Here is a 72,089-nt window from a genome sequence, read left to right as displayed (position 1 = left end):
ATTTGGCATTGAAAGCAATGATGGCAAATAAATTAATGTAATTAATAACTTCTGCCTCCAGGAAAGGAAAGGAGCAGGTCTTTTGGAAGCCCACTAAGAATGTGGCAGGCTGAAATTAGAAAGAAGCAGAAGGATGGGGACAAATTCTATAGCCTTTTTTGCTTTCCTCTGTAATATGGAAGGTGTCTAACACATGCCGTATCAGTGGTTCAGCTCAAAAGTAATTCAAGCTAATAAATTTGTGATTTTTAATTTTTCTTCAAAGTCCTGCCCCCTTGAAGCCATCAAGGGAAGAGGAAAGAGTCTCCTTCTGATTCAGAAACTAGAGATTTGAGTAATATTAAGCAAGTTACTTTCTTTTGTTTAGGGGCTTCCTGGTGTAGCTCAGTCAGTAAAACATCTGCCTGCGATGCAGGAGAGACCTGGGTTCAATTCCTGGGTTAGGGAGTTCCCCTGGAGAAGGAAAGGGCAAACCACTTCAGTATTCTTGCCTGGAGAATCCCACGGACAGAGGTACATGGCAGGCTATAGTCCATTGGCTCACAAGAGTAGGATATGACTTAGACCTTTTTTCCCCCTTTGTTTAGTCTGTTTTTTTTTTTTTTATATGAATAGTTGATTATTTGAGAAACAGCATACTGTCCATTTTAAGTATTATAATCATTTGGCTCTAAACCTACCATCTTCCTATTGCCTAGATGGAGACCAATCTTAAAAAATGGCTAACACACATCACCAGCTCACTACCTAGCCCTCAGAAAAAGAAAAAAAAAAAGTTAGATCTAAGAAAAGTGAACCTTGAGAATTCTACAAAAGGAGGAAATGTCTTAGCAGAATTTCCATATTTATATACTCTCAGTGTTTTTACTTAAATCACTAGCAGATCATGAAATGGGGCCCCAGGGACGTTAAGGCTTTATGATCAGAATGACTATGTATGTTTCATTTCATCTCAGACCCTGGATAAATAAATATTCTTACAGAGCCTGGCACCAAGGGATAATGAAACTATTTTCTTATGGCCTCCTGGTGGGTCAGCATCCTTCTGAAAATACTCTTCCTACAGGGTGAGAAATAAAGCTCCATATATATAAAATACTTTTGAGCTCTTTAAAATAAAAATCCAGGGTATATTTTAGCTATTATTGTTATCATTATTATCTCTCATTCAATCAATATAATCTGACACATTGTATTCCCTTTAGGCCCAAGGAATCTCTTTTCTGAATGTTAGTTCATAAAATATTCACATACAGTAAAAAATTCTTCATGCCTAGAAATTCAGCGAACCCCATCATTTATGGAAAAACTGTCCCTTCTGATAATTAAAAAAACAACAACAAGCAACACAGTATTTTCTTGGATGTTTGCCTTTCCATCAGTAGAGTGTTCTTTCAAAAACAATCCAAGACATGGAAGCAACAAAAAAAAGGTTAGTGGAACAGAAGCAATATCATACTACACAATCTGTTTCTATAAACCAATCTTGAATTTCAAGACATTTCCAGAGGCATTACTTTCTCCATATTCTCTTCACAGAGCTGAAACTGATTTTTTTTTTTTTAAGGTATTGATCTTTTCAAGGAGTACTATTTAATGCTGAGAACATCAAATTAAAACATGAGGAATTCTTGCAAGGACTCCATGATGTCTCAGTTTCAATTCATCACAAGGGCTAAAATAAAATGTTTACGATTCTTCCAAAATGGTACTTATTAGCATGTATGCATGCTAAGTTGCTTCAGTCATGTCCAGCTCTGTGTGACCCCATGGACTGTAGCCTGTCAGGCTCCTCTATTGTAAGGAAAATAGCAAAAGTCTTTTCAGTTATGCAAAAAGAAAATGAGAATTAGATGAAGCTTATCACAATGGAATGTTTAACTCCAGTCTTGCACTAAGTTGGACAATGGTTGATATTTGTGCCTCAATTTTAAGTAAGGGGAGATGGTACCTGAGTATCATTTATCCTAAAATTGAGATTTCTTCACTGTCTCTTTAATATGTATGGAAAGTCAGCCTCACTGTTCACGTCTCCTGGAGCTTGGAAACTGGTTCATCTGACAAGATTTCCAGATAATTAATGACTACATAATTGCATCTAAAGTATTTTTCTAGAATTAGAGATATATGGAGGAATAAAACTTCTTTTCCCCTGTGGTCTGAAACCACAAACTTGAGAAAGAAAAACAGGCATATTAAATATGGAATCCAGATGTCAGTTTCCCCACATGCTGTGTCCAATTTATTGCTTCAAATTCCTTGTACACATTACTAAAACTTCCCTTGATATACTATAGGAAGATGGTCTCACAACAAATATATAGTGAAATCTATAGCTTTTATGCTTAAAACTAGGTGGCAGAAATGGAGGAGCACTTTAGACCGTACACCTTTCCCCCAAAGACATAAAGATTTCCATCAGATATCATGTTATCCTAACCTCTTTCCTGGTGGGTGCTGGAGGTGCATTGGAGGTGAGGGCCAGTCAGGATTTACCTGCCATTCTTCCAGACTTGAGATCCTCTAGTTCTGTTTTCCTTTAACCTGTGAACTCTCACTGACTTCCAGTTCTCTTCACAATTTGTGCTAACCCATTCATTCCTCTCATGGCTTCTCCCATCAGGCTTATGTGCACATACTCATGATCATATTCCAGATAGTGAAGAAACATCTGTCATACCTTTAAAGCCATATGGTTAATTTTTAAAAGACACAGAAATAATTCTGACAAAAATAAAAATACAGCTATTTTATAACATAGATATGGATAGAACACTATGAAGACCAGCAAGAGAACAAGATTTACCTCACAGGCACACGTGAGCAGAACTTAGAAACCTGTATCACTATAATTTGCTGCTCCCATTGGCATTACCATCTTTGAGATTCTGTCATTCTTAGTAAGGGAGAAGTAAAAAGTAAGAAGGAAGGAAGAAGGTAAGAGGGAAGTCATGATTCTTTTTGGATGATATTAACAACAACCTAGAATAGTAAATGTAACTTCTTATGCTCCTCCTTCTTCAAATATATATGTTTGCACAGATATAGCTGGGAGGCAGAGGGACCAGCCCAGTTCTAGTATTTGTAGGTCCTGGCTAAGAGAACAGTGAGCCCACATATCATTTGTCTAAATGTTTAAAAGTTAAAAATCAACCGAAACTAGAAGGGTGGGGACTCAGACAGGAGGGTTTGGGGGGAGACTCAAGAGTGAGGTGACATATATAAATATATAACCGATTTACTTTATCATCCTGCAGAAACTAACACAATATTGTGAAGCAATTTTTCTCCAATTTAAAAAAACTCAAGCTACTGAAACTGTTAAATAAAAGTCTATGACAACCATATCTCTCTAACAGGAAAATTGGGAAAAAAAGGTGTGAAGCTGTGGTTTTGTGGTTAAAAGTGGACAAAACATCAAAGATGACTAAATTTTAGTACATTGATGATGAATTTCTTGATGCTTGGTTTAAGGGTCATCAATGTGTGGAAGAGTAATAGAGATCATAGATCATTGTATATTTATTACATAATGACTTTTAACATAAATAATAAACATAAAAAAGTAAGTTAAAATGATAATATTTTATTTATTTTATATTTTATTTTAAAATAGTAATAATGATTAACATAATGACATAATTAAAGTTATTATACATTTATTCTATAATTTTTCATAGCTTTATTGACCATATTTCCTAATTATATTGTTATGGCCAAGATTTTCTTAAATATGCTGTATTCTACTGTCAGTAATTCAAAGCTAGGTTAACTTTCTTTTATCATGTAAATCATTGTAACTTACATAATAAACATTTTCACTGTCTCTTATAATACTATCTAGATCAAAGGTTCAAAGCATTCTCTGTAAAAGGCCAAATTGTAAATACTCTAGGCTCTGAGAGCATAGATGACTCAGATGATATAGAGTCTGCCTGCAATGTAGTGGATCTGGGTTTGATCCCTGGCTCAGAAAGATCCCCTGGAAAAGGGAATGGCTACCTACTCCAGTATTTTTGTCTGGAGAATCCCATGGAGAGAGGAGCCTGGAAGGTAACAGTCCATGGGATCACAAAGAGTTGGACACAGCTAAGTGAATAACACTATCATTTTCTTTTAACTAGCATTGAGAGACATTTGGTTTCTGATCAAACTACTCAATTCTGCCATTGCAGGTCAAAGATAGCCATAGACAATATCTAAAGATATGTACTGCAATAAAACTTTAATTATAAAAACAGGCAACAAGCTGGCTTTGGCCACAGTTTATTGATCCTTGATTTAAATGCATACAGAATTTCTCATAGTCTCTTCAAATTTCTTCAGTGCTGGAATTTTATTAAAAAAATGGGTAATTACAGTCACTGTTCAATTTTCTCAAAACTTACTTTAATGGAGGCTATACATTGATATATAAAGGTAAGAAAATTGTTTTTATGAAATTAATATTATTGTATAAGAATCTTCCCCTTCAGAGTTATTTAATTTCTTGTCATAGTTTTCTTATGCTTTTAGAATATCATTTATGTTGTGTAATTCAGTTTCTTTTGATTTATAAATGTAAAAAGAAAAGAATAAAAGGGTCTCAAGAAGTGATACTAACAAACTTAGGCTTACTTAGGGTTTTTTGCAAATATTTGGCTAGAATTATTCACAGTCATCAAAAAGTGTGGAAAGTGCTAATTCCAAAATAATTTTATATGCCAATGAAGATCCTTATATACTCATTATTTATGGATATTCTGGTGTTTCACAACTCTTTTAGTGCGCTTCATATATTATCCTAAATTGATTCTTATTGTTTTAATAGCATTTAGTTCATTTCATCAATTGTTCAGAAGTTTTAGTAAGGTTAAACTTAATAAAAGTCTCATCAAGATATCCTATCTTATAAAAGATCCAGAAAATGCCATACTTAATATTTGTGTAACCTTAAAAGATTCTTCACTGTTATGGCCATGTTTTCTAGTAACCAATTCAAACTATGTGCCATGCCTAGCATAAAGAATGGTTCAGATTTTCAGTCAAAACTCTGGCTTATATGCCTCTTTCTTTATCATTCATGTTATTTCCCTTATCAAAGGCTAGCATTAGGCAATATTTTAAATCAATGCCAAAATTAAAAGGTGTTTTTTCAGGTCTTCATATAACTAGACTTATAACTAAGTCAAAACATGTACTTCTTTATAGAAACAAGTATAAATCTCATGAAATAATTTCTAATCTTCTATTTTCTTTTTGTGGAGGTACATAAACTCTATTCACAAAGAATACTAGACATTCAACAGGACTTTTCTCCATGACAAAACATCCATGAGTAATATTTACTTTTGATTTAAGTTTTTGATATGGTTTATTCTCTCAATTTATTATCCATAAAATAAATATACACTTTTAAAATTTATCAAATTTATCATTTATCAGTGAGAATTTGTTTTGCTTTTATCATTTTACATGGTTGGCCATTCTAGTATCACATTTTAAAATAATTCTGGTAAGACAACACGTTTTCCATCATTTCATTGTTGTCTATTTTATATGAAGTTTCCTTATGTTTGTCTAAGTATTGGACACAATATTCTTTTAACCAACCACACAAGTGTTTTGTAACAAGATATTCCATCTTATAAAAATCCATAAAATGTCACATTTAACATTTGCACCACCTTAAAAGATTTGTATCAGACAAGGTGTCTTTGTCTTTTTTAAATACTATTTCTTGTTGGCACTTTATTGTCTTTTTTAGTTCTAGTAAATTATGTGATATATGTGTGTATGTGTGTGCAAATGATGTTTTGCATTCTTTGAAATTAGAAATGTTTTAATTAGTCAAAGCTAATCTTGAAGGTTGGTACATGCAACTGCAATACCTGCATATTTTGCTTTTGAAATTAGAATGCAAAGTTAATTTCTAAAGTTGCTTTTTATATTTTGATAATTTCTGACTTCTAGTTAAAGTATCATGTCATCTTCAACCAGTGGAAATTGCAATTGTTGATTAAATCAAAATACTTTTTTATTAGAAAATATTTCTGCAGCATCAGAGAAATGTGGTGTCTGTGTTCTAGGACCATCATTTAATAAGCATAATATAACTACAGTTTATCTTCTTCTCCAACTTTATGATTTTGTGAATATAATTTTCTTTAGCTTCTAATGTACAGAACAGAGATGTGATTGTTGCCTCTGAATTATGAATTTGATGAGTAATCCCTCTTTTAATTCTCATGATTATAAATATTTAAATATTTGCTTAGTAAAATATACAAAAATGAAGATGATTATATGATCTATGCAACTTGTGCAATTGATGAAAATAATATTCTTGTTCCTCTTCCTTGTTTTGAGCAGTAATTAAATATCCATTAAATGAAGAATGCATAATATGTTTTTCATGAATTCTTAGACCATATTTGACAAAAGCCTACTGCCTTTCATTTTTCAAGATTATAAAAATTCAACCAGACCACCTCTTTGAGGACTTGCATTTTCTTTTAGATTTTCTGTCCTTTTATTTTTTTTCTGAGTTTTAGTTTGACATTTTAAATTTCTACCACAATTTTGACCTGTACACAATCCAACTGCATAAAAAATAGTTAAATTCAATGTTTGCAAAACTCAAATTTAATTTTATGAAAAACAAGTGAAAGGAAATGTATACCAAAATAAAAGCATTTTTTTATGATTTAAAATTTTTTTTATTTTAAATTAACTGAATTATCTATTAAAATTAAAGAGCAAAATATAAATCAGAATAAATGCGATAATTTTACAATAAATTATTCAATTAAAACTAAAACTTATTCCTGAAATTTAACGTAATGTTTTAATATAGTTTTATAGGGAATTTCTTGGTTGTCCAGTGGTTGAGACTTTGCACTGCCCATGTAGAAGGCATGGGTATGACCCTGATTGGGGAACTAAGATCCCCAACATGCTCCCAAGCCATGAGGTGTATCCCACCCCAAATGCATAGTTTTGTAAAAATAAAATTTAATTATTTTAGTATCCATTGTCTCTCAAATGGGTAATGTAAAAAAAAATCTGTGTCACACTTTATTACACTTCAAATAGATTTGTATAATATACATAAATTTAAGAGTATATATTGTTTAATAATTTAAAAATTCTTCAGTTTCCATGTGCCACTGTGGGGAACACCATGCTAATTCATGAATACCTCAGGACCACAAATTGAAACAGGAAGAGAACAAGAAATGGATATTCAGTGCTGGGAAATACTATTTCATCATTCAGGAATCTATTACATGTATGATGAGGGAAAGGACTTGACAAGCTAATTAATTTGTCTTTTCTTTTATGTAAGTGCTTCCCTGCTCACAATCTCCTGATACTCCGAAGCAGTGTCTGCCTTCAGGGTTGGCTGTGACATGACCCACAGCCCTCAGAGCACTGGAACTTATATGCCTTTTATTTTAAGACATCAGGCAGGAGGCCTGAAGAAGACTTTCCTGGGGCCTGAACTGGGATCTTAAGGGTGATGAGCAGCTCTGTGCCAGCTATAAATGCCAGAACACGAGAACAAAAATATCTTTTCTCTTCAATAAATATATTTCCTTGTGTTTTTGAGACAGGCAAAGCTATCTTAAACACACGGAGCAAGACAGGTATCTCTTGCCAATACTGCTGGGGACCAGGCAGCCAAGAGAATCCCGTTTCTATACACACTCTATCTTATGGACCTTTAACCGTGTAAATATATAACCAGGCCAAAACATACACATGACTCATGTTGGATTTTCCTAGAAGCAGGTCCTAAAACAAGACTTATTTTTATGTAGTTTACTGAGCAATGGCCTCAGGGACACTGATACAGAAGTAAGGGGAGAGACAGGAGAGGGAGAAAGCCAATCAAGTGTACAGTGGCAGCCTCTCTGGACAGCTGGAGCATAATCCCCATGGGGACTCTGGCAAGCTGCACAGAGCACATGCCTCAGAGATCTTTCTCTTGAGGGACAAGAGAGGTGAGGTATTTATCAATCAATTCCCTTCAGTCATTAACTGAGCATTGCTTCCCAAGGGCATCGTTAGCATCCTGGCACTTCCAGCCTGCCTTATGCAGAGGCAAAATTGGGCTCCAGAGTACAGACTATTCAGGCTAATAGTCTCCAGTACTATCAGTGGTGAGGTTCAGTCAACATGCTCCCAAGTGGTCTGTTGGAGACGGGGGTGGGAGGATATGAACAAGTAACTGAGACTGTCTGCTTCAATTTAAAAAATAAGATGGTAAAGAATCCACCTGCAGTGCAGGAGACCAGGGTTCGATCCCTGGGTCAGGAAGATCCCCTGGAAAAGGAAATGGCAACCCTTTCCAGTATGCTTGCCTGGAGAATCCCATGGACAGAAGAGCCTGATGGGTTGCAGTCCATGGGGTTGCAAAGAGTCGAGCATGACTGAGTGACTAAGCACACACATATAATTAAGAGGGAACACTCCTACACTACTGGTGGGAATGCAAATTGGTATAAGTGTTATGGAGAATGGGAAGAGAAGGGGGTGACAGAGGGTGAGTCAGTTGGATAACATCACCAACTCAATGGATACGTGTTTGAACAAACTTTGGAAGATAGTGAAGAACAGGGAAGCCTGGAACACTGCAGTCCATGGCGTTGCAAAGAGTCAGACATGATTTAGCAACTGAATGACAAATTATGGAGAAAATATAGAGGTTTTTTTAAAACTAAGAATTGAGCTACCATGTGACCTAGTAATTCCACTCCTGGGCATATATACAGAGAAAATCACAATTCAAAAAGATACAAGCACTCTAATGTTATTGCAGCACTATTTTACAATAGCCAAGACATGGAAGCTATGTAAATTTCCAATGATGGGAAAGAACAAAGAAGATGTGATATGTATACAGGGAGGAATATTACTCAGCCATAAAAAAGAAATAACGCTATTTGCAGTGACATGGATGGAACTAGATATTTTCATACTGAGTAAAGTAAATTAGACAAAGACAAATATCCTAAAATATCACTTATGTGTGAAATCTAAATGGTACAAATGGACTTATTTACAAAACAGAGATAGAGGCACAGATTAAAAAGAAAACTTATGGTTACCATGGGAGAGAGGAAGGGAGGGATGTATCAGAGATCGGGATTGACATTTATACACTATTATATATATAAAATAGATAACTAATAAGGACCTACTGTATAGCACAGGGAACTCTACTCAGTACTCAATGACCTATATGGGAAAAGAATCTAAAAAAGAGTGGATGGAGAGATCTTATCTTCTTCAGGATTTTTGCACAATCAATCACAGATACCCCACAAATTAAATGTATAGGTATATGGTCCATTTTGGGGGGCACAAACATGGAAGAGGTAGGAATCTAGTTTTTAGGACAGATCTTGTTTGAAATAGGAAATAGAGGAAGGGGAACACAAAAGAAAGTGTAGTTCAAGAACTGCAGGAGACATAGCCCCTTGGGCTTTGGCGACCCCATCTGGGCAGTGTTTATTTGATGGCTGATTTTGCGGTGCCAGGTGCTTCCTTTCCCATTTGCTATCATTCTGTAACACACATGCTGACCCTTTTCCCTTGCCTTTCTTTTCCTTGGGAATATACAATAAATAAAAGCTTACTGGTACTGGAAAAAAAAGAGTGGACATATGGACATGTATACTGATTCACTTTGCTATAGAGCAGAAACTGACACCACACTGCTGCTGCTGCTGAGTCGCTTCAGTCGTGTCTGACTCTGTGCGACCCCGCAGACGGCAGCCCACCAGGCTCCTCTGTCCCTGGGATTCTCCAGGCAAGAACACTGGAGTGGGTTGCCATTTCCTTCTCCAATGCATGAAACTGAAAACTGAAAGTGCAGTTGCTCAGTCGTGTCCGACTCTTAGCGACCCTGTGGACTGCAGCCCACCAGGCTCCTCCATCCATGGGATTCTCCAGGCAAGAATACTGGAGTGGGGTGCCATTGCCTTCTCCGATCACACCACATTGTAATCGTCTATATTCCAATATTTTTTATAAAACAAAAAAAAAAGAGGAAAGAAATATTTGCATATTCAGGTAATGCAAAATTCAAAATGGAGTTTGGTTTTGCCTTATTCCAAAGGTCACTTGAATCAGATGTAGCTTTATTTTGATGAAGGAACATGCCTTAATGTTTGCTATATTAGCAACCTTTAGATCTATGCAGTGTCATTGGGGCTAAGCTTATATCTTTTTTATAATATGAAAAATAGAACTTATAATTTACAATAAATAGGAACATTGCTATGCTGGCTTGCTATTAATGACTGTGTTTATAAATTTAGCAGCATCTATTCAGTATGTTTTCCCAACATACTCCACAAGCCTTTATAAACACTTTGTATACATTTGCTTACAAAATCCTTTAAGACCAAATCAATGCTTTATCTTTCCCATGCCTCAGGCCAGGAAAAACCTGCAAATCTCTGATATTATACAGAAGTATACCTATTCTCAGTGGACCTAAAGAGCTTCTTTTTTCCTCTCTCTTTTCATGATATCTTTAAAAAATATATTATATAAATTTATTGCTCCTCCTTTAATGTCACCCAAAGTAGGTCATACTTAAAAACACTTATTGTTTTAAAAAAGACTGGTCTTTAAGAAAAGGATATCATAATTTTAATAGTTGGACTTAGTGGTTCTAAAAGAAATCAAAATGTATTCAGTAGATTAATTCTTATCAGTGAGGAAACTGACCTAAATCTCATTTAGAATAAGACACTTAAAAACAAAAACAATGATAGTACATTTGCTTGGTCCATTTTTTTTCTATTTCAGATATAGTTCGAATATTTTTCTTTTAATTTTTACAGCTGGATTATCAAACACAAGAAAGATCTGCTCCTAAAAACTTAAGTTTCAAAGCTTACACATTATGAATTTTATTTTCTTTTAAAAAAGCAAAAAGCATAGAAAACATGTAAGCACACATAATCATTACTGATTCAGGTGATAATTGTTGCATATGTAGGTACAGACGTAAGTTGCAAGAGTGTTCTTGGGTGATGAAAATTGCTCATATAAAATTACATATGTATGAGTCATATATATAGCTGATTTTCTTTTAAAATACTTTAAAAATTTCTTTTTGTTGCTGTTGCTTCAAGAAAGAACAGATATAGCCTGCAAATTCCAAGCATTTAACAGTAGAAAAATATGATGTGGCTATCTCCTTAAAACACAAAACATTTTCATTAGAAATTTAATTCATGAAATGTGTTGATTTCTCTACCAGTAAAGAAGTTTATATTGTACCTCTATGAGTAATTTCTTCCTTGCAGTAAGATATTATTTAAAAACCAGGAAAAGAGGAAAATGAAGTATGGGATAGGCAACATGCTCCTTTTTTGCCCCTAAGTATCCACAGATTTCATGTAGTTAAGGAAAAAATAAAACCTCCTTAAATATAGAACTGTCATAGACAAAGAATACACAAATGGAAAGGTATTAGTTAATCTGTAGGAACAGTCTTCCCCCTTCCTGTCAAAGCACATAGTTTAGAATTAGATTCTTGTGCATTTTGGACATTTCTGGATTTTTCTTTCATATTACTGAACGTGTCTTCATCTGGTGATTATTCTTTTACTTATGATAAAAATCCTGTTGTGGTAGACCACATGGTTATGGTAGAAAGATGTGAGACCATCAGAAGCATGAATTCAGGTATACACAAGTAGGAGCTAATGAGGCTAGAATCTATTAACCTGACAAATCTCCTTTCTAAAGCCATAGCCACAAATATTACAAAGAAAAATAGATACTGAAGTATAATTGTTTCTAAGTGTTTCTGTAGGTTTCTTTGGCGTTTCTAACCATTAAAAAGATGCCCTTAGCTCTTGATACATATAAAAATATAAGAACCCACAAGCTTGGTTGCAAATGATCCTAAGATACCTAAGAAACAAATCACCGAGACTAGAAAGGAGGCTAAGAAATAGATAGTTCACTCTGTTGAGTGGTGATTGTTTAAGCAGAAAATGAACTACAACAAAACAGCTGAGTTCTCGACCTGATTTGCAAGGAATTTCTCAAGGGGCACACAAACTTTAAGTTTCAAAAATTTTCTGTAAGGTACAGACAAACACAAAGCAGAAAGTTGGAATATTTCTGAACTTCTCCAGAGGAGTATGGGCTTGCTGATAAAAAAGCAGCATTCAGTTTTTTCTCTGATAGAGTAGTATATAAACCCTTTTTTCTTTTCTTCATTCTAAGCGTTACCACTATTGAAAATGGCTTTGAGTTACACTGGTTTGCTTGATGTCCAGTTTCAGGATGATTGAGACACGTTTAGAGACATTTAGATTATAAATCTCCCAAGGCAAAGTGAGATAAAGAGCTTAAAAGTCATCTAGCCAGTCTGAATATTTTAGGGCAAAGGAAAACAGTGTTCTCTTCCACACTGGATGGCAAGGCTCTCCAAGTCCAGGGCTCCATGTCTCACTCCCATCAACTCAATTATCTACATAACTATTCTAATTACATAACTTTGTTCACACAACCTTAATATCCACTTAGACACCTCGGAACACTCAATTTTTGGGTAACAGTAAGTCCAATTCACATGCCTTCAGTGCTTGGTTTTGGGAAAATAATACATTTATTTTATCAGATCCCATTTAATGAAAAAAAAAAAAAGATTTAAAAAATTTTCTGCTTAAATAGCTTAAATACATAGGCTTCCCAATCACACCCCTAAAATTCAATGAATATGTTAAATATTTATATTAGATTCTTTTAAAAACAGAAGTCAAGCATGATTGAAACCATCAGAGAACTGAGAAAGTCCTCAAATGCTTATCAAGATGGTATTGTTCAAAAAGTTTCAATTAGATTAAAAAAGAACACAAACAAATATGGGTACTTAATTTATTAATAGCTTGATTGTAACTAGGATTTTGAAAATGTGGGCTCTGTGGCAGAGAGACATGCACACACAGTTCTAATTAACACCAATCACAAACGCTAATGGTAGAACCTACTGCTTAAGTAAATGAACATCCTTACCCCTGCTGCTTTGAAGAGTCTGATAGGCATGCACTTTATTGACAAAGTAAGCTAATTTACAGAGTGATTGTCCAAGAGGGAACTGCTGTTTATTTGCAGAGTTTTTCCCATTGAACTCACAGGGCAAACATTGCACTTAAATTGTTAATTAAAATATCAACAGATAAAAATGTAAACATTGGGGTTTCTGCAGAGTAGAGTGACATATACTCATTCAGAACCAAATCCTGAGCTCCTCCTGATCATTGATTTCTGCAGAATGAGAATAAGTTCTCTGAAAAGGTTAGGAGGCTGAGCTTTATTTGCACCCAAAGAAGAGAATTTATGAAGATAAAACAAGAAACTCTCTCAGTTCATCCACACAGAGGAACCAAGAACCTAAGGGGGTCTCCACTTCCTCTATGCCTTGAGTGATAGCCATCTGTGTTTACCAGATGTGACCACCCTAAACCTGGAAGAGTTTAAGGATGGAATGAAAACAGACTACTGCTGCTTCACTTTGCTAAAGAAGAAACTGTAGCAAAGACCAGAAAAGAGGGTGGCCCAGGGTCCACTTATTTCCAAAAGGAAAATGTGTCTCAAATGTGAAATAAAAAAGCCTTTGACCTTTCCTGAAAATGTAAAAGCTTATTCTGGAAACCAAGACTCTAGTATTGTGTAATTTTGAAGTAATTGGATAAAGGCATTGCTAGCTTGACTTGTTTTGATTGGTTTCTTTCTAAGGTATTTATTTACCCTATCTCCTTGGGCTGCATAGCTAAGAGAGATCTTTTCTTGATTCTTTCCTCAGAATGAGGAAAGTTTGGGTTTTGAATTCTGAATCAAGCTTTGGGTTATTTCTAGAAATGCACCCGATGATACAGAAAGCAAAACTTTTAATGCTGCAAAACCAGGACTTCCCTGGTGGCACAGTGGATAGGAATCTGCCTGCCAATGCAAGGAACACAAGCTCCATCCCTGGTCTGAGAAGATCCCACATGCTTGGGAGCAACTAAGCCCTTGAACCACAACTACTGAGCCTGTGCTCTAGAGCCCTCAAGTCACCACTACTGAACCCACATGGTACAAATACTAAAGCCCATGCACCCTAGAGCCTGTGCTCTGCAAAGAGAGAAGCCACTGCAATAAGAGCTCATACATGGTAATGAGACTGCAACAAGAGGAACCCCTGCTCGCCACACCTAGAGACAGCCCACGTGCAGCAGTGAAGGCCCAGTGCAAACAGACAGAAGACCAAAAAAAGAAAAAAAATCTGCAAAACCAAGGATTGCTTCTGGAATTTCCTTCTCTGGACCTTACTGTCTTTTTCAGACTGAGGAAACCCAGAGTTCCCTCAAGAGTTGAAAGAGAAGATGGAGGGAATAGCATTCCAGGAACTCTCCTTTCCTTGCCTCCAGAACAGCAGACTTTTATCTGCAACTGCTATTGGTATTCTAGCCTATAGCTAGTCTGCAGAAAGGATTCCAGAGGAAGGAAAAGTGGTGGGGGTGGGGCAGTGACACAGGATAAGATTTCCTGGACAAGATGACTATAAATTTCCCTTGAGCAATACAGTTTTCTATAGGTGTATATTTTTATATGACTATCTAATTGACAGAGAAGTCTTTAGACATGTGTGTGTGTGTGTGTGCGCGCGCGAGCGTGTGAAAGAGAGAGAGAAAGATTGAGAATTTGAATAATTTGCCTTGTTTACATGTTCCTTACCATCTAGGAACTATGAGGGTGAAAATAACATACCAAGAGAAGGGTGCATTTTGCCCATTTTCCCATAGTGCTTGGACACTAAAAGAAATACTTAACTGAAGAAATGAAACAAACAAAGGTTACCCAATGATTTTCAGTAAACCTGGAAAGCGAACTGATGGGTCATGCGCTATATTTTTCTCATCTGTAAAATGCCATCTTTACCACATAGAATTGTTAAAAATATTTAACAAAACACTTATAAAATTTCAGCATCTAGAGATACCTTGGTGCTTATCTACTTAAAGCTTTTAATTCAGTGCTATTCAATATGAAGCCACAAATTCAAGCCACACATGTAATTAAAAAATTTCAAGTAGCCCCACTTAAAAAATAGAAAAAAAAATACTAAGTTTTAACAAACTGAATTTTTAAATTAAGTTGTTGAAATTTGGAGTTACAGCATTTTACACTAGTCACATTTCACCTGCTCAGTAGGCACATGTGACTAATGGATCTATAATGAACAGTGCATTTCTAAGCCTTGCGTGTACACTCTGCACAAGTGGAAAGGACATTAAAACTGGATATTAAAACTCCCTGAAGCTCAGTTCACATGATATGCATAGATAAATGTGGGAAATATTATCTCAATTCAAGATTAACACCTGTGGTTCCCAAACTTACGTGTTCAATCAGTTGGGGATCTTTAAATTTCCAAACTCAAGTGACTCTCAAGACCAATACACAGAGATCCATATTTTTTAAGTTCCCCAGGTAATCTCAATATGCAGCCAAGTTTGGAAAGCACCGAGTTGTAGTATTAAATCACCTTTTCCTGTGGCTGTCTATTGTGACTAGGTTGGGACTCTTTCCACACTAGGTGGTCAGTGCAGAAAGAAGGTCGCAGGGTGGGCAAACATCAACTTTTTTAGTTTTCCGATCTTAAGTTAGTTTCTCTAAACCTTAATTTCTTCACCAACTTAAAAAAAAATACTGTCTTAAAGCAGCATTTCTTGACATGTCCTTGTGATCTGCCTGAATCAGCTTCGCCAGGAGATGTGCTTTGAGATACAGTCCTCCTTGTTCCCTGCAGTGTCCTCATCGAGCCCCCTTCTCCCCTCCTCGTTTGCTGACATTGAGTCTCTGGGGGAGGAACTTTGAAATTTGCATATTTATCAAGTGTCCCAAGCGGTTTTTGTACATAGTGAAGTGTTTGTTATCTTCTGTCTTAAGGAACTGAAGGATATGAAGTATATTAAAGAGTGTTACAAACTGACAGATATCATATCCATGAGGTTGCAAAGAGTTGGACTGAACGACATGATTAGAGAACCCAAATGAAGATGCTATATGGATTAAATCTCTTCATGCATCCACCAGTTCTCCCAGGCCTTCTCCAGTGTTCATGTTCTATTTTGGATAGAAATGCACAGTTGCTTACTTAGGCAAAGAAAGACTAGAGGGAATATTGCTTAATTCCCTGGCTAGCAGTGTGTGTATTTTTGGTAGGTGAACACAAATAAACCTCGTGCTGAGAAGCCGTTTCAGAAATGAGATTCCTGTTCCCAACCCCTTACTATTTCACGAGCAAAGGGAGGGCGGATCTATTGTAGAGATGACACTCTCATCTAACAAGGGCCTCAGAAATCTGAATTAGAAGTTTCCTCTACTGCAATAGAACCAAGCTCTGAATGCGAAGCTCTTGCTTTGATTTTGCCCACTTAGGTGCTGATCCCAAAGTATAGGTTTTGCCCTAAACTTTATTAATCATTTTGTCACCCATGAAACTAGAGCAGCGATTAATCATACACATAATCTACAACAGCTCTTCTGTTGGGCTTGCAGTCCTGGTATAAATGATCATGTCAAGGATTAATCCATTTCATTTGCCTTAATCCTCCATTTTCATTCTTTCTCTTCCTCCTAACTGCACCCTGTTTACTCGGCTTTTGTGCAGAAGGGTTCCAATTGTGTGTTTGACAATTGGAATCTGAATGATTAATAACAGTGACAGAAACTTGACCAAGGGTTCAACAAACCATGAATAAAAACATTGAGCCCAAGGTCAGCACAGGTTATTCATGCACTCTGTCCTCAAACAGAAAAGGGCATGGAGCGGAGGTGAGGGAAGAAAGCAGTTTCCTCAAGCTTTAATGCCTCTCACGGAGGATAATCTGAATACAGCATGTCTAGCCATTTCCTCCAAACAGACGCCTTCTGTTATTAGACTTGCTGTGTAGGCCACCCAGCCTGGTGGAACGGCCCACTTCAGCAATTTCAAATCACAGTTAAATGCTGATGCCTCCAGGGCTTTGACTACTGCAAACAAAGTGAGCTGGCAAGTTGCAGAAGCTTCCCTAAAGTGTGATACAGGATCGTAAATTTCACATGATGGCTGTTAAGCGGCATAAGTTGTAGTCAGAACATCTTACAATCAGCGCTCCTCCGGGCCTTCCCGTCAGGGCTGAGAGGGCACCCAGCCCACTTGGACAGGCAGCTGCGTTCGCTATTGATTAATTAGGGGCCTGTCAATGCTGCTTTTGAAACTTCTATGCATCTGTTTAATGTGAATGATAGACTCTTACATTTCAGAAGGAACATTTTAAACAGAGGGGCCAGAGCAAAGCCACAAGCTAGCAGAAGCTCAATAAATATCAATTAATGATGAGGCCCTCAGAGAGCGGCTCCAGTAAATGGGGAAATGAAACTTGGCTACCCTGCTGGCAAATCAGATACTGATGAGCGTAAAATAGACATACAACATGGCTTAAAAAATTAAAGTTATTATGTGAATAGTGTGATTTTACTACTTTAGTAAGTCAGATTTGGCCTATTCAACTGGGTAAAATACTAGGCTCATTCAACGAACACATTTAAGGTACAACTTTGTTGGCAAACACCAGAGGTGCCAGGGTGATGAAAATATATGTGGCGTCTACCCTAGAGGCACACATATTTCATAAGGACAACCAAACAGCAGTAATAATCAACTCCTCTAGCTTGTTAAGAAAGTGATCATAAAGGTCAGATTTGCTTTCAGGATCACTTGGCGTGCAGAAAAAGTCTTTCGGCTTCCAGCCTTTTGTATGTCAGTCAGCACAAAAGAAGCATGTTGCACAGACAGCCAGGAGACAAAACTATTTACTGATCATGTGACAGATACCCAGTGGTATTTGGAACTTTCCAATTAAGAAGATGACAAAAATGAAATAAAACCCGGTATATTTTGTGATCATAATAGGCTAAGTTTAAACAAGATAAAAATCAAAGATAAAATCAATAAAGTATTTTAGGCAAAAACTACCTTTACTTTGAATTCACTGAATTGCAAGCACATTTACCTGACATTAATAATGACAAGATGGTATTTTTATTTTCTTAATTAAATAGTTTTAAACATCTACATTCAAGTTCATGGAAATACTTTCAGTGATAATTGCTAAACATGCCAAGTGCATTTATAAAAGCCGGCATATACGTTGATAGTAGCAAATGTCTATATTTGGGATGTTTTATATAAACATAGACATTTGATAATTATCACAGTTGCTGTTCATTTCAGTGGGGGGAGACAGCACAAATGTAAGACCAATGATTTCATTTATAAGGCAGAAAATATGCTTTTTGGATGATAATTCAAGCTCACCACATAAAGTACCAGTTGCCTCTATTTTGTTAGACAAAAAAATGTATGAAAACATACACAAATATACAAAGACCCATACATAAATCTACTTTAAAATGATTTATTTAAGGTTATATTATAAATGTGATTTAAGAGAATATTTTATTGAGTGAAATCTCACAAATATATTTATTAGTGAAATAAAATACTTGAAACTCAGGGCTGCTGAGATGGGGAGAGTTCAAGGTTTAGAAACTCTGCATTGAGAAAATTACAACTTTCATTATAATCGCTGCCAAAAAGACACAGTTTGGAAAGTAAATCAATTAATCACTCTGGATTTGTGTCTTGTGGTCAGTAATTAAATAATAATGATGATGATAATAATAATGTTACCAATTCCGTAACAAATATAATAAGGACACTGACAATAGCAACAGGGTAATACCAGTTTTCAAGAACAGAACTCTTATTGGATGCTTAAACATGATGTTCAAGCCTTACAGTTAACTCTGTGAGATTCCAGGGCCAGAAGAGAAGCACATGATCTAAAATGAGATACTTCTCTTAGTATGGCTTCTGCCAACTGTTTCTACATTCCTTATTTTGTTTCCTGAGACCCTATCTCCATTTCAATTTCCATTTCCTTTGAATACCCTTGCAAAGTTGTGAAGGGCCCACTGAATGACTGTCTCTCAATGGCCCTTTCCAGAACCCTTCTAAGAGGTTATGTGTGTATATATTTGTTCTGATCATAGGTTATGGGAGAAAGAGAGTAAGATGTTAAATGATTAGCAAGCTTCTCAAGATACTCTGAGATTCATGGATGAATTATATGATATCAACTATTACTATTATAGGATTTTGGAAGAGAAAAAGTATATTGAGATAACTTTTGACCAAAGTGAAGAAAATATGGAGATATTTTTGGCACATTCACTGATGACCTGAAAGCCAAACTGAGTCTAAATCTGAGTATAAGAGGTAGCAGACAATGAAGGTTGACAGGCAAGACACAAGATTGAACCTCCTGCACTGGGACTTGAAAGTAAGGCTTGTTTTTCTGGGTTTGTTAATTTTAAAATTTGTCTGTGCTTATACAGAAAATATAAGTAGATTTATCTGCTACAATCATCCCGACCTCAAGTGCTATATGTATTCACATTCAGTTAGCTAACTTGAAAGGAGAATTACTATACATTCTATTATGGAACCTTTGCCATTATCCATTCCACACATCACACATTCACACCGGATGTTCATAAATTCTCTGTATGTGTATTTGTTTGGTTAATTACTGTCAAAATGCTTGGTATCATAAGGATTATTATTTTTTTTTTTTTTAGCAAATCTGTGAAAGGAATACAGAAGTTACTCAGGATCTTAATTTGAATTTCTAAAAGCCACAGAGTCTAATTTAATGTTTTAAGATGGAATCATGTATTATATTTACTAAACAAGAACAGTAAAATATGTATGGACTTTTTGCTATTGAATGTCTCTTAGTAACTCTTTATTACATGGCTTTATTTGGTATTCTATGTGCTTTTATTTTTATAACAGGAAAAATATAGTTTCTGTTACTTAAATTCCGGATCATGTAGGTAGAGTCGTCTCCAAAGAGCATATACCTCTCACTTAAAACCTCCAACCTTGGAAACAAAGAAGGGTTGGACTAGAACAAATGATAGAAAGCTGGGGAGGGATTGTATGGGGAACCAGGTCCAGAGTATGGGTTGGGAAGAGTTGTGGTACTTGTTAGTTGACCATAGGGCAAGAGCCAGCACATGCATGGTATCAACACATGAATATCCTATGTATGAATCTGATGGTCTACTGAGCAGTCTGATACAGGTTTATATTCTGCTAACATGAATGATTTTCTATCATCATTTTAACAGCTACCAGGAGAATGTATTAAAGAGGCACCATTTTGAAGAAGTGACCACTTTCTTTTCCCACTCTATTTCCTTTTCATGTTATGCTTCATGAATGGAAATCACATAGTTAGCAGTCATTTTCATACTCCTTCTGTGAGCTTACAGCATGATGAAAGGGTTTGTGGTGATATGGTAGGGTAGATTCCAGGAGGCAGGATTTTAAGCATTCAACCTCTTCATTCATTAAAGTCATTTTCTTATGTTTTGCCTTAACCATTCAGATTGGAGAGAAAAAAATTTAAACTAAAACAAAGGGAGAGTGCTACTGTTGCTCAAAAAACAACTCAATAAAACAACCACACAGAGTAAAAAGAAACAAAGATAAGAAACACAATTCTCACAGGATTTTTAGGGCAATGAAATGACTTTGTAGGATACTAAAATGGTAGATACATGTCATTATACATTAGTCCAACTCCATAGAATGTACAACACCCAGAGTGAACCCCTGTGTAAGCTATGGGCTTTGGGTGATAATGATGTGTCAATGCAGATTCATCATTGTAACAACGTACATACTCTGGTTGGGGATACTGATAATAGGAGAGGCCATGCACGTGAGGGAGCAGTCAGTACATGAGACATCTCTGTACCTTACACTCAACTTTGCTATAAACCTAAATTTCTCTAAAAATAAAGCCTATTAAAACAAAGAAAGAAATACTTCTGCAAAACCACTGATCTAGTCTAAAGGGAGAAACAAGCCTGGAGAGGATGAATGCCTGGCGTCAGGTCACCTAACTTGTAGGTGTTATAACCGATGAGTTCCCTGAGATTATGAGTTCAATATTGTTTCAAAACACAATTACATTTTACAAGATGGTAAAAGCAATGACCTTTAAGCTGTGTGAAAGGTTTTGAGATCTCACACCGAACATGCACACAAGGAATGTGTCTCTTTCCTCTTCCTCTAGTGTTTCTTCCATTGCACCTCAATGTCTTTCAAACAACCAAGCCTTAAGAATGAAACTGAACATCCAGGAGATTCTTACTAAATTGCAAATATGTTAAATGATTAGAATAAAACATCAATCATATGGTAAACATAAATACATGCATGCATGCCTGCTAAGTTGCTACAGTCAGGTCTGACTCTTTGTGACTCTATGGACTGTAGCCCACCAGGCTCTTCTGTCCATGGATTCTCCAGGCAAGAACTAGAGTGGGTTGCCATGCCCTCCTCCAGGGGATCTTCCTGACCTAGTAGGGATCGAATCTGAGTCTCCTGTGGCTCCTGCATTGCACATGGCTTATTTATTGTTGAGCCACCAGCAAAGCCCAAATATAAGCATATATACATCTAAAAAAATGTAATTTCCACCTGGTTCTACAAGAATTAAATCACTAACCACTGCAGTCACTGATCTTCAACATACCCTGAAGGGAGTTCAGGGTGGAGATCAGGAATGAGGCACTCTGTACTCAGAAAAACTAGCAGAGCTGGCCTTCAGATAGTTAAGGTATTTTCAGGTGAGAACATTTTATGCACCCAAACTTTTGCATTTTCCCATACTTAGACAAGCTTTAAAACTAGTAACTAGGATATCTGACTAGCAGCAACCTTCTACCAAGACTTAACGCTTGCCTGCACATACTCCTTTCACCAATAACACACATATACTGACCTCCCCTACCACACCTTCCTGGAGCAGCTCCCTTTATGGAGCAGTTCCCCAGAGCTATCTGAGAGGCCATCTCCCAGGCCATAGTCCTCAGTAAGTTCTCAAGTAAAACTGAACTTACAGCTCTCACATTTTGTGTGTGTGTGTTTTTGTTTGTTTTTCTCAGTTGACAACATGTAGGATTGGAAAGGGGAGAAGAGAATAAAGAATGAGTGGGACTGTGAAAATAGTATTATGAAAAGCTAAGTCTGGAGAAGGTGAAACAGGTTCAGGAGGAGTTTAAAAACTGCCTGCTAGAAGACCCTGCAAGGATAAAGGATGCGTGCACACATGCATACATGCACACACACACATATAACCTAGAGCAGAGTCCTGAAGATATTCTCAAAATCAATAAATGATTAAATAATAATCTATAGGGACCTACCAGAATATAAGAAATAGTTCAATAGAATGTTTGCAGTTATATTTAGAATATAAGAAATAATTAAATAATTTTTGTTGTTTAGTCGCTTAGTTGTATTCGACTCTTCGTGACCCCAGGACTATAGCCCATCAGGCTCCTCTATCTATAGGATTTCCCAGGCAAAAATGCTGGAGTGGGTTGCCATTTTCTTCTCCAGGGGTCTTCCTGACCCAGAGATCAAACCTGCATTTCTTGCATTGGCAGGCATATTCTTTACCACTGAGTCACCAGGGAAGCCCCATTCGATAATTAGAGACCTATAATTTAACAAACATATCTTTGCTAAATGACAGTTGCATTTTTTTATAGTAAATAGATGTCCCTCATTATTGAGAGAGGCACAGCACTAATATAGAATATATGAAAAGAAATCCTGTCTACAGTTTAGAAAAAATAGATGTGAAAAATAGGATGATAACACTTTTTTAAACTTAGCATTTTAGTTCTTTCTCCTTGCCCACCTGTTACCTAAAGCAAATCATCCACTGAGGACAAGGAACAGATAATTAATACTTCCAGATATTTTAAAACTCTTAGATAGATTTGCATTAAATTATTATGCTTTGACTTTATGGACTGATTTCTCATGACTTGCTGCAGCTTAAAGACAATACAATTTATTACTGGGAAATTATGAGATTCCTCAGGTTGTAAACACAATCTCTATTTTACATGGTGGCACTAGAAGTGACATTTTTCATGTGTGGACTGTTTCTGCAACTCATAGAAAACATGTACATATAAAGGCAGACTATGCTCATTTGCTGTGCCTCTGATTAAAGTTACTATCATTCAACTTAATCAACATTTTTGAGGGGACATGTCGCAGTGTTTTGAAGTTTTAGCTTTAGGTATTTTGGGAAGAAAGCGCACACACCAATTTTAGGAACAAAAATGCATTCACATATCATGAACACTATAGAAGAGATGGTTGGGGCTGACAGAAGGAGAGTCCTACGCATCCCCTATCTAATGTAATGAGCAGCCTCAGGAGGAAAGGCCTCAGACTGAGTTTTTAATAATGAGAACCATAGATTCTGGCAGATAGGAAGAGAGAGTCAATCCAGGGCATGAAAATTCCCATGGGCAAATTCAAATGACTTTGTGATGAGTAAAGGCAGGTAATTTAGCCTGACTATAATTGAAAGCCTGGGTCTGGTGGGGGTGAACAGTATGAAGAAAGGGAATGTGGTCAAAATGTTGTGCATTCTTGGAGTGAGGAAACATACGTGTTCAAAGAGTTAATTCTATTGATTTTTATTGTTGTTGTTGAACATAATTATTTTTGCAACCAACAGATTTTTTTCCACACTGCAGAAATTTGTGGTTGTGGGACTGGATGTTGCATAATTAGAAGATGATCTCTTGTACTAGACTACATTTTTCTATTTTTTTGACCTAGATTACTCAATTACTTGATAATCTGAGAAGTTACTTAGAAACCAACTCTCTGGGACTATGTTTATAGGAACTGTGACTCAGATCTAGTTCTGAGCAAATAGGATCATGCCACTCCTGCATTCTTTTTTTCTTCTGAAAAATTCAAGTTTTTTAGCTGGATTTTAAGCTCCTCCATCATCCAACCCCTGGTGACCTCTCCTGCTCCTTTTTTACTTCTTCATCTGGATAACTTTTACTTCTCTATGTAGATGGAGTTTAGGGGTTGACTCCTTTGAGAAGACATTCGTGATAGCTCCTAACAGGATCTTTGTTCCTTCTTAATGTTCCATAAATACCTAGATGTTTCCATCACTGCATTTCTGCATGACTGTATGGTATCTGTTATTGCACCACTCACTCCCCTAGATGATTCTTGCACATCATTGTCTTCTCAGTTCTTAGTACAAGGGATTCCATAGATTCAATATTTAGTATATCCTTGAGCAGAGGAGAATATTATACATGAATAGTTTCGAGTTTTTCTTTAGGTAAATTGCTCTTGTTTGGTGATAATGTCTTATGCAGTTGGTTATTTATTAAACTGTCACTCATATTTGGGGTTTAAGTTAGATCAAGTTATTTTTATCAGATTTACTATATTATATGATTTGATTCCTAGTCTACATTTAGAAAAGTAACTTGTGGAATGTTTAAGAAATAAGTGAAAGTGAAAGTGAAATTGCTCAGTCGTGTCCGACTCTTTGTGACCCCACGGACTGACTATAGTCCACTAGGCTCCTCTGTCCATGGGATTTTCCAGACAAGAATATTGGAGGGGGTTGCCATTTCCCGTGCAAATGTACATAGTAGGTCCTTACAGAATTGTCTACTGAGCATTTTAGTCTGGAGATTGCTCTTCAAGTTTCGCTCCATTCACATGGTTATTTTAAGAACTAGGTTAGTTAGTCGTAGGTTAGTGGTTGTGGGATCCGCATTATCTAACTAGAGTTGACCAGTTAAATTTAGGCACCTAACCTGAGCTAAAATATGAGTCCCTCCTTAGGAATTCTGGAATTGAAACACAGAATGTCTGTCACTTTATTTTGGAGAATCAAAAAATACTACATGTAATTTTTGGTAACTAAATTTCCCTCCACGAGGACCCAGGAAGCATAGAAAACCTCTTGAGAGGGAGAAAGAGAAGACTGACCTTGATCATTGGAGAGAAGAGACAACACATGGAAAGTATGTTTTAAACATGTTTGAGTTTCTTGTTTCAGTAAGTCTTTAGGTCCCGTCATATTCTTGTTTTGGGTCTCATGAATGACTTGAAGTATCCTTATAATAATCTATACTTTCACTTAAGTCAGTTTGAGTCAGACCTCTCTCACTTACAACAAAGACCTAAATTATTACAATATATTAGACAGGGTCCAAGTTTCTCTTCAATTATGCATTTCAATTATGTTTCTGATACATGACACAATTTCTTAAAATATTTCAATTGGGTAATTGCAAACTTAATTCTGGCAACTAATTAGTGAAAAATCAAGGTCTGTGAAAAACAACCATTCTTACCCTGCATGTGTAAAGAAGGAAATTACAGGCAATTTAGAATTGTACAAGCATAGAATGAATGAAGTCCAAACCCCTAATTTTAATGTTCTTTCCTTTTGTTCTAAAAACTCATTTAAATTATTAGACCCTCAGTGGTAACTAATATAAAAAGAAGGGAAAACATTCTTCCTCCAATTAAAAGTAAAATGTATTTGAAAATTTTGGACAAATTTTATGTTTTTCTAATTTACCAGAATTTTTTCTGTCATCTCTTCGTCTTCTTCGGGTGGTGATTAGAGATTTTTTGAAAAGACGAATTCCTGTAACAATCATGTCTATCCGCCCCTGGAGAGCACTTCCTTCCCCAGCGCACCTCGCAGACATTTCTCAATTAGACTTTCCAACAGTTCTTGGAAGGAAATTGGGTGATATTGTCTGTGACTGCATGGTTTTGAAGGAAACTATCAATTGGGATAAACCAATTATAAGGACAGCTAGTATATCTATCAGCAAAGGATAGAAATCACAACATCCTGAAAGTCTTACTCCTCAAACAGGAAGTCATTACCAAATGAACATTTATCTAATTCCCTAGTGAAGGTCTGGCTATCATTATAAGATTATTGCAACAAAGTCTTACAAGTGAATCCAACAGACTTTTTAAAAAAAATTCTTTGTAGTTAAGTATTCTAACATTTTTAATTTCATGAAGATACTGATTTATACAAACTTGCTTTAGGCAGAATGCAGCTGTCAACCAAGCCTATATAAGCAAACTGTGTGTGTGTGTTTGACAGAGAGAGAGAGGGGGAGAGAGGAGGATAGAGAGGAAGAGGGGAAATTACGGCTATGCTAAACAGACGAGTGAGATCCTTTTACAATGTGTGTGTTTATCAAATCACAATGCACACTTTAAATATCTTACAATATTACTTGCCAATTGTACTTCAATAAACCTGAAACTATACATACATATTTTAGCTTACCTGACCCATTTGTATGGGAGTAGTTACGGAGTATTATTCTCTTTGTTCAGTCCCCCAAACCCCGTTTATTTCGTTTGTTTGTTTTAGAGCCGTGTTTTAAACCCATCCCTGTGATTTTTCATGGGAAGAAATGAATTAACAAAATGTAAGTTTTTCCACTTCTATGAGACTATTTTTATTTGTCCTAGGATATGCGACTGATCCATCCTGGACCAACACATCCCTCCCCAAATTTTATCTTGAAAATTAAGGAAAGTTAGGCAGGAGCTCACTATACTCTTGTTGGTTTGAACTGAATGGTATGCTGAAATGTAATGTTTAGGAAAGGTGGTGACAGGGTTTAAGTACATTTTTACTAATCAGGTTGCTATTTTGCAATGATGAAGTTGTGAATTTTAGCATTTATAATCCAATCACATCATTTGAGGAAGGGTAATAAAGCAGGGCTTTTATGATGTATCCAATCAGAGATAAAGACAGGGAACATGATTGTCTTCTCTAATTTTGTTATGAATCACAAAATACATAATTTCCATGATAATATGCAAGGAAATCTTAAGAGAGATGTGTGTGCTCTGTTGGGGTTCACTTTTTTCTATGAGACAGCTTAAAGGGGGGCATTGGAGCATTTTTACACTGGTTGCTGCTCAAAGACAGGGAGCCTTGACAATGGGAGGAAATAGCCATTAACACCAGAACCTGGATTTCACAGAGAACCACTTAAATCCCGAATCCAGCAGTAATATGCGCAGTGTTGTTTACACAATCTGAAAATAGACTAAGAATGATGTTCACCTGGGGTTCAGGCTGCTTCTTCTGAGATGGTTGACTTCGAGGAATACACATGAGCTAAAATCAAGTTCTGGAGAAGGAAATGGTAACCCATTCCAGTATTCTTGCCAGGAGAATCCCATGGACAAAGGAGCCTGGCAGACTACAGTTCATGGGATTGCAAGAGTCAGACACGACTTAGCACTATCTTTCTTTTTTACTTAACATCAAGTTTGCCCTACTCAGTTCCTTTTGGAAGAGACATCTTCTTCTATGGAGGGTTATTACCATGGGCTAAATTCAGTAGTAAATAATTTATGAAGATAATGGTGATGCTGGTGGTGATGATAATAAAAGAAAATGAAAAGAAAAGCTAAAAATAAATAAAAGTGAAGAATAAGAGGAGACATGAAAAGAGAAAATGAAAAAAAAAGACAAGGAGAGAAGCTTAATAACTAAGTGCTGCACCTTGTATTTCATAAGCGAGGATTTTCATGACTCTATAAAGCAGATATTATTTCCCCATTTTACAGATGAAAAAATGATGACTATAAGAATGAGATTTATCTAAGCATCTGCTATTTTGATACTCAAAATCAATTTCCCTATTCCATTTTTTCCCTTATAAGAGCATTCCAATTTTTAGTTTTTCCTCACTGATCATCCACTCTCATGTGCTGAAGATGGAGCATGAGGAGATGTGGCTGAAAGTTAAGCAGTCCAGTTAATGTACTTCATTCCTCTGGCCTCAGTCATTGGCATGGGAATGCATTTCTCAGGCTTAAAACTTTTGTTTGAAAACTATTAGGCTGAGAAAGCTCACCTTCCCACTGAGCTTGAACCTGGAAGCATGTAGCACTGGAACTGCTAGCCTCCATCACATCACCAAGTGGAGGCCAAGAATAAAGTCAATAGAGAAAAGAGACTGAGAATGGAGGTAAAGACAGCATCCTGGGGACATTGTCAAAATCTTAAAGCTAACCATGCCTGAAAACTACATTACTCTGGAAATTTTATTTATAAACATTTTTTGTTCCCTGCAAATATGTATGTGTATATAAATCTGTGCTGTTCTTTAACTGATGGCAGGAAAAATAATAGTTTGACTAATACATAAAGCCAATTAAAGAGTTAGTGGTTAAAAGGTTATTCAGAGGAACTTTCTCTGACTTTACTATTAATGCAACATATTGTACCGTCCCTCAATTTAAAGGAAAATCTATAACACAAATAATATCATTTAACAAGAGGATTAGCCTAATTTTGGTTTGGCTTATTATATTTTTTTCTTCTTTTGAAAAGCTAGAATAATAACATTATCTCTTGGAGTTGTTATAAATACTCCGAGATACCTTGTGTAAAATGCATTGAATAAACACAGTCACATGGTAAACAGGCAGATGCTAAAAATTTATGTTAGAAAGTCTTAGAATTATTCATAATTCTTGCAGTTGAGTATGCCAGAGAACAACCATTTTCAAAATTTGTCTTTCTTTTAGGTGATGAGAGTCATTAGGCTATCACTTGCCTGGGTCTTCACTTGTTCTTATCAAATCAAACACAAGAGAAGGATAAGAAATGCTAAATACAAACACTTTATACCTTATACTTTGGTGTAACAGTTTTAACTGGACTATATTTTAAAGGAATCATTTTTCAGAAAATCAGCTCACAACTTTGGTGTTTTGGGATCTCTAGAGTCAAGAAAGCCGTCAGAAGGGACTTTTTTGGGGTGTCAACATAGGGACTTTCCTGGTGGCTCACTTGGTAAAGGAATCTGCCTGCAATGCAGGAAACCCAAGTTTGATCCCGAGGTCAGGAAGATCCCCTGGTGAAGGGAATGGCTACCCACGCCAATATTCTTGCATGGATAGTGCCATGGACAGAGGGGCCTGGTGGGCTATAGTCCATGGGGTTGCAAAGAGCTGGATATGACTGAACAATAACACTTTCACAGTACTTTCATAGTGACATGAAATTTGGATAAGTTTTGCACTTGGAAGACTTATTTGGATCAGTATGCACCACAGATACATCCTCCCACCCTGGGGGTCATGCTAAATTTATAGTACTTGTTTGGAATCAAAGCACATAGAAAAGGAAAGTGGAAATTAAGTTGTTTCAAGAATAAAGAAAATACCCGATAAATGCAAACCCAGACCATTCTGGAAAAAAAAACAACAACAGTCAAGTTACTTACACTTATGCCAAGCACACAGAATTAATCTGATTTCAGTTGTTCACAGGCAGAATCAAGGGGAAGAGTATGAACTACAACCTGCTAGTAACTCCCATTGGACAGGGACCACGACATGTCAAAAGGTCCATGTAAATTTGAAACTTTAAAATCTAGAGGTGTGTTGAGAAATGCTCTCGCAGTATTTTTCAAGTCTCTCCTTGAATAGCAGTGACAATCTGCCAGGGGAAGTGAGTGCAACAAATCTCTACTTAATATCTCCCAAAAGCCACAGGTGCAAGCTGATTTCTCGAGCCAGCCTCTAGAGACAAGCAAACATTATATTACAACGGATGTCATTAGACGTACAGAAGGTAGCATAAAATGCCTAATTTATTCACAAAGTGACATTTTATTTAGTGCAAATAGGTAATTTGGGCATTTACCGGAGGCACTTTCAGTAATAAAAGGGTGTTACTAAAATAGGTTAGAACACCTGACATTGTTGTCTTTATAACACAAGTTGCCGTTGTTCTTCGGCTGTGGCAGAATTTAACCATAACCTATAAGATGTCTAGTGCTCAATATCCTTCCTAATGAACATATGCTCCTCCCTAGTTCGACACTACATGATACCTTCCTGGCCGTAAGCTTTGGAGGTCAAGTTCCTGTTTATTACTATGCATCAGTGTTTCCAGAGTGATTTTTGCATAGGAGTGTCTTTTGGAGCTCTGCATTAATTTACTGCTGCAGTCAAAGGTTAACTACTATAGTGAATGCTGTGCTTAGTTGAACACAGGGTCACTGTGTACTTTTGGTGCTCTGACAATTTATATCTGTTTATGGTATCTGGCAATATGGCTTGAGAGTGGGGTCATCCTTAAACATTAGCTATTTTCTCTGTTCCCATCAGCCCTATAAACATTGAACAACTGCTGCATCATTCTAGAGAGCGGCAGTTTTTTTCTCATCCCCTTATTCTTTGTCTGTTTACGCTTATTGCTGGATGTACACACAGCATATATTAGGAATCAATGACATATGACAAGTGGCTGTCAAGTGCGCAGATTAACCAAACGTAGCGGAGTCTATTTCTTGCTGAAATTGCAAGGGAGGTAAACCCATTTTCTCTGTGTTCTTTTCAAGTTCGGATCTAGTTCCCAACTTAGTCCCAAGATCCAACATAAACTTCATGTCAGCTCCTTAAAGGGAAGTAAATTCATACCTGCCATTGATACCTAGGCCCAGCAGTGTTTCTGATATTGTTGACTAAAAAAGATGCACAATGTGAGAGTTGTGAATTAAGTTTTATTTGGGGCAAAATGAGGACTGCAGGCCTGGAGACACAGTACCTCGGACGGTTCTGAGGAAGTGCTCCAAAGAGGTAGAGGGGAGATCAATACATAGGATTTTACTGAAGGGGGAGTTCAGCGCAATCACATCCTTATTTCACAAAAAGGTTTTCTGCTATTCACCATGAAGGGATTTAGTGTTTTTCTAGATATGAGGAGATGCAAGGATTGGGATAATGAAATCATTTCCTGAAAATTTCTACCCTTATGGCAGAAAGTGAAGAAGAACTAAAGAGCCTCTTGATGAAAGTGAAAGAGGAGAGTGAAAAAGTTGGCTTAAAATTCAGCATCCAGAAAACTAAGATCATGGCATTCGGTCCCATCACTTCATGGGAAACAGGGAAACAATGGAAATAGTGACAGACTTTATTTTTGGAGGCTCCAAAATAACTGCAGATGGTGACTGCAGCAATGAAATAAAAAGATGCTTGCTCCTTGGAAGAAAAGTTATGATCAACCTAGACAGCATATTAAAAAGCAGAGACATTACTTTGCCAACAAACGTCCATCTAGTCAAAGCTATGGTTTTTCCAGTCATGTGTGGATGTGAGTTGGAGTATAAAGAAAGCTGAGTGCTGAAGAATTGATGCTCTGGAACTGTGGTGTTGGAGAAGATTCTTGAGAGTCCCTTGGACTGCAAGGAGATCCAACCAGTCTATCCTAAAGGAAAGCAGTCCTGAATATTCATTGGAAGGTCTGATCCTGAAACTGAAACTCCAATACTTTGGCCACCTGATGCAAAGAACGGACTCACTGGAAAAGACCGTCATGCTGGGAAAGATTGAAGGCGGGAGGTGAAGGGGACGACAGAGGATGAGATGGTTGGATGGCATCACTGACTCAATGGAAATGAGTTTGAGTAAACTCCAGGAATTGGTGATGGCCAGGAAAGCCTGCTGTGCTGCAGTCCATGGGGTTGCAAAGAATCAGCACAACTGAGCGACTGAACTGAACTGAACTGAACTGAAAGACCTGTCCCACCAGTTTCCCTGGAGCACAGGGTGCCTCACTCCATCCTGAACTCCCTTTAGGGAGTTGAAGGTCAACCAGCCCAGCAGTGCAGGGTTCAGTCTCTGCAGAGGCAGATGGGCAAATGCTCTTGGCAAGCGCCAGTTTGTAGCTGACACAGTGCTTAGCATATGTTTTTGGAACTGAGTTAATACATAAACTTATTGTTTATCCATTTATGGTACCTTTTTATTTTAACAAATGAATCTTCAAGGTCTACATATCTTTGAGAAATACAAGACAATCTCAAATTGTGAATTTCAAAGGCTGATGGGGCTTCCCTGGTGGCTCAGGGAAAGAATCTGCCTGCAGTGTCAGAGCCAGGTATGACCCCCTGGGTTGGAAAGATCTCCTGGAAAAGGGAATGACGACTCCAGCAGTTTTGCCTGGAGAATCCCATGGACAGAGGAGTCTGGCAGGCTACAGTCCATGGGGTCTCAAGGACTGAGTGACTAACACTTTCACTTTCAAAGGCTAATAAGGAGGGGTATTTTGAGGGAGGGGACTTTGGTGCGTTTCCTTTATCACATTTTGGACCAAAGCCTGCCAATAAAGCTAGACCTGAATGATATCTAACTTTAAAATAAGATAAAACTAATACCTCACCTCCTGTGACTATGTAAACTGCCCACATGGCAGGCTTTCCTGCTGAGAGAAATAATGATTCTTTAAAAAGAGACTTCAAATGGTTGTAAAATATAAGCTTCGTAATTAGGAAGCTGAGAGAGAAATCCACCAAGCATTTCATTATTATGACTGCGGCTGTGCTGTCTTCCCACTGTGGCAGATGGTTTTAGGGGGCCCTACATGCCATCCACGCCAGCTTTTCAGGGTACCGCACTGCCTCGAAACAGAGCACAGTTAATGCTCTCATGCAGGTTTTCTTCACAACACCTGTGAATGTAGAATACAACCCTTCGAGGAAAGTTTGAAGTGCCCCTCCCTCAGGTTTGTGAGTTGCTTAAAGCTCGCTGCTAAACGGGAAGGCCTCCTTTCCAGTGCAAAGGTGGTCAAAAGGTAGTGTACAAATGACGGCATTCCAGGAGCTGTGTTCAGCACACAGCTGAGCGCCAAAGGTCCGCCCAAGACACCACCTTCTGTGATTTCCTTTCTCCTGAGTCAGCAGGGACCACCATGCAGAGGGACCTTGGACATGCCAATGATCAAAGAGCACAGATTTGTCGATTCTACTTCCTACTGGCTAGTGAGAAAAGAAGTACACAAACAGGGAAAATGTGTTTTGAAGCCCTTTCTCCTAGAGGACTTCAGAACACATCCCAGCCCTGTGAATAGATTCTAAGGCACTAAGGTATCAATAAGACACTCTGTTAGACTTAGGGCCACAAACAAAAGTCCTGAATCTTACCTCCATCTATGCTTAATATAACTGACTGCTAGTTTATTGGTCATGGCCAATAGAGACAACTACCCAGGAGAGAATATAACCTTTAATCACACAGCTCTCAGTAAGACTTCTTGTTTTAAATTTTATGATTGCAGTATGAAATTTTTATTATTTCACTCTATTTTTGATATTGCTTGTATGTGCGTGTTTCATATGCCCTCCTGACTTCCTATAAAACCCTGGTTTAGGTGGCCGATTGATATGCACAAGTAATCACAAGTGGAATTCTGAAAATACTTTCATCATTGCTATAGTGCGACTCCTTGGAGAAGGAAATGGCAACCCACTCCAGCTTTCTTGCCTGGAGAATCCCATGGACAGAGGAGCCTGGTGGGCTACAGTTCGTATGTTTGCAAACAGTCGGACAGGACTGAGCAACTGAGCACGTGGTACAACTCTTACATTTGAGTAAGAAATAGTTTGAGGAAGAACAGCAGTTTAATACTGAACTTAATATTCAAATAAATAAAAGATAGGAAGCGCTTCAGGAACACCTGGTTCCCTGAACCTTACCTCTTCCACTCAGAAAAATCTGCTGAAAATCACATTATGAGTCAGTAGCAATAAAATTCATTCCTTTGTGATATCAGTCAGTGCTGCAGATAGACTATTATGCTGCAAGTTTATTGAACACAAAATCTAATATGATTAGATATACTTTTGGATTTTTTTGTAATGATGATTAAAATTATGATTGTGGTCATTCTGGATGGTATACACTAGAGTTGTGCAGTAAGAAATCTTAGCACAGTTTAAAGCTATCCATGTCATTTGTTCTCAGGCAAGAGTATATGTACCAGTCTGTGCTCCTCCATAATGTATTTCAAAAATTCTGAACTGCACTAAAACCAACATTCCTTAAGGGCTCCCGTTACAATAAATGCTGCTAGAAATAGCAATTATTGGGGTATGTTTGTCTGTGTCTTTGTGTGTATGTGCCTTCCCCCACTGAGTTATAAAACCATAATTCTTTGCATTAATACCGAGATTGTGGAACCTCAGTAATATATCCACTGCTAAGACACCACACAATGGGAGTCTTACATGTGAGTAAAAAATGTTGAATAAAGATTAGCCTTGATTTAAGCAGCATTACAAATATCTGATTCTGCATTTATTTTTCAATTGTTCATAGTTACTCTTTTATTATGTACTCAGCTTGAGACTTCTATTTGACCCTAGATTGTTCATTATTATAGGAAACACAACATAAAAACCTACCTTTCTGGATTCTAATATCCACCAGTAAAACCCTGGAGTTTTATAGAAATAGATACAGGTATTGATTTCTCTCCATAAAGATCATAAGGAATTCACGACTTCTTGGCCACTTTTAATTAGCATAAAACATGCTTTGTTGAATGAAATGCTGGGTTTCTGAATCTTTAAAGAGAAATTATTATAGCCCAACTAGAAATGTAAAAATCCACGGTGTCTAAGAAAAATTTTCTTGTCTTCAACAATATGCTCTCAAACTCTTTATGCTGAAGTTAGATGGCAAAATACTTTTCATTTCTACCCACGTGGTACTGCTGGAGAAGGAAATGGCAACCCATTCCAGTACTCTTGCCTGGAAAATCCCAGGGACGGCGGAGCCTGGTGGGCTGCTGTCTATGGGGTCGCACAGAGTCGGACACGACTGAAGCGACTTGGCAGCAGCAGCAGCATGGTACTGCATTTACTTTTTCTGTACATTTACACTTGCCTACAATTGACTGAATGGTTCAAAGCAATACAATGTTATTATAAAGCTTTTGCAAGGCTGTGGTGATTTTTTTTCTGCCCTTGTACATTACTTGTCACTGTGGAAAATGTACCAGGATAAACACTGAGATCTTAGCAGAATAGAGAGGTTGTTTCCAAATGTGTGCCTGGCACAAAGAAAGATTTCACACTGAATTTGAAACTCTCAGGTCTCATTTTGATAAGAAGGCTCCTTTTTTCATGGTAGCAAAACAAACCTGTGTGAGTCAGTTGTCATTCATGACCACTTGCTACATGGGGAAACCATATATGTATCAAAGAAGCGTCGTCTTCAAGGAATTACCAAAAATTTCCCTCTGAAGCAATTAATTAAAGTAGACATACATCTCTCAGATTTATAACCTTAACTCTGTCAGTAATTTACTGCAGGCCTCAAGTGACAAGCAGTGTGAGCTGGATAGCACGGTGTTTTCCAAAGTTTCAATTGCAAGATTAACTTTAGTTGGTAATAATATTTGAAACATCCAGCATGCAAAAAGTTCCCCTTTCTAGTCTTTCAGTGCTTCTTGTTACATCAAAGAGAAAAATTCTGCAGCTATATGTCTTTAACATCTCTTTAATACTTTCCAATCTCTCTGTGGAACAAAGAATAGGCCTTAGGCTCAGAGTTTTTGGTAGATAACACAGTCTTACTAAACTGAATAACACTGATGGTTTCTTAGGGGGGGAGTGTGGAAATACGTAATGGTATCTTCTATTTATAACAATCAATAATAGGTATTTTAGAATTAAAGTTTGCTTTTATAGTATATTCAAAAATTAATAAACGGATTTAAGAAAGCCATTTCAACAGTAAGGAATAGGAAGTAGGGAATGTGATATAGCACCTTTCTGAAAGGTTGTATGTAGTGGAATCCAGATATTATAAAGTCAAGGAATATGTAAGTCGCTCAGTTGTGCCTGACTTCTTGCGACCCCGTGGACTATAGCCCACCAGGCTCCTCTGTTGATGGAATTCTCTAGGCAAGAATACTGGAGTAGGTAGCCATTCCTTTCTCCAGGGTATCTTCTCAACTCAGATCGAGCCTCTGTCTCCTGCTTGGCAGGAAGATTCCTTACTGTCATAGCCAACAGGAAAGTCAAGAAAGTGACTTTGGACAGCACTTTGGAAAGGACATGGTACAAATCGAGTCACACATTTGGTCGGATGAACCAGTTGTCTTCCCTATAGTGTAATGATGAATTTAGACACAGATTGATTGCCTTTTGTGACTTTGCAGAAAGGCCAGGTGAAGCTGATCCAGAAGACTTTATGGCATGTACAAATGAGAAGAAGGTTTAAATATACCAGAGCTCTGAACATTGGTGTGTCTATGAATCTCCTGGGATCTTGTTAATTTTCATTTCGTAGGTCTGGGGTGAGGCCTGAGATTCAGCATGTCTCAGGAAAAGTCCCTACTGCTAGTCCAAAGTAGCAAGGAACATAGTACATTCAACACTGAATTTCTGATAATTCTTACTAAAATGCAGTGGAGGAAGCATCCTTAGATACAGCGCACTAGAGATAGGCCAGCAACAGTAAGTTGATTTCCTAACTTTTACTGGGATTTTGTTGGCTAGAACTCTGTATTATAATTCAATGGGAAGCCATCACACCATTGTCATGGAAGGGTACACCCACCCCTACAGAAACAGACTGCTTAGACAGGAGGCAAAGCCCGGGTGAATGTCACGAAGATATACATTCATATGGAAATGTCCAGACCTGGGGGCAGGAGCATATGGGTTAGGACAGCAGAACACAGAAGTGCTATCATTATGAGAGAACACTGGGACACATGGGGAAATGTGTGGTGTGTAACTAGACACAGATTGTAAAATCAGCGCAGGAAAAAGACAGAGTAGTGATGGGGATTTCAACTCTCCAGACATCTGCTGGAAGTCTCATTTGGTTAACAGCAGAATGTCTAACAGGTCCTTGACTGGCTTTGCTAACAGCTTCATCTCCCAGAGGAGAAAATTTCCCAGGGAACTGCCATCCTGTACTCATTTTTGGCCAACCAGGAAGAATTAGTTGGCATTTCAACAGTGCGAAGTAATTTAGGAGTGAGACATCGTATCATTCCAGTTTCTGATAGGTTGAGAGGGAAAAGACAGCCAAATACACTAGAATTTATTTAATTGGATTCCAAACAATTTGGAGACACTTGACATGAGATCTTTGGATGGCGAATTTTTATCAGTTCTCAAAGATCTCAAAGATTCAGTTTTGGTTGTGTACTACAAAATGATCTAAAGGCAAATGAAAATAAGAGATACCTGGAAGTCACTGTAAATATTTAGGAGACAGCTTGATGGCCCAAGAGACTTTCATTGTTCAGGGAGCCAATGTTTTCTCTATTACTGGATATAATCTCTTTGTAGAGGGAAAAGAACACAGTGGCAGAGTTGGATGACCTCCACTTTGTCGTCCCTGCTCCAGCTCCCTGAATAGCTTTGTACCTTCAAAGCATTCATTCTCTCTTTCACCTCCAGGGCCTCCTACATGCGGTCATCTTCTATGAGAATATTCCAACTTGTTGAATGCTAATTCCAACTCACAATTTGATGTCAGGTTAATCATAAAGTAGGTGTTCTAGACAGGTTGTATGCTAAATCACTTCAGTCGTGTCCAGCTCTGTGACCCTATGGATTGTAGCCCACCAGCCTCCTCTGTCTATGGGACTTTCCAGGCAACAACACTGGAGTTGGTTGCCATTTCCTCATCCAGGGGATCTTCCTGACCCAGGAATAGAGGCTGCATCTCTTACGTCTCCTGCATTGGCTGGTGGGTTCTTCACTACTAGTGCCACTTGGGAAGCCCATTCTAGATAGGTTCAGTTCAGTTCAGTCACTTAGTCATGTCCGTCTATTTGCGGCCCCATGAATTGCAGCACGCCAGGCCTCCCTGTCCATCACCAACTCCTGGAGTCCACCCAAACCCATGTCCATCGAGTTGATGATGCCACCCAACCATCTCATCCTCCGTCGTCCCCATCTCCTCCTGCCCTCAATCTTTCCCAGCATCAGGGTCTTTTCCAATGAGTCAACTCTTCACATGAGGTGGCCAAAGTATTGGAGTTTCAGCTTCAAAATCAGTCCTTCCAATGAACACCCAGGACTGATCTCCTTTAGGATGGACTGGTTGGATCTCCTTGCAGTCCAAGGCACTCTCAAGAGTCTTCTCCAACACCACAAAATCATCAATTCTTTGGTGCTCAGCTTTCTTTATAGCCCAACTCTCACATCCATACATGACCACTGGAAAAACCATAGCCTTGACTAGATGGACCTTTGTTGGCAAAGTAATGTCTCTGCTTTTTAACACTCTGTCTAGGTTGGTCATAACTTTCCTTCCAAGGAGTAAGCATCTTTTAATTTCATGGCTGCAATCACCATCTGCAGTGATTTTGGAGCCCAGAAAAATAGTCAGCCACTGTTTCCCCATCTATCTGCCATGAAGTGATGGGACCAGATGCCATGGTCTTAGTTTTCTGAATGTTGAGCTTTAAGTCAAGTTTTTCACTCTTCTCTTTCATTTTCATCAGATCTTCCTAAAACAGTCCACATTTTCCCATTATTCAAATCATTTTGTGTGTCCATATTTTCCAACAATTATTAGGTTCAGGGATCTTGTCTGTTTTCTTCTTGTTGTATTTGCAGCATTTAACCAATCCCTGCCATATTTTACAATCTCGTAAACATTTGTGCAATGAACGAATGACATAAAGTGTGTATCATTCTAACCCCTTACGATCAAGTCCTCTATCTTATTAGTGTCTCCATCCTCTTAGGTTTTAATAGTGTTTCCTATGCATTTTTTATTTGTTAAGTTGACTTTATTCTTCTGCCCCTTCTCACACCCACTTCTAACTTTTTCTACTTGTTATCTCAGAGAGAAATGAAGAAGAGATGGACATTTCAGTTCATTCCTTGACTCTTTCTTTCAAAAAACATATCAGATTATTAAATAAAATGTAAAAAGAGTAAAAATAACAAGACATAACTATGTCCCTAAAGATGAACATTTTGAAGAGCAGAAATAGAACAGGAACTCAGAGTGCTGAGGCTGACTTCTCCCAATTCTTCTGGGTTTTTGGGTCTCAGAACAAAAAGAAGTATCTATATGGAAGTCATGGTGGTTAAAATTGCTCCATGTTTCGTGGGGACTGAACCCAAGTTCATTCTTTAAAACTGTAGACTGGAACATCCTTTTTCTGGTTAGGAAACACTTGTAGCTGGGTGGTTCCTGTGACTAAAGCTGCTACAAAGTTAAATTAAAGAGTGAGAACAGGCAGAACTCTTAGTCAAGCCTGGGCCAGGATGACCACCTGCCGGGTGACTGGATCCCACAGGACAGGAATCCAGAGCCACAGCTATGAGACCATGAGAACTTGGTTTTGGACCAGGGGGCTTAAGAGTCCTCTCTAAAGGTTGAATGTTGTAGGGAGGTTTCCATTGAAGATGAAATTTAAAGCCAAACTACCGAAACTGACTGAGAAAATTTACAACATGCAGGGTCACAAAATTGGCAATCAGATGATTAACTCATTCCAGTTCAAATGGAAATGATCCAAAACAGTGACTTTACACTGAGTATCTTTAGGATCTTTGAAAATAAATGAAGAAAGCCCAACATAAGGAACATAAATTATCCCAAAAAATTCATGGAAAGAAGAAATTAAGAACAGGTGGGGATTTTTAAAAGAGCCAATTAGTATTACTGCAGTGAAAAACACAAGTCACTGATTTAAAATGAAAACAACAACAAAAATATCAATCTAGTGGGGGAGTTGAAACACTAAACAGGTAATCTTACAACTATGTGGTGCACGCAGTTATGAAGATAAGCAGATGATGACACAAATGCTCTGATCTAGCCTGGTTCTTGGAGGAAAAAGAAATCAGAAAAGTCAACAAGGTTGAACTATCTTGAAGGAAGAACAGAAGTTAGCAGATAAAGAGAGGATATCTGCCAGAGATGAAACAGGCAAGGCGAGAAATAGTGTCTAGACGAACTAGAAACAGTTCAGTGTTATTGGAGCAAAAAGGATAAGTAGAGAGGCTGACAAATAGAACTGGAGAGAGGCCAAATCATGAAGGATCTTTGATACTATGTTTGGAAGCCCAGATTTTATCTTATGGTGGAAAAAGACAGTATTGGAGGGCAAAATGTAAGGTCCAACATGGTAAAATTTATTTTTGATGTTGGGTTCCTTTTAAGACTGGGTGGAGGATAAATAAGAAGGGATTGGTAAGATCAGGGTCAGAGAAATTAGATAGAAGACAGCTTTAATAGGCCAGCTTGGGAATGACAATGATGCAACATTTTTTTATTCATCTTTGCACTGCAAGCACTCGATTCAGAATCTGGCACAGAGTAGGTACTTAAATCAGTTCTGATAACATGATTTTGCTCAACTGGAAGTCAAATAATTTGCAAAATTGATAAACGTGGAGTCATCGTTAGCCACAGATCTATAGTCAGAGGTAGTGTGCCTAAAGATAGATCGGCAGGGATCCTGATCAACATAAATCTTTTGCATGGGTTTCAGAAAGATAGCTAGATGATATCTTGCTCTAAATGATTCATTTTAATCACATACTCCTGGAGATAAGCTGGCCATTGGCTAAGGCTTGGAATGATATTTGTCATGACAGGATTTGAGCTGTGTCCAGAATTTCTGTGTGACTGGACAAATCCCATGCCAAAGGGTCAGAGGAGCATTCCATTCTCATTATAACACTAGTTTGAGGGAATTAGTGGGAGAAAAAACATTTCATTTACAGGATGGGGGAAGAAAGCCTGCAAAATGGTAAATATGTATATTGAAATAAACACCCTGCATGGACAGCACATGTTCCTGCCTTTGGAAGTACACAGACTGCTTCCTGCACCTAACTGTTGGCATGCAGCAAATGTAAAATATTAGCAATAATAATTACACTCTGCATATGCTTAATGTCTATCAATAAGGCAATGGCTCTTAAATTCCCTTAAGCTTCTTTCCATTAGAAGCAGTAAATTAAATATATATATTCAAACAAATTAAATGCTGCTAACAGCTTTTCTAATTTGTAAACACTTGCATAAACATGAGCTTTATCAAATGCTTAATTAATCTGAAATGCCAACTTAAAAAGTGAAGTAATGAACAATAAGCATATTACCACCTTAGGATATTATTCCATCTGGGTGTTTTTACAAGAAGTTTAAAGATATGCTTTCTGTATATACTAGCTAAAGTTGTAAAAAATCAATCAGCTCTTAGGGATTAAGAACAGTTTGGGATTGAACAAGGTTGGTTAGGTTTCTGAATAAACTATTTAATGAAAAAGAAAATCTCATAGGCTTTTAATAAGCAATTCACTTTTAAGTCAATGAAAGTGAGGTCTGAATTCTATACATTTGAGTTTTCACTTATTGCAATATTGCCAACAGTTTTGCAGCAATTTAAGTAGCAAAAATAATTTGCAGGACTCTAACTTTATAAATTTAGGATTTATATCAGGTCTTTTAAAAAATCTACTAGAAAATATTCCATTTAAAAAGTTTTCTATAATTATTGCTTTTTATAAAATTTTGATATGGATATTGTATATGATACATAAAAGGTGGGAGTTGTTGCCTTTGACAAATTCACCTTTTATTTCCTCTCATCGCACGTATTAAGCATTCAAAAACACTCAAGATAACTGTTACACAGATGAACAGCCATATGAATATGAGACCTACCATCAAGTGAGGAAAAAGTACAACCTCTCCTATGTATTGGGCTCCCTGGTGGCTCAGATGGTAAAGAATCTGCTGGCAATGCAGGAGACCTGGGTTTGATCCCTGAGTCAGGATGATCTGGAGAAGGGAATGGCTACCCACTCTAGTATTCTTGCCTTGAGAATCCCATGGACAGAGGAGCCTGGTGAACTACAGTCCATGGGATCACAAAACGTTGGACATGACTTTGTGACTAACACTCCTTTGTATTCATAACTCTTATTTGTTAAATGGAAGACAGAAGACATAAGTGATTGAAACAGCCTCTACTATCTATGAGATGCTTCAGCTTTGTTACCCAGATCATGAAGAATCCCTAAAGTATTATTAGCCAAAGAATCATGCAAACTTAAATCTAGAAGCAGCCTTAGAGATAAGTTATCTAAACTCACCCATTTTATAGAATGGAAAATAAGCCCTAGAGATAATTACATAGATACAATGATTCACAATAGAGGTGAACAAGAAATTTCTTGTGTTCCCATTGCTAAGCTATTTAGGGTTCTTTCATTCCTTAAAACATGCTTCTATCCTGAGATATAGATAACCATCCTTCTGGGCAGTGTTTTGGCATTTATGCTTCTTCCTAATAGTAGTATGGCATAGACCAAATCTTTCTAGCCCACTGATGAGAATGCTATGTAGACAGAATCAGAAGTCTCAGTGAAATCGAGGTAGATTATATCTATTGCTTCGCCTTTATCTTTTGGCCTGCCACTCTATCAGAGAAGGAAATTAAGTTGGTCTGGCATGATTCACTCTTCACGAAACTTTGTTTGCTGCTCAGAACTCTGTTCTTCTCCAGGGGATTGTAATATGACTTTTTGATATTTTTTTTCCTAGTATCTTGATTGTTACAGCTAAGCTGACCATTCTGTAATTAGGTGAACAGAGTATTTCTAAGGATTTGTGTCTTTAAGGCAAGGTCTAAATATGCTCTTCTTAAAAGTTCTAGCAATTAATAATTGGGTATTCTACAAGATTATGTATTACCAAACTCTGAGTTGGCAGAATTCATGTCATCAGACTGCTGATTTTAAACATGCAATGATGTGTAAAGCATGTTCAAGTATTTTCTGCTTTTCCAATTTTTGGCTTCTATATCTCTCCTCTTGATTTTCTGGGCAGCAGTTGTTCTCATTTTCTGTCTCAAGATAACTTTTTTTTTTTTTTTTTTAAGACATAAGTAAAAATCTAAAACAAAATACTGAAATCTCTGTGGCTTTTGTTTTTTCTTATCTGTCTGTCATCAGATTTCTCTCCCTTCCTAGTCACATCTGACATTTTGCTTGATTCTGTTTTGCTTCATAGAACTTAGGAATCATTCTTCATTATCTCTTCTACATTTATAAAAAATTTACTCTTATGTGTGATTTTCACCACCTATTATTAAAGAACAAACAGTCTGAGCATGTTAATTTTTCTCCTATGATAGCTACTCGGTTATGATTCTGACCATACTGTTCTATAGGTACAGGTGGTGTGGTACCAAGGCTTCATTCACTCATTCATTTATTCAACAATCATCACCAAGCACTTACTGGCATGAAGATGTAGGAGATGTTAGTGTAAAATGAACAAGTGTACTGCTCTCATGGAGTTTATTTTCTAGTGAAAGACACAGGAAAATATATGTTATATATATATATGTATATCTAATTTCAGTAAGTGGTAATCAATATGAAATAATCAAGAGTAACACTAATGGATGGAGGTGGGGTGTGTGTGAGCAAATGCATTTGAATAGTGACTTCAACGATAAAAGTGCTGTCACTCAGTCACATCTGACTCTCTGTAACCCCATTAGCTGTAGTTCACCAGGCTCCTCTGTCCATAGAATTCTCCAGGCAAGACTACTGGAGTGGGTTGCCATTCCGTTCTCCAGGAGATCTTCTTTACATGTGGATCAAACCTGAGTCTCCTGCATTGCAGGTAGATTCTTTACTAGGGTGTGTGTAATCAAATGCATTTGAGTAGTGACCTCAAATATAAGAAGGAGCTGGTTATTTGAAGATGATATAAGATGTCTCAGGCAATAGGAACCAGCATGTGTAAAGCTTTGTGGAGGATAAGGATGAATGTGCTTGGAGACTCTGGTTCAGAGTCTCAATGATTACCTTTGCCATTTTAAAAATGAATATTCCTCATCTTTGCAGCCATTTCAGAGTATCCTTATTGGGTACCCTCTAATCTCTGTGGACCATCCTCTCTTCTGGGTGCCTTGCATCTCAGCCACATCCACCTGGTATTTTTCTGTGATATGCCAGTGAGACATTAAAAAGTAACCACATCACTTTGCTGACAAAGGTCCATATAGTCAAGGCTACTGTTTCTCCAGTAGTCATGTTTGGATGTGAGAGCCGGAGCATTAAAAAAGAAAACAACAACGGAGAGCCAAATAATTGATGCTTTCACACTGGTGCTGGAAAAGACTCTTGAGAGCCTTGGAGAGCAAGGAGATCAAACCAGTCAATTTTAAAGGAACTCAACCTTGAATACTTATTGGAAGGACTGATGCTGAAGCTCCAATACTTTGGCTACCTGATGCAAAATGAGCCAATTCATTGGAAAAGACCCTGATGCTGGGAAAGACTGAAGGCAGGAGAAAGGAGTGACAGAGGATGAGATGGTTGGATGGCATCGCTGATTTTGGACATGAACTTGGGCAAACTCCGGGAGATGGTGAGAGACAGGGAAGCCTGGGGTGCTGCAGTCCATGGGGTCTCAAAAAGTCAGACATGACTTGCTGACTGAACAACAACAGCAAAGTGAGAAATGTTTATTCACTCCCACTCAAGGCAAGAAGCAACTGGCAGAAAGAGTATTTAGGGGAATCTGGTGTTTCCTTCTGCCTTTTTTTTTTTTTCTGTCACAGTTTACTTCAGTAAAAACCACATGTAAAAGGAAACAAAGGCCAACTTTTAGTTTTATTTTTTAATAAAATCTGTTTTGCATGGGTTCCAAGCCCTCCAGGCACCTCAAAACTCTATAGTTGTTTTCTTATTTATACTCAGTGGAGAATCTCAAAAGCTAGGGAGGCTTCTATACATAGACTGCTGTGAGAAATCAGTCTTGTGTTTATTAATTTTCATACACATGCCCATAGGCCTTAGGGCAATGTGCTTATTTAAACAAGTAGAAATAATACATAAATAACCACATTGTCCCCCTACTCCATAGAGGTAATTAGTCCCATAGAATGGCATTGAAGCTTCATGATTCTACCTATGTACTGTTAGGAAAGAAGGAAATTCCATTTACTAGCTAGAATATTTATGATATTTAAGCACAATGATGTGGAATAGGTTATCTTTATTCACTTGGAGAGTGGTTCTATTCACCTTCAAACTCCCTAGTTTTCCATTTTTTGTACCATTAGGATTATTTTGTAGTAAGCCAAGGAAATTCACCCTAGAAAAATTAAGAAAAAAAAAATGGAATCCATTGGAAAGATATGGGAGCTCAGAGAAATAAATGAAGAATAGAGGATAAGGTAATAAACTAATGAATAAGAGGGGACAGTAGCTTCAGAGAATCTTTGTAACAGGAATTCTATGATAGTCTTTCTCAGATTCTACCACTGAAATGAATATGCCCAAACTTTCTCTGTATTTGGATCCTTTTTCTCAGATCTAAATTTATAGAATATAGCACAATTGACTTTGCCTGGGTAACAGGACAGGTCTTAGACTAGGGAGAGCTGGGCATATTTTAAAAATTTATTTTATTGAAGTACAGTTGATTTGGGGCTTTCCAGGTGGTGCTAGTGGTAAAGAACCTGCCTGCCATTGCGGAAGACCCTGGTTCTATTCCTGGGCTGGGAAGATTCCCTGGAAGAAGGCATGGCAACCCACTCCAGTATTCTTGCCTGGAGAATCCCATGGACAGAGGAGCCTGGTGGGCTACAGTTCACAGCATTACAAAGAGTTGAATATGACTCAAGTGACTTAGCATGCAACCTGTCTAGAATGCCTACTTTATTATTAAGCTGACACCAAATAATGAGTTGAAATTATACTATTATATATACACATTCTTTTTTTCATATTCTTTTCCATTATGGTTTATCATAGGACACTGAATATAGTTCCCGTGCTATGCAGTAGGATCTTGTTGTTTATGTATTCTATGTATAACAGTTTGCATCTGCTAATCCCAAACTCCCAGTCCATCCTTACCTCACCTCCTCTCCTTCTTGGTAACCACAAATCTATTCTCCACGTCTGTGAATCTGTTTCATACATAGGTTCATCTGAGTCATATTTTAGATTCCATGTGTAAGTGATATCATATGGCATTTGCCTTTTTCTTTCCAGGACATCTGGATTAAAGTCTCTATTAGGCTTTATTCAGTGAAAAAATTTTACCTGTTGTAGTAGGTAGTATAATGGTCCCTCAAAGATTCCCATGTCCTAACCCCAGTATGTGTAAATTTAAGTGTGCAAGCTTACATGACAAAGAGTTACTAAGATTGCAGATGGAATTAATTTTTCTAACATCTGATTTTAAACTAAGGAGATTATCCTGAATTATCTCCATGGGCCCAAAGTATTAAGAAGAGTTCTTAAATGTGGAAGGAAGTAAGAGGAGATAATTAATCAGAGGAGTAAGTGCCTACGAAAGAAAGATGCAAAGAAAGGAAGCATTGCTGGATTTGAAGATGAAGAAAGGGGTTAAGAACCAAGGAATAGAGGAGGCTTCTGAAAGCTGGAAAGGACAAAGATACAGATTCTCCCATGAAGATTATCCTCCTCAATAAGAATGCAGCCCTCTCAACATCGGTATTTTAACTCACTGATACAAATCTTGGACTTTTGAGCTCCAGAACAAAAAGATAATAAATTTGTATTATTTAAGCCATTAAGTTTGCGGTAATTTGTTAAAGCAGCAGTAGAATATTAATACAATTAACCTTTAGGAAAAAGATCATTAAATTTTGTAATTATATATATATTTTTAAATTTTGTATTAAATATTTGATCACTGAAAGGCCAAACTCAAAATATCTCTATATGTATATACACCCATTCCACCAAAACAAAAGAAATAAATAAGAACAAAATTTCTGATTCTGAATTATGTTTTTTATGTTCACACTATTTTTCTACTCAGAAACCATACAGATGACACTCACACAAATACCACTGTCTAGGATTAGACAGTGAAAAGTCAATCATAGTAATGTGGAATCACCCATCATTCCAAATAAAATGACTAAATAGAAAAACTGTGAATTATTTCACAAAATTCCTTAATTCTTCACCTTCCCTCAGAATAAAATAATTCAAAGGATTATTTTGCATACGGTGAGCATAGGTAACATGTTCATTCTGTACTAGAACTTCTTCCTTTCTGTCATTGGTTTAGAACCATTCTGTAATCTACACTGTTTCACTGTTCAGGTCATTAAAAATATATAAGGTCCAAGAAATTCTGCATGTGATGGTTAATTTTATGTTTTAGCTTGACTGGGCCACAGAGTGCTCAGATATTTGGTCAAACATTTTTGTGGATTTCTGTAAGGGTGTTTTTGGATGAGTTTAACATTTAAATCAATATGTTTAATAAAGCAGATTGCCCTCTCTAATGGGAGCGGACCTCATTCAATCAGTTAAAGGTATGAATAGAACAGAAAGCTGATCTTCCCATGAGTAAGGAGAAATTCTTTCTGCCTGACTCCCTTCAAGCTGGGACGCCAGTTTTTTTCCTGCCTTCGGGATCCAGGTGAAACATCATTTCATACTGAATCTTGAGTTTGCCAGCCTTTACACTGGAATTTATATCATTAGCTCTCTTGCTTCTCAGACTTTCAGACTTAGACTTAAAAGCACACCAACGGATCTTCTGGGTCCAACGTGCCAACTTCAGATCTCTGGACTTATCAGCCTCCACAGTTGTGCAAGTCAACTCATTATAAACTGTATTATATATGTGTGTGTGTATGTATGTATACATGCATGCATGCTAAGTCGCATCAGGTTTGTCCGACTCTTTACACCGCATGGACCGTAGTCTGCCAGTCTCCTCTGTCCGTGGGATTCTTCAGAAAGAATATTGGAGTGGGTTGCCATTCTCTTCTCCAGGGGATCTTCCTGACCCAGAAACTGAACCCACATCTCCTATATCTCCTGCATTGGAAGGGGGGTTCTTTACCACTAGCACCACCTGGGAAGCCCATATATACATGTAGATACATCCTGTTGATTTTGTTTCTCTGGAGAAACTGGACCAAATTATGGTATAAGAAAAAATTATCTTCTATGATAACTGGAAATTCTATTACTATTAAGCATATTTACTTAAAGAGAAAAAAAAATGTTGTCAGTATCTTTCAAGTATTTAGGATTTTAAAAATAATGTATGATTAATGTAAAAACAAAACAAAACATGCAAAAAATCAGAAAAATTTAAAAATTTCTCATCTTGCATACCAAGTATAACTACCATTTATATATTGGTGTGTGTTTGCATTGCTTTATATGCTGTCTTCATCATTAATGATATAATTTGAGTATCCTTAATTTCAATAAACAAACTTGTTCATCATTTACATGAATCACACACTAGTTTCATACTGTTCAATGTTGTAAGTTGGTTGTAATCTTTTATATGATTGACAACACAAAGACAGACATGAAAGTATGTATCAGGCAAGTTCTTGGGAGTGGAATTTATGGGTAAAAGTATTGTTGAAAAATGACATATCACACTTTACTTCTAGAGCCATTAGTATGACATCACTAAGTGAATTGAAGCAAGCTAATAAGTTTGATAATGTCTTCTTTGTAGAAGGCAAAAGAAACTAGAAGTCACAAATGGGATGTGATGTCCAAAATTATGGATGGTTGTCTTCGGGGGAAAAAAAAATCAAGAGAACTTTCAGGAAATGGAGGGAAAGATATAAAAACTAGCTCCACTAATGCCAGCAAGTGGTTGCAGGATATAGATGCCAGTCATTTAAAGGTGACCAGATTGTCTCCTGTTTGCTGCTGAGGAGACAGTCTGGGTGCATTTTGGCTTTCACACCAGCCAATTCTGAATCACTCTTCCTGGCTCATGCTGCTTCTCTCTTTGTCCAGTCCCTTTCATAAATCATACATCATGTGTTGGAGCAAAATGCTAGCCAGTTTCTGGGAGGAGAGAGGCATTTAAAAATCAAATCACTAATTTTTCTATTGCTTGTCATTAATTTTTAAGGCTTTAAAATGCCTCAAGGAAAATGTATCTTTTGTGTCAGTAAAATGCATTTAATAGATTAAGAACACATGTATGCTATATATTTGTGTGTGTGTGTGTGTGTGTATATATATATACATATATATTATAGATAGACAGATAGATAGATAATCTTTACACAAGAGCAATTATATTTTAGTTCTCCCTAACAGGGAAATCCAAAGACACATAATCTATATTCCCTATTTTTCACATGAATAAATTTGCCAATCTCTAGCAAGTGCCAAATGCAAATTTATTATAATTTAAAATTGGCTCTATAATGGGCTCTGTGACAAAACATATGATTTAATATTCTTCATTATAGTATTGTTTATGTTCTATTGGAAAGTTCCTTTATTACTATTTAACCACATTAATTTTCCCTAAGGAGGCTGATTACCCATTAATTCTTTAAATAGATATGTCACCTTGGACTGACTGAAGAAATGAGTTTAATCTTTGGAAGCCAGATGATGTCTTAGGAAAAGAAAGTAGGAGATATCCATTCTGTGTAATATACCACCATGGGATAAGAGGTAAGGAGTGAGCACACAGTCGTCCTCTTTATCTGTTTGCTTTCTGGAGTTGTGGTTGCCCGAGGTAAATTGCAATCTGAAAATATTTATTAAATGGAAATTTCCAGAAATAAACAATTCATAAGTTCGCAATCATGTGTCATTCTGAGTTGCAAGATAGAATCCCTTGGAGCCCTGAACCATCTTGCTCCATCCTTCCCGGGATTCCCAACCATCAACATCTTCTGCTCCTGACATCCAACCGCCAACATCCTCATGGCTCAATGATCCAGGATCATCCAGAGCAATGATCTTCCTTCTGACATATGTCAGAAATAAGAGCATAAGAAATCTCTCTTAATCACTCATTTCTGGAGCTAAACACTCAATAATTCTTTCTAAGCAGAATATATTCCTTTGGCTTTATCTCTTTACTTTATTATTTTCCCACATAATTCATAGAATTTTTATCCGTGTAGAAGCAGAGTCAGAAGTCTAAATCCTTGAGTATCCTGCCAATAAATCATTACAGATTTCCTGTTCATGCTTCAGTTATGCACAAGGAAAAAATAGTATTTACACAAATGTCACCATTTCATTCTGACATTCATTCAACATATATTCACTAGACCTCTGGGAGGTAGGGAGCTGTCATGAGCCAATAAATGTGTATCATTTCTCTTAGGAGAAATTGCAGACAACTTAGTAAGCCTAGTCTTTCTCCTATTTTGCACCATTTCTCTCTTCTTCCCTGGCTCTAACCCCACTGGTTTTTCCACTTCCTCCAATTCACACTCCAAGATTTGAGATCTCTCTGGATATCTCTGTTCCCATTGTATAGAGTGTTCTTACCACATCCTTCAATAGTTAACTCCTAATCAGATAACTCCTTTCCCATCTTTTTTTTGACTCTCAAGACTAGGTAAGATTCCTTTGGCACGTGCTCTTTTTGCAAATTATAATTATATAAACATTAGAATGATTCTTTCATGGATATCTAGCTTGTCTATCTCCCTCTCAACCTGAAAGCTTCATGAGAAAAGGATCTTGTCTTTCTTTTGCAACAACATTATCCCTGTGTTGCTTAGAAAATGAAAAACATGCTAGACAGGATACTCACAGAATAGTCAGTTAAAATTGTAAATAATTGCCTTGAATGTACAACATAACTGGGGAGTCAAGGCTTGTACACACATACCAAAAATAAACAAACAAGGCAACATAACAACGTGAGTGAATGTGAGATGAGTGACAAGAGGAGTGATGTGAAAAATACAGGCTTATATATAATTTCAGTCAAAGATGAAGGGTGCCATGTGCCAAGTGTAAGAGAGATGAAGTTACAGGGGAGTCTTATAAGATGTAGAAGATTTGGATAAGCAGTTAAAAAAAAAACTGGGCTCTTCATAGCGTGTTACAAAACTCCACCCCAACATTTAAAAAAAGCTTTTTTTTTTTTTGATAGGTGAGAAGTAGATTTATTAATATCCTTTGTAAAGACGTTGCTGGAAAATAAGGCACAAGAGGATGGTCTTGTCCCAGGTCTCAGGTGAGTTCCTGGAATAGGCCACCAAGTGAGGGTCCTTGACTCCAGGAAGCAGAGAACTGAAGAGTGAGTCCTGATAAAGGCAAAGCAGAGATACACATTCCAGAGAGAACTTGGCCCCTCTCAGATGGTTCCTAGGAGAAACACACTCCAGAATATCAGTTAAAGATGACTAGCAGTAGGATAAGCAGGAGCAACGAGAGCTTGGACCAGGTGGTTAAGTGGTCCAAATGGAGAAGGTGGAGAAGTGATTAATCTGAGAAGTTTCATTGGCAGTAGCTGGGCAGCAAAGACACATGTGCACCGACATACAGAGTGGGTTTTATGACAGATTCTATTCTGAGGACAAACAAAAGAAAGCAGTCAAAAATGGCTCCAAGATTTCACATTAATGTGATTGCTATTTTTCTTTAAATAGATTGAACTATATTTATCTATAAACTACATCATTTGTTATCAACTGTTAACTATGAAGAACTGTGCACAATTATTTATAAGCCTTATTTTGTTTCAGCTGCAAAACAACATGAAGGAGGTTTTATTTTTCTCCATGGAGTTGAGGCCATTGCCAGGAGTCCTGTCATTATGTAAGGGGCATAATCAGGGTACAGATTCAGTTTCTTTGTCTCAAAAGCCTTATCCCAGCCCGTAAACTGCCTCCCTCTACACTCTCTCTTTGGAGAGGTTGGCATTTTGTGTGATACTGTATTAAACTCATATTAATCTAATGTTTTCTTCATGCTAGATAAAATAATAATGAGTCATGTTTCAATAAGATTTGCCCTAGAATAAAACACTGAAGTAGGTAAAGTTTGCTTTGGGCTTTATTTTCCTATCTCTCTCAACTCTCCCTCTCACTCCATAGAGCCTCAGGCTCACTCTGGCTGCTCACTCAAAATGCACCCTCTAAATACTTCTCCTGTGTACTCACAACAAACACACCATAATGGTTCTACTGTAGTTGTGGACCTTGGCAAAGAGTCAGTGTCTTGGTCCATTCATTCAATACACCTCTCTTTCAGACTGGATTGGGTACTAACTTAATTCAGACTAATTAACACTAAAGTGTTAATGTGTATTAACCAGCCTTCTCAAAAAGCCTGCATTAACTTAATACTTTTATCTAGCAAGTTTCAATATTTGCATGCACTGAAACCTCCATATTAAAAATGGATATAAATATTATTGCTTTGGTTAATACAACTGTGGTGGTTTAGTCCCTTCAAACCCACCAGCAAAGAAAAATTAAAAGTAGCAAGGCACATGAGGGGAAAAAAAAATCTAGTTCTCTGAGTAATCCATTTTAAAATCTACTGCTCAGACCCTAGGAAATAATTAATAGATTAGTTTCAGACACTGGTAGTAAAGATAAATGGGTGGATAAAAAGGAGAAATCTTAGCTAACCTTAAAAAAATGAAAACATACAGACAACCGCTAACTTCCCCCCAGCCATGAGGATAAAGCTATCTCTGGCATAAATGAGTCCAGAGTTCTAGTCCTCAGACAGTTTAATCAAGAGTGCATTGGACACAAGTTATTTGCTTGGTCTTAGACCTGGGGTTAGGCTTGAATAGCCTCCTTGAATTTGGATGATCAAAGGAGAAAATAGAGATTGATGACTCCTCCTTGGAAGCAGTTGGTTTAATCGCAGTGTGGTTGTGTTTCCTGGTGCCACCTGGACTTGAAATGTCCCACACTGAGCAGCGGTGAAAAATGTCCTTTTCATTTCACTTAGGATTCTCTCCGATCTTTAATGTCTTCCATAATTAAGGACTAACTACCAAGGCGTGGGGCATTTCTAGGGGATTAATGGCCAGCTGGGAGTTGATGGCCCAGAGCCAAGTGGGGACTCATTAACCTCAGCTGGTCATTAATTCCTTAGGTACTGCCTGGGGTTAGGGACAAGAGGGAGGGTGTGAGTGAGAAAGTAGAGTGGGGGTGGGGGATGCAACTCATGTTGATGGTATTTCCAGGAAAAGAAAGAAGTGAACTTTTAAATATGCAGAGGCACAGAACGCCTCCCTTGGCAATGCAGGATGCTGTCTCTAGCATTTCAACTGCATCATGTCATCAGGTCTCCCACCTCGTGGAGGCTTTTTCACTGTGGGTGCTAACGTTAGAGAGAGCAGAGATAAATGAGACAGGCATTGAAGTGGCAATGGAGGTGAAGAGCCGGGACTATGCTAAATGATGAAGTTAAAAGGGTTGTATTTCAGGCCAATCGAGCATCACCTTTTCTGAATCACAGCCTTAACGTAGGCAGGGAGGGTAACACTAGTATATTTTATCCTGTTATTCCTCCCTCCCTCTCTACCTTTAGAATATTCACCAGAAAGTAGAAGACATCTAAAAATACGTGCTGCAGAGAGTGGTGGGAATAGGGCTTCTATTACATAGCTGGTAGGAACGTATACTGGAACAACCAATTAGAGAAGCAAGCGGATAACAGCTATTGAAAACTGAAACCTTCAGGCCGCAAGATCCAGAATTCCACTCCTCCACATCATTCCCAGAAAGAATGACTTTACATATGTGAGCACAGATTTGAAAAACAAGAAAGTGTTGGGCAAGGGGTGTGAGGAATAAATCATATTCCCCGCACTAGGAGTACCTGAAGCTATGTGCTTTGATATCAGGAAGTGAAAGTCCTATGGGCAAACACTGCCTGTAAATGGTGGTACAAAGTAATGACAGTATCACATTACCTGCCAGTGGGAATTCATTTAAGGAGAGGAGGTAATGCCTCTGTGGGTTTGTGGTTGTGAGAGGAGGGGGCAGAGGATAGTGCCCCAGCTGGGTGATTCAGAGAGAACTTTAAAGATTTGGTTCTTGGAAGTGCAGATAACCATAAACACCTGATATTTGTGCTGTGATGATGTCTATCTCCATGAATTAGATATCCTTCTAAAATATTTACATTGGAGTTGGCTTGAGAACAGACACATAAGAATCTCAAAGTTCACAAAGTTAAAACAAGTCTGCGCAGATTTTCCTGGTGGTCCAGTGGTTAAGAATCCACCTGCTGGTGCAGAGGACATGGGTTCGATTCCTAGTTCAGGAAGATTTCACATGCCTTGGGGCAACTGAAGCCCACGTGCCACAACTACTGAGCCCGTATACTACATCTACTGAAACCCAAGTGCCCTAGAGCCCATTGCTATGTGAGCCACCGCAATGAGAAGCCTGTGTCTGCAACTAAAGAGTGGCCCCTGGGGCTCATTGAAACTACAGAACGCCCGCTCGCAGCAATGAAGACCCAGTGCAGCTAAATATAAGTAAATGAATAAATAGACTAACAGTTTGTGTATTGTCCCAGCTCTGTTGTTTATCAGCTATAGAACCTCAAGAAAATTGCCTAAATTCTCTGAACCTCATTTCCTCATCTATAAAATTAGGAGACTAATATTACTTGATTCATAGATTGGTGTTAAGACTAAAAAATAAGTTCTGTAAAAGGTTGGTTCATGATAAGCAATCAATAAATGTCCATTATTATTGCTATTTTATAAATAATACTATTATTCTTACAACTAGTTTTCATTGAGTGGAACTGAAAATTAGAATTGGTTCCTCTTAGTGACTATGACATTAATCAAAAAGGTGGAGATTAAGTTACTCTCTAGAGTCAAGTTTCATTATTTGTTAAATGAATTTAAGCTGAGATATTCTATGTCAAAAACAGAAAAAAAAGTAGTATCAAATAAGTTTTATTTATCCTCTTTTATTCTCCTTCTTTGTCTTCATCATCATTGCCATCTGTATTTTATTCATATTATTTCAGTCCAATAAGTATGGATTTAACCTATATGCAATGATGTTAGAGGTGGAATGATAGAGTATTATTTGTCAGTTATTTGTCAGTAATCACTATTCCCATTTTGATGTCAAACGGTTTTCTGATTCTTTGTCATACTTACGATATTTATCATTGGCCCAGAAAAGAAGTTGATTTCTTTACTTTGCTGCCTAGCCAAGGTGATAGTTACAATCATGGATGCTTTCTGACATGACACAATATTCTCCAGTTCATACATCAGAAATATGGATTGCAAAAACAATCACTATAATAAAACATGACCCCCTAATTTTGCTATGGCAACTGCACTTTCATATAGTAGTAAGACATATTCAGGGCAATGAAAACACTTTTGGAAATATTTGTTAAAGTTTCTTATGATATTTTGGCCATTGTTTTGCATTAAGAACATTAGATTCGAATGTAAAACTAGTCACTCACTCATGTCCGACTCTTTGTGACCCCACTGACTGTAGTCTGCCAGGCTCCTCTGTCCATGTGATTCTCCAGGCGAGAATACTGGAGTAGGTTGCCATTCCCTTCTCCAGATCTTCCCGACCCAGGGATTGAATCAGGTCTCTCACATTGCAGGCAGATTCTTTACCGTCTGAGCCACCAGGGAAGCCCTGAATTATTTACAATTTGATTTATTTATTTCATGCCAAGGTATGAAAAGAACCTAAGCATCCATCAACAGATGAATGGATAAAGAAAATGTGATGCATACATAGACAGATTTTATTTTCTTGGGCTCCAAAATCACTGCAGATGGTGACTGTAGCCATGAAATTAAAAGATTCTTGCTCCTTCGAAGAAAAGCTAAAACTTAGACAGCATATTAAAAAACAGAGACTTCATTTTGCCGACAAAGGTTTGTATAGTCAAAGCTATGCTTTTTTTTTTCCCCAGCAGTGGTGTACCAATGTGAGAGTTGGACCATAAAGAAGGCTGAGCACCCGAGAATTGATGCTTTTGAACTGTGGTGTTGAGAAGACTCTTGAGAGTCCCTTGGACTGCAAGGAGATCAAACCAGTCAATCCTAAAGGAAATCAACCCTGAAAATTCATTGGAAAGACTGATGCTGAAGCTGAAGCTCCAATACTTTGGCCACCTGATGGGAAGAGCCAACTCATTGGAAAAGACCCTGATACCAGGAAAGATTGAAGGTAAAAGAAGAAGGGGTTGGCAGAGAATAAGATGGTCAGATAGCATCACGGACTCAATGGACATGAATCTGAGCAAACTCTGGGAGTTGGTGAAGGACAGGGAGCTGGTGTGTTGCAGTCCACGGGACTGCAGAGTCGAACACAACTTAGCGACTGAACAATAAATGAGACAGAAGGAAATTCTGCCACTTGTTATAACATGGATGGACCTCAAGGGCATTATGCTAGATGAAACAGGTCAGAAAGATAGATACTATATGATATTGCTTACATATGAAATTAAAAACAAAACAAAACAAAAAACACCTCAGAAACAAAGAACAGAGTGGTGATTATCAGAGGCAGGATCAGACCAGGAAAATGGGCAAAAGTAGTCAAAAGGTACAAACTTTCAGTTTTCAGATTGATAAGTTCTGGGGATATAATGTACACTGTGTTGACTATAGTTAAGAGTCCTGTATTGTATATTTGGAAGTTGTTGAAAGAATAGACCTTAAAAGTTCTCATCACAAGAAAAAATGTGTAACTATGGGAGGTGAAGGATGTTACCTAAATTTATCATGGTGATAATTTCATAATACATACACATATCAATCATTATGTCATACACCTTAAACTAATTTTGTATATCAATTATATCTCAGTATAACTGAAAAATGAGACAAAAAAGATTAGAATGAAGTTTAGGCTTCCAAGGTAGGGCCATGCAGATGGTGTGAGGGGCCTCCATGAAGAAGGGGGCAGTTCACCCTACATCTTCCAGCCCTGCATACCACATGTTAACATCCCCTCCTCATTTGCCAGCCTGTCTTGTTAGTGGTTACAGACTATCAGTTCAGTCTGTCAACCCCATTTTTCTTGCACTTTGGTGCTCTTTCTAGCTGAGTTTTATTTCTTTATTTCCTTTATTTGAAAGGGAAACAGATGATACTGGTGATCCTAATAGACTTACAGATAGCACATTTGACATAGAAATAAATAATAGTGAATTTTGTAGAAGAAAGTCTCCTCTTCCATATGGCCTTTCAACAATTCTGATAACATCAAAATGAACATCTCTATGCATTGTTAGAATATCTTTAATATTCCTTTAGTGTTTGTTCATCTCCTTTTTTTCACCAAGAGACCCTAGGGCACAGACCCTTCTCTAGCTAACAGTGGGTAGCCAGAATTTAATGGGCTTGCTGTGTTGTAGATGTCTATTTATTTTCAGTTACCTTCTACTTATGACATTTTACCATTTTCACTTTCAAGATAATGATGTCATGATCACTTTTGAAAATATATTTCTAAGTGAAGGAATTAAAAGAAAAATACTATGGTAATGAATGGAAATGTGGACGAGTGAGGTTTGATCACCATATCTCCTTCTCTTGGTACTATAATGATTCCATTCATCAGGGGCACCTTAATGCACTGCCCTTCTTTCCCAGGATGACAGGGCTTTTAGCAAAGTCCTTAATCAGACTACAGACTGCCAGCAGTCGCTTTTGCAACTCTAGGACCTCAGTTCCTTGCAGTAGGCCCAGGAAGTTTTCTATGAATGCATGTTGACTAAGTGAATGGCTAAAAGCAAGAATAAAAGGAACAGTTAAAACAAAACACAATGGCCTGGTGATTGCCTACTTGTTTCTCCTAGGCAGTAGACTTTGGCTGTGTCTACCTGTATGTACGCAGGGGGAGAATGGTGGGTTGGGGATGGGAGGACCAGCTGCAGATGTCTCTCTATCTGAGGAGGCATATGATATTGACTATATATCAAGAATGGTGTTCTCAAAGCATGGTCCCAGGGCTAGCAGCAGCTGACTGTATCAACTTTTTTTGTTAGAAATACAATCAGGCCCCATTCCAGACATACTAAAGCATGAAATAGAAATTCTGGAGGTGGGGCCTCAAAGTTTTTTTTTTTGTTCTTTTACAGCCCTCTAGGTGATTTTGAGGCATGCTAAATTTTGAAGGTCACTGTCACATTGGCAATTATACATGGCCGAAGTTATGATTCTTAAGGGAAGGAAGAAAATCAACCTAAGTTTAACGAGATTTGGAAACCAGAGAGACTGAGTACTTCCAGTTATCAAAATAGTACACAGATTTAAAAGAAGTTGAGAAACACTCCTTTTTATAACTCCATGCAGTTGATCCTTGCAGATTAAAAATAGCATAATATTGCCACTTGCGCTGTTTTGAATAAATGCCAAACTCCTTTTCTAAAGCATAGGGAAATCAGCGCACTGAGTCTTCCTGGATTTTAAATTCTAACTCATTTACTAAATTAGCAAACCTAGACTGCAGATCAAAGTAGCTAAAAGTGTAAATGACACCCAATTAAAGAGAGTGCTGTCCCAAAAAGCTCAGACAGGAATGACCCAGCACTGCTGTTTAGCTTTTGAGATTATTCAGGATAGCATTGCTGGAGTTTTCTCTTCCACTCTCCTGGAGAGAGTACAGAAGGTAAAGAAAAGAAGAGGGAGGGGTTTGTCAGGAGGAGTGAAGAAGCCATTTCAAGAGCCCTTACAAGCCTATTTAAAACATTTTCTTCAAAGGAGTTCCCGCAACAATTATTACAGCTCATTTGCCTGCAAATATGCTCTCTGTTGTTAATCAGCCAGTCATTAACCTCAGCAATATCAATGTGTTGTCACCATGCATTTCAAAGAGGTAAATGAAGATGGGCGGTCTTTAAGAGATGCTTAAGCTCAAAGAACACATTACGTTATTTACCCTTCCAAGGTAAACTAACCCTCAGAACAAAGATTTTTATCTTGGGTGCTCATCATCAGCTCCTCCAGGCTTTTCCTAGAGTCCCTTATTTAGGTTCATGCTCACAGTTTACTCTGATTGCCAAGGAAATGGTCTCAGGGATGAAATAACACACTGGAAAAATTGGTGGATTAGGACAGAGATGAAGTTCGGTCTAAGGTCTACAGTTTAGGGTCTGAAAGAATAATTGCTCTTGCCTTCCTTGCCAGCAAAAAATCTAAGCCTCCAAGAAAGAGCCAGAGAAGGCCAAAAGGGAGGGGAACAAACTAATTATCCAGAGAACAAACTCTAATGTCCTTAGTCTGTAGTTTTTCTCCACAAAGTGGTCATTTAGAAATCCTTGTGGGTGCAGGGCCTGTAAGTCTGTCCTTATATCAACACTCCTTTATTGCTGTTGTTCAGTCACTAAGTTGTGTCCTACTCTTTGCAACCCCATGAACTGCAGCCTGCCTGGCTTCTCTGTCCATTAGGCCAGCAAGTCCTCAAGACACTATATGATTCTCCCCTGTGGGCCTTCTTATACATCCTCATGCAATGGGTAAAGGTTCTTAAGAGAGTGGATACATTATGTGATACTGAGAACCCCTAAAACTGTACACAGAATTTTCTATCATCTTGTACTTTTCTAAGGAGGAATCCATCGCTTTCACCATTTTTAGGATCAAAGAATCACTAGAAAAACTATTCCATATTTTATTTTCAGTGAATATATATCAACTGCAATTATATTTACTTCTATGTATAGTCCATTGACACCTTCCCTGGTAGCTCAGGTGGAAAAGAGTCTGCCTGGATTTTGGGAGACCTGGGTTTGATCCCTGGGTTGAGAAGACCTCCTGGAGAAGGAAATGGCTGCTCACTCCAGGATTCTTGCCTGGAGAATCCCATGGACAGGGGAGCCTGGTGGGCTATAGTCCATGGGGTCACAAATTGAATGCGACTGAGCAATTCACACACACACACACACACACACACACACACACACAGAGTCCATTGAAATTACATAGAATGACTATTTTCATAGGTCAAATACAGTTGCACACCAGAAATTTCAGTTGGTTCAATCTAATAAATGTTTTATATAAACTTACAAATGAGTAAGTATGTACTGAATAAGCTTTATGTAAATGAAAATAACACTTTAATATGACTGTTATACAAGTAGTATATTTAATAGTGTAATACTTAAATATACATAGGGAAATGTATGCTAAATATGTTTATACATGACTGTGTTTTATACAAAGATAAGCTGTTATCACAGCTTTATAGTATATATACCAGATACACAGGCATTTGCCAGGTAATAAAAACACTTTTGCCAGCATTATCTACACTGCCATTGGTCCCTGGGTTAACTGGGTGAGACTTTGTTTTTCTTTTCCTGAATCTGATTTTTAAAGGGCACTAGTGCATCTTCATATAAAGGCATCAAAGTAATAAATCTCTAAATAATGAACAGGTCTCATTCTCCTAAGCCTGTGGGTAGATTAGCTTCTAAACGTTTAAACTCGTTTTGATAGAGATGCCCCTATTAAACATTAGAACCCCACAGACAGGCTTCAGAAAACACGGGAAGCATACAGATCCTTTTAATAAAGCAGCACTATTAGACTTGTGCAGACTGCCCCCTCTCCCTGCCCCCACCCCAACTTGCATATTTCCTTCCTCTGTTAATGCAATTTACATACATAAAGCTATCAATTTAGTTAATTAGGCTTTAAAACTGCTATTTAAATAAGGATGAAACTTTTTTTTCTCCGATAAAATGACACAAATAAATTATTGCTGTTGTCATAGATTGCCTAGCTGCTACTTTGCTAGAAAGCTTCAAAGTGTAACTTTGATGTGAAAAGACTCTTAGTTAGGGAATATGCATATGAGAAATGATTTTGAAAAGGGAAGCTTTAACACAAAGTCTCAGAAAAATATAAAAATACAGTGAGCCAGAGACCTAGTTCTACTGGGTGGCAACTTAAGGAATTCAAAGAAAATGATTTTTCCATTCGGTTAAAAATGATAGTAATAAAAATCTGTTTTTTTTGTTTATTTGTTCTCAAATTTTCTGATCCTTTTTGTTTCCAAACACAGGAGTACATAAAACATTTGGAGTCTTTGTAGATGCTGAGAGAGGGTGTAAATTTAAAAAAAAAAAAAAAAAAAGAAGATTAAGTTATTATAGAAGATACTGTCATCCTTAAAAACATTGAAATGGACTCATGTCCTTTGCTTCCAGTTGATAACTGATCAATCAGGCATGAAAATAAAGTGTTTTGAGTTAAGATTTCAGGAAAAACGAAAATGTTTCTTTTACGATGATTATAACTCCACAATTCTTAAACCCCACATTTGACATAGGAAGCCAGGTCACAGAGTCTAGTTCTAGAAAGCCCCTAGGGGAAGAACAATGAACTTGACAAAGCTAGAATCAAAAAATGTCTCAGCTTCATTTCTGTGTGTGTGCAACAAACATTCATTTGAAATCTAATGTTTTTTTTTTCCTCTTAATCCAGTGTTGTAGAATTAATTGGTGATTTCAATGAATGATGAATTGGCACGTTAATTTTTTTTTCTATTATATTCTTTTTTAAGGCAGTGGTTAGTTTAAAGCAAAAGGAATGAAAATTTGACTATTGATTCATCTTTCTTGCAGAAAGCCAGCCACTTGAACAAGGATACTAACAGAGGGACTGTGTGTGTGTGTGTGTGTGTGTGTGTCTGAAACTGAATATACAAACTTACAAACTGTCATGAAGAAGATTTACAATCTGTCATCAAGAGCCAGTGTTAGACTTTTTCTGTGAAGCAGTGTCTGCCAAATACCTTCATTATCAATGGAAAAGAAAAGGTAATCTTTAGTAACTAACTAACTAACTAAATCCTTAAGAAAACTCAGGATCACTTGATAAAGACAAGGCACTCTTACTTGAGAAAGCCTTCCCTGGGAACTAAGACTAAGACACCACCCAGATACCAGCAAATTAAAATGCTAATAGAAAGGGTGGCAGGCGGCTGTATCTTAGTTTCTGTTTTCTTTGGTTTTCCTTTCTGTCAGGGTTATTCTATCATAATGTATCAGGAAAAGCATTGCACTCACATCAAATCAACTCGTTAATGGAAAGGGTGGCAGCCTGAAGTACTCTTGATCAACTGCTAATTTTGTTTTATTCTTCTTCCTCTTACAGCTATTCTCTGAAATGAATAACTCTGCATTCAAAAGAGGTTTTTGAGAGAAGCTGGGCACTAAAACAGATTAAGACGAACTGAAGACACAGAAAACCATTATGTTCACAGAATAAACAGTTTTAGTCATTTAACGTTATAATAAGTGTATTTGCCTGTGACGCGCTGCTTTCACCACTGAAAGGTCTCCTGTTAAATATGCACGTGTTTCCATGGTGGGCAAGTGACATGGACAGGACAGTCAGGGGTGACTGTCTCTCTGCCAATCTTGAATTCGTGATTCTGAGGAGTAGACTACTGTGGTAAAATGTCCTGCTATTCAAAACTGGGAGACAATGAGTTGAGTGTTTCTGAGAAACGTCAGCTTTGCTGCTTTAAGGATCAAAGTCATCAATCCATCGAGAGGATCAGGAAAACAGCAAGAGAGGCAGGTTCTGCCCCATCCCTGGCCCTGCCTTTGATGACCAGGGCCCTGGGTAACACAGGTGTGTCAGCTTTTTTGCCAAACCCAGTCCTTGGGGATCTGTAAGGCTGGAGGTTCTGAGCCCTTGCTGCCCTATTGGAAAACAAGGTGGATGCATATCCAGCAGGGATGTGATGGAGACAATCAATTGCTGTCCAAGTGTTCATTTAGTCTGTCAAATATAAAACCTGCCTTCAAACCCAATATAAAGGAAAAACAAGACCAACAACAAAAAAATGCCTTTTGATAAGCTGCTGACAAAGTATGTTCAGGTTTTTGTATTTACTTTGGAGACTGGCTTTGCAGATCATAAGACATTTGTTATGTGACTGTGTGATGTGTGGGGCATTTATCTTCAGTAAGAAATCCAGGAAAATAAGGCAATAGAAGGCAGAAGACCTGGAAACTATTCTAATACTCATGACATAACTACAACAGGCCAACTCAAGATCCTGGCAACAACTTAAAAACTACTAGACTCTTGCTCTAAGGTTTCATAAATAAACACAAGGACACACAGATAGTACAAAATAAATATAAAAATAATTTTGGTCCTCTTTCCATAATATATGTCTTGGAATTTCCTCTTGTATGCCTCTAATTTTCTCCCCAACTAATAATCTGGCCATAATTATTACAAACCATTCTTGCTATTAGAATTTGTTACTGAGCTGTGATTTCATCTCCTATACTTCAAATGTTGCTTTTACATCATTATGATCTCCAAAATAGTCATCTTGGTCTCTGTCTAGAACAAATAAGTTTGGTTCCCAATTTCTAATAGTATTAGGGGAAGACTATACCTGGTTGAACACAGTGATTAGGTCTGAGAAATCAAAATCAATATGCAAACAAATAAAACCAAACAACAACAAAATAATTATATTAACAATAAAAATAATTATATTAAGTTTTATTTTTCTTCCCAAACAAGTGGAATGGATGGGAATCAGGAATGAGAAACTATTACCAGAGTCCCTGTGTACTATCTGAAGCCAGAATGAAACTGATATACATTATTCACAGTTTGGGTGTAGACATATTAACATATGCATAGGGGTAAGATAGAATTCCAAAGTATGGATTTTCTGATGGGAAAATTAATGATCTATTAAGTTCTCAAGTGTGGGAATCCACAGTCTGATGACAGGCAATGCTGCTGCTAAGTGCTGTGTGGCTGTGGGCAGAAAGATTTCTGGGGAGAGTGGATGGGTTCCAATTCAGAAGGAGATGTAGACCTTTGTCAATATTCAAGTCCACTCACCCCATTCAGCTCTGATCTCTCCACCTCCCAGCAATCTGACTGCTGGTGGGTTTGCTGTCCAGAATCACTGAACCTTCAGACTGCTTCCCTAATGAAATGCTTATCAGCGGCTACACTGGAGATGTCCCCCCAGAATCTTGATTAACCTTTGCAGCCAATGAGTCTCTGTGGTTTTTTCACCTTAGTCATGGTGAGCTGGTTTAGTTTTGAAATTTATTCCCTACTTAGTGTATCCCTCTATGCTTGTATTTATTGATCTATGTATCTATCTGTTAGGTAGTTAATAGAAAAAGGAGTCCAGAATGGTGGTGGCTAAAAGACAAAGAAGGGAAAAGCCCTCAATAATAGAACTAAGGAATGTCTGAGGACCTGAGTGAGAACCTCAGGCAAAACAAACAGCCCTTTTGGCTAGCTCAATTTACATAGAGAAGGCTCAGGGGGAGGGGGAAAAACATTAAAAGAGGAGCCAAAATTGGGCATTGGGCCTTCTCTTGAGTCTTCTGGGTGGGCCCCCCGCCCCTCCTTGTCCCACCCATCCCTGCCTCGCCCTCACGCCTCAACTTGAGGATGTATTTTCCTTTACTCTAAATAAAACTGAGCTGTAACAGGGAGCTGGACAGAACACTGTTCTGTCCAAGGGCTGTAACACTGGTCTGTGCTTTGCTTCAAATTTTTGTTGTGACAGACAAAACCGAGGTGATTACAAACTCCCCTGACATATCCATTTTCTAATAAAGTTTTTCAATAAAGGAGAGGCCTGTCTACCTGGTTTTAAGTGTTCATATATGAAATAACCCTCAACCACTCTATCTGAAGCCTCTTTTTTTTTTTTTTCCCCTGGATGGTGGGGAAAGTTGCTTTGAAATACAGGTTTTGATCAATTTTATATTATCCCTTTTACAGGTCTCTAATGTCTATTTCAAGGGATGTTTTAACACTGTAAGTTTTACAGCAGCTCATAACTGATAATGAAGACTTTCCCAGTACTATTTCTCCTTTGACACCTGAACTGCAAACTGAGATTTAAATATATAGTAATTATGAATGATATCACAGACGAATATTAGATTAGAGAACCGAGTATATAAGACATCACAAATCCCTTTGTTAATGCTAAATTCCCAGCCAAGGGAAGCTCAAAAAGGCATCAGTGGATACTAGAAATAGAGGTTCTTTTTTTATGCTCAGTGGATTTCTCATAGACATGCTTTAAAGGAAAACCTAAAGAGAATATGTCAGCATCAAATAAAATTGCTACTTTGTGTCCTATGGATTTAGATTATCTGGTAGAATGGCTTTAGAAAATTTGAATATTTTTAAGGAAGAATATTCAGAAGAAAACAATTTTTGATAGGTAAATAATACCAAACTTTAATCATTCTTAGTGTTTCAATTTAAAAACAAGTTCAGCGATAATGCTATTCCATTCACTGAGGAAAAATGGTAATTTGAAATAAGAAGCATACAGAAAATCTTTCATCTATAGTCTTATATTGGCTAGGCAGGGTATGGGATGCCTAGCTGACTAAAATTTCTTTTAGTAGGAGGTAGGAGGTAGGATATTTTTTTATATAATTCAACTAAAGCATTGAATATGCATCTACTTGGTCCAAAGTGCTGATCTAGGCATTGTGAGGTTTTAGAGATGAATAGGACAGAGTCTGCCATTAGGAGAAAAGATGTTTTGATTTAGACAAAAAACAGCTAATTCAGATGCAGTGAGAAAATGCAGTCAAACTGTATCCTCAAGTACAAGAGCTAGGTTCTCAATACGACAAGGCAAATTAGGGCAAACATCACTGGTTATTATCAAAATTATCCTCAAAACTTCTTTAAATCTGAAAGACCAAGGCTCTGGGAAACCCAGAAGGCTAAGAATTAACTATAGTACTTTGATTTCATTTTGCCTTGAGGCTTTCCTATCCCTGGGGGTGGTGGAGGCCTGGGTCTACTCTGAAATGGGAAGGAAAGGGGATATGAGGAAAGAGAGGGGGTGAGTAGGGAGGAGAAATACCTCATAAGGAAGGGAGGACTAAAGAGATTTATTTGCTCTTCTTTTCCAAAAAATGTGGTTTGTATTCTCATCAATCAGGGCATCCCGGATCTCTGCCATGTCTTTCTAGTGGTTGTAATGCTTGTGGAGGATGAAAGCAAGTCACAGCTGCAAATAATATCTTGAGAGATATGGACTATGAGGTGCCCATGCCTTTGCATTCACCATGAGAAACTCCCCTGAGATGACAGTTACTGCTGGTAGTGGCTGGTTCTTTGTCTAAGAAGGAGAAACTCCAGGATCACAGAATATGCTTCCAGAGGTTGGGGGGCGTTAACTGGTTCCTCCTTTTGGATGTTTACCTTACACGTCTGACTCCAATCCTCACCCTTCCAACACTGTGAATTTATTACCAAATAAAGCTATTCTTTCGGAAGCAGTGGCCAACCATATTTTATCACCACTACCATTTAACAGACCATACAGTTTCTGAGGATGCCATTAAACCAGGCTTCAATGCACAGAACATGCAGAGAAAGTGAAATAGCAAATGTATCTGTAAGACCTCTATTCCCCTACACAGTAATGGCTTAACACTTTGGCATTAATTCCATTTGTCAAGCTGTAAGATAAATACATGCACATCAGACACTTTCCCAGCATTTATTCAAAGGGCAGATAGTAAAGACCACTATTTAAATGGGAAATGTATCCATTTGTTTTTAAAAACAAAGCAGAGATTCACAATTCACACAGCATGTCAATCTTTTTAAAGAGACAGTACAATGTTCAGAACAATATGACCTCTGGCTAGGTTTAATCTCTCTATAAAACAATAATGGTATTACTCAAAAATTTGAAATCCTAAATCAAAGTGAATACTTCAGATTCTTTGGTCAAAGGAAAAAGCCATAATACCTAAAACCCTTACCAATGATATTTTTATTTAACATTTCTGTGTATTTCTATTAGGATCTTTATCTACTATGCTTCCACAGTTTCTAAACTTGGACAAACTGCATGGAGTTTTCCATCCAATGAAGATTTTTACGTGTAATGATATTCACACATGGATAATTTATCACATCTTGAAAGAGATTTCCAGACTCTCCTTATGTCTCTTGCCTAAATTGGCCTCTATTTATATTACAATTCCAGGATGACTCTCTTCTTTAAAATGATGATGAGTTTCTTTTTTTTCCCCCACCTTTCCAAATAATCTAAAGGATTAAGTTCTGATATATGGCCTCAGTCAAGTATTTTCCTCTAAGAGATCTAACAGTTAAAAGAGAATCATCAAGAAGGGATCAAAAAAAATTGAAACACTATGCCTAAACACAACTTCTCTGTGTATAGAAATATGCACACACACACACACACACGTATACATATGTATAATATCATGCCCACCCCCCCACCCCTGCAAATGAAAACCTTTGACATCACTCAACTTGTCAAAGAGTTACGTGTGGCAGGTGAATGCTCAAGAAAAATATATTTTGTCTGACTCTGTTGTCTCCTTTTCACCTTGTTCATTCTGATACTGATAAACACTCATCTCAACTGCTCTGCTTAAATCTCTTCAGATTTCAGATCTTTCCGTTTCATGCAGAGAAAAATATAAAGTTCCTGTTGTGGCTTTTAAGACATATTCCTTCTCTCCTACTTCAGGGCCTTTGTACTTCCTGTTATTTCAACCTGGAAAGCCCTTCTATCACTATATACATGCTTTCTTTAGTACTTTCCTCACGTCTTCCTCCCAAGGACGTCTTCTCTGGCAACACATATGCAACAAACAAACAAACAAACAAAACAAAACTACCCCCCCATACACACTTCCTTGTCATCCCCTTATTCTTTTCTATTCCCTAGCACTTTTATATAATCTCTGTCTTAATTATAATTCATCAATTCAGTTGATTCCCTAACTTCTAGAACATTATCTGGCATAGAACAGGCATTAAATAAGTACTTACTAAAGAATTTTTTTCTTTCCCTTTCTTTTTTCCTTTATAGGTGTAACCTCTGGGGGAAATATCAAGGGAACATTTCACCCAAAGAAGGGCACAATAAAGGAAAGAAATGGTAGAGAAGAAATGTACAAAAAAGATCTTAATGAACTGGATGAATTTGTAACTACAAATTAGAATCAAAATAGGCAGGAGAAATATCAATAACTTCAGATATGTGGATGATACTACTTTAATGGCAGAAAGTGGAGGAACTGAAGACCTCTTGATGAGAGTGAAGGAGGAGAGTGAAAGAGATGTCTTAAAACTAAATATTAAAAAACTAAGATCACGGCATCCAACCCTATTACTCCATGGCAAATAGAAGGGGAAAAGGTGGAAGTAGTGACAGCTTTCTTCTTCTTGGGCTCTAAAATCACTGCAGATGGTGACTGCAGCCAGGGAATCAGAAGACATTTGTTTCTTGGCAAGAAAGCTATGAAAAACTTAGACAGTGTGTTGAAAAGCAGAGACATTTCTCTGCCAATAAAGGTCTGTATAGTCAAGGTTACGGTCTTCCCAGTGGCCATATATGGTTGTGAGAACTGGACCATAAAGAAGGCAGGGGGCCAAATAATTGATGCTTTCAAACTGTGGTGCTGGAGAAGACTCCTGAGAGTTCCTTGGACAGCAAGAAGATCAAACCAGTCAGTCTTAAAAGAAATCAACCCTGAATACTCGTTGGAAGGCCTGATATTGAAGCTGAAGCTCCAGTAATTTTGTCACCTGATGCATACAGTTGACTCATTGGAAAAGACTCTGATGCAAGGAAATATTGAAGGCAGAAGTTAAAGAAGGCATCAGAGGATGAGATAGCTGGATGCTATCACCAATGCAATGGACATGAATTTGGGCAAACTTTGGGAGATAATGAGGGACAAGAGGTCTGGCGTGCTGCAGTCCATGGGGTCACAGAGTCAGACATGACTGGGCGATTGAACAACAAGGGGAAACAATTGAGGAAGCTGACACCTAGAGAAGGTGAGTGTTTTGTCCAGTCATCATTCAAAACTGATCTAAACTGTAATGAGATGGGAAGTTATGATAGTCTTGTGGGTATTTTTTTCTGTTACATCATACCTTTAATAGAGTTTATCCAAAGTTATAGAAGAGAAAGAAAGAGTGAGTTGAGCAAAGGGCATCCTATCTTTAAGTCATTGGTTTATAGGTAATGAACACAATTGGGTATGCAATTAATAGAACTACTAATTCTGGATTGACTAAGAATAAAGAAGCATATTACTGCCTGCTTTCTGAATTTGGAGTTACCTTTAACATCATGTCTCTTCTCCTACAAGGCCTACCAGGTCAGGGACTGTTTTTTGTTTATTTTTTAAATCTCTGTTTCCCTAGAAAGTAGAAGAGCATGCTTGCCACATAGTATATGCTCAATAAACATCTGCTTGGTTAAATTGAAGCACTTTTTCCATGTAGAAAGGCACTGCACTAAGGCCAAACATACCATCTCATTTCTCCTCACCAAAATCCATCAAGAAGCTCCTACTATTATCTCTATTTCATGAATGAGAAATTCAGGTTAGACTCAGATAGCTTGCAAAAAATACTTTTAAGAACTTCCAAACTCACCTTTCCGACCCTCACAAATTTTACGTATTTGTCTAACCCTGTGATCAGATAAGAATGTGCTTGGACTGACCCTACATACACAGTTTCAAAAGGATTATTAATTTACTCATATTACCTCATGTGAAATGTAATAGTAAATGTGTAGGTAAGAGATTCAGGTGTTCTCTTATATGATTATAAACTAGAAAATAGTCTGAAGATGACAGTTCTTACCTTCATGCCTAGGTGTCAAAAATCAGCCTGCTTTCATTCTCCATCTAGAAACTAGTCGTCAAAGGAGATTACAATCTAAGCAATACTGTTATACACCAAACGGCTAAAACAATAAACTGTCAGAGCTAAAACAATTTAACATATTTAAATCATTATGCTGTCAAATCTAAATCAAACTTTATTTCTAGAGTAGCAATACAAAAATCAATATTGGAACAACATCTAAATTGAAAGTTAGAAATATATACTCTGTAAGGAATTGTCATTTTAATCTATGCTACATATTTGTATCAGATAAAAATTTCTATTGAAAATTTACACATTTATAATTGTATATAGCACATAGGAAATGACATAGTCAATTGACTTAACTATCAGTACTAACAAAATACCCTAAAGGGAAACAATGATAAAATATATGAACCAATAGATTTAGTTTTTATTTTTTTAATCCAATTATTAGTATCTCTGAATCCTGCCCTTGCTTGTGAAAACAGTATAAAATTATGTATCCCATAACAATAACACTGGTGGTATTTTATCTTCATTTCTAAACTTTAAAGTACCGCAATTTTTATGAAATTTATTTCTTTGCCCCTGAACTTGGAGTTATTTGTGTACTTATCTGAAGCAGTATGCTAGATTGTGACTGGACCATCCTGGTCTTTCAAATATCATGCAATGTGCAGAGTGGGTGTTTAGTCAAAGTCTTTTGAATAAAGGAAAGAAAGCATGCAGGTAATACCTAATGTGAGAATAAAAAAATATGCAGAAAGATGTAGTGACAAAAGTTAAATGGATATTGCTGGTTGCTGGTCAACTTCATGGATAACCTGAAGACTTCTAGTGGCTTCTGATTGCAAATCAAGTGAGGTCCAACCAGACAGTCACAAGCCTACATGATCCCAGTGCAGCTAGCCTGATTAGACAACCAGGCAACAAGCTCATGAAGTGAAACTACCAACCACTTTTTTTCTGAAAGTACTGTTTTGGACTACCTGCATCTGAGTAACCTGGAGTGTTTGCTTAAAGAAACAAAAACAACAAACAAAAAACAGATTTCCAGGCCTTCCCTCACTCTAGATCTGCTTTATCACAACTTCTTTTATTAGAGGGAAAAAAGCATCCAAGGTAAGTCTAGAATCTCTGAGAATTAAGGTTCACATTTCTAGCCACTCTCTTCAGTGTTGTTGTTAGGGCACCTTTTGAGCTAGTTTGGGGGAAAAATTTCCTTGTGGGGTCCTCCTTGGTGTAGAGGGCTTCCACGGTGACTTAGGCAGTAAAGAATCTACCTATGATGCAGGAGACTCGGGTTTGATCCCTGGGTTCCATCCCTGGGTCAGGTTGTTCCCCTGAACAACCCATTCCAGTATTCTTGCCTGGAGAATTCCATGGGCATAGGAGTCTGGCGTGCTACAGTCCATGGGGTCGCAAAGAGTCAGACATAACTAAGCAACTAACACTTGGTGTAGATGATGAGAAAAAGACACCTCTTGAGGATGGACAAAACATGACAGCCTGGCAGGTGCTGCGTTTAGAGACATGAGTGCATGTGAATTCAACACCCCACTCCCTGCCTCCTGCGCTGCCATTCGCCTCAGTGCTCTGTGCAGATCATAAATTACACACCTGTGTGTGATGGTTCTGGGTACTCCGCTCAGGACCAAATTACAGAGCTACCACGTTTCAAACGGGAGAACGGATCCCAAGACTTACTATGCAGCTTGAGCCCTCAACCTTAAAACAGCCTTTTTGTCCCCCCAGAATTCTGCGGAGGGGTGACAACAATATATTTCAGATCTATAAAAGCATTTCCTGATGGAAAGATTATTAAACACTGCAGTAGGCAGGTAATAATGCCTACATGTCTGGGATAGGGTAAATGACCTCCTTACCAATAGCTGGGCTACAGAGTTTGGGACAGGACAATGTCTCAAATTCCCTTGTAGCTACAGGAGCTCACAATTTTATTACCTAAAGATGCAAAAACATTTTGGCACATGCTGGGCTTAGGCAATTCCACTATAGCCTAAGTGGCCTTTAAGATGCAAAGACCTTTTTAAAATCCTACTCTATGAACATTTAATATTTGAAATTATTTGAGATGAAAGCATAATACCCAATTGTTACAGCTTCATAAGTGACTCTCTTACTCGCCTAATTATGGCAAGCGACGCTGTCAATGGTAAAACATTTTTAAGGGATTAACTTTGCACAATAAAAGCTTCTGTGGCAGCCAGAAAATCCTTTAAAGTGTTTCACCTATTTTGCAATACTGAGTGGCCAGCGACTCATTTTAATATTTACAGACAAAACGATATTTGGATAAAGTAAAGGTCAGATTCTAAAAGAACAAAACAAGGCAGAATGACATTCTAAATGAAGTTCCAGGGTGTGGCTCTCAACTTGGCAACCAATACATGATGGGACAAAAATAGAAATAAATTTCACTATGTTCTCTTATTGTTAAGAACCACCAAAATGTACAGGTTTTCTAAGATAACTTAAAAAAAAAAAATTGAAAAATCCTTCTAAGATAGCCATACCATGATTATGTCCTCTCTGTTTTATTTAATTCCATATTTAGTGCTGAGTCTGTTTGTAATATATACTGATGATGTGTGATTTGAATTCCTTGTCTAAGCACAAGTGTTATTCCTGCTACTGACAAGAAGCATGACAAAGGAACACGAGATTAGGCTGGCTCTCCACATAGGTGGTGTGGTTCCAAATTTGGTTGATTATCAGTAAATCCAGGGATACATTCTTCAACTGCAGTTTTCAAGTTAAACTTTCTGTGATTTTTGATTTAATGTATGTATATATATATATATATATAAATTATATATATATA

Source organism: Odocoileus virginianus, chromosome 3, assembly GCF_023699985.2.
Source record: "Odocoileus virginianus isolate 20LAN1187 ecotype Illinois chromosome 3, Ovbor_1.2, whole genome shotgun sequence".
Lineage (NCBI taxonomy): Eukaryota > Metazoa > Chordata > Mammalia > Artiodactyla > Cervidae > Odocoileus > Odocoileus virginianus.
The sequence above is the reverse complement of the archived record's forward strand: the minus strand, read 5'-3'. Positions refer to the sequence as shown.